Consider the following 66,209-nt stretch of genomic DNA (forward strand, 5'->3'; position numbering starts at 1 on the left):
AGAATGTTGTTAGTATAAGAGTGTATATAAACAATTTATATAAAAAGAATGCTTAGACTAACAATAAAACGTTTTTGTCTAATATTGCAAGAAAATATTAATCCCCGGCAACGGCACCAAAAACTTGATGAGAGAAGCGCGGAGAGCGACTAGACTAGAGCGGGATATGATATACGATTATAATCTTTCCACGGGCTCTCTAACTTAGGGGCAAGTGTACCCCGTCGTATCAAGTAATAAATATGGTTAAGTCTAGGTATCGAATCCACGAGATTTGTACTTACAAGTATTAAAATACTCGGTTCTATACGTTATCTAGGCGGTGAATACTTTAGCTTTAGGTTTGGTGACAATTACAACTACTCCTAAGCTATGGTGAAACAGACTTGTGTAGTTCAAACTCTAACGAAGTGATACGGGTAATGATAAGTTATAACACACGACAAATAATTCAGAATATACATGATTAATAATTTACTCTTGCAAAGATGACTATCTATAGACCGAACAACTCCGTGAGGTTCTTAGGTCATGATTCCCTCTTAAGTTGACTCTAATTCTTAGGATCAGAAACTAGGGCCTGTAAGTTCCGTGGCTCGTCAATTCCTACGGTTTCCGGATTGTCAACTCCGGTAAGGCAACACCTATGTGAATCCTAATAGATTTCGGAGCTCATAAGCGACCTACACAATAATCAATTATGAGTATCGAAGCAAGTAATAAACATCAATACGTATAGTGAAATTGAAATTGTAAATCATATATTATAAATGTGGAAAGAGTAAATACGGAATACAACCAAGCCTAGTACAAACTAATTAACAGGTAGAAAGGGAAGAAGAATCGACCCTTAGAACTAGCTAATCGGACTCAAAGCCGTCTTATAGGACTTGGAGGTGGAACTCTTGAGCTTGGGGAATGAGGATGGAACGGAACTTCGACGGAGTGACGGAATGAATACACAAGCTCCCAAGGTGATACAGTTTTTTACACAAAATCTAAATGCCGAAATGAGTGCCAAACACTCCTATTTATACACAAATGAAGCTTGGGGTAAAATCATAATTACAAGAGTCTCATATCTGTTCATATTCTGAAGTTGAATTTAGAGCTCCACGTCGTGCGACTCCTTTTTGCACTACAAAGTCAGCTTTTCACATTCTCAGATCACTCGTTGAGTTTGGATTTCCATGAGTCAACACGTCATGGATGATATGGAACATCGTGTGGGTGTACTTCTGACACTTGTGCCTGTATTTAGGATCTCGCGCAATGTTTTGATATCCTCGTGCCATCGCGTGGCACGTTGTGGAGAAGGCGGCACGTCGTGGAAGTGTGCTCCTAAACTTTTATGCTTTAAATTAGGACCCCGTGTGAAACGATCTCATGCCAAAGACCTCGTGCTAATATTACGTGGCACGTCGTGCAGGTCATGTGACACATCGTGCCACTACCATGTTGACTAGGTAATTGTTTCTGCCTATTCGTTGACTAACAATTTCGGTTGACTTTGTCTTCTTCAAAGTGACACGTCGACTCACATTACTTGCCACGTCGTGGGAAAGTTTTTTTTTATTCTTTTCACATGGCGTGTGTTTGTATCGTTTTGTCATCCCGGTGTGTCTCGTGTGCCTTCTTCTTTCTTGTAAAGTGAAATTACAAAACCCGGGATCATCTTGTTTTATGAATTTTGAAGTAGAAACGAGGGTTGGAACCTGGATTTTAAACAAAAGCATGTATTTTATTTTACCTCGTTGATTTATTGAATTTATAGTAAAATTAAACATAAAGCATTGTTATTGATCCCAAATGAACTGTATTCCTCCATAAAAGATAGGGATAAAACTTCCCTATCAATTATACATCTTATAAAGCATTGTATGGTAGGCTCATAGGTTTCATACTAATGTGTGCATAATAGTTGAGATAGTTTCTGGCATCTGCACTTCCAAATAGGTAAGTTAGTGCAGATGATCGAAGTTCTAATTATTGCTCTAGTAAAAAGGGTTTAGCTCTATTCAAAATCGTCTAGTTGCACAAAGTGAAACTATGTCTATGTTGTAAGAAACAAAACACACACCACAAATCATGCATAAATCATACATCCATCAATAGGAGGCACAAGTAGCTAGCTCCCGCATTTGCATCATACCCGCATCGCATCATCGAAATTCATAATTCCTAAAAAGTTTCACTCATACATCCTTTCCTTTTCCTTGTTAGAAATCCAAATCATGGCCCATTCCAACAATCCCAACCACGACATTGAGAGCTGGGTGCAAGGGGCCTTAGCCAAGTACATATTTTCCGATGATTTCAAGCGTGCTCTTAATGACACAAAGGCTTCTAAGAATGATAGGGTTGATGGCTCCCAAGCGACGACAAGAGATCTTGAGCTCCGAGAAGCAATCAAGCAAGTCCTTCCTGATATCTTTGCTTCTGCAGAATTCAAGATAGAGCTGAAAAGGTTGATCCGAGAGGTCCTGAATGAATCGCTGATTACCTAGGCTCCCAAATCTGCTATTGAGAAGCCTGTGTTCCAGTTCGTATCACAGTCTACCCCGCCAATGTCCATTCCACTAAGGACTGCCTCACACCATTCTCCATGAATACAACAAGTTCAGCACTATTGGGGACGTGAGATTACCAGGGTTGTTCACCCTCCATCACACGCTCAGCATGACAATGAGGAAAGGAAGTTCTCCACTTTCACTCAACCCTTATCTGAAGTGTTGGAGGGTTTACAAATGCATGACATACTCCATCCCCTGCCAGTCAACGATAAACCCACCTCTAAGCCATACGCAAGGGATATTGCCATTTCCACCGGACACATGGTCATGAGACAGACACTTGCATGAGGCTGAAGCATGAAATTCAAGATCTCATCGAATCTAGAAAGATAAGTGATCCAGATTCTTCTCCGCAGGTGAAGCCTTCAACAATGCCTTGAATGGTAAAATCTACAATGGTTCAGGATGAGTTAAAGAAGAAGTTCTCAAGATCGAGGACATTTATGAAGTAGAGGAACCTGAAGCTCCCTGAAGTAGCATGAGAGAGAGGATTGCACTTGTAGTCTTTATCTTTTATTCAACAAAATGTTATGAACTCCTCTTTTGAATTCAATGAAATTTTGTTTCCACAAGTCTTGTACATTCTTATCCCTAACACATATCTACATTTGACGTTCACTCAATTCAAACATTTTCATTCATATCACGGCACGGACATAAGTCCTAGAAATATACTTATTGCTCAGGAATTAACCACTGAAGAGAGAAAATTAAGAGAGTGAATAAATAAAATAAATCATAAGAAGTGGTTCCTTGGTCCTATGACGATAAATCGGGCATGGACCCATCGAACAAAGGATTCCCACTGGTTTGCGCCAAAAGGAAGACCGAGCGGCAATTGACAAAAGTTCAATAAAGAAGAAAAGAAGGATCAAACAACAAGCCCTAAAACCATGCTAGCTTCTAGCACTAGAAATCCAACGAAAAATTTCTCCACCAAAGGGAACAGAAGTACATGAGTGCACCATTCAGAACGAGACAGGGGCAACTAACCCATCAACGACGAATGACTCTATTCCATGATCAACAAAAGGGTTTAGATCTATGATGACCCGGAAATTGAAGAAGATGCTAGGAAGGTTCAGGGGCAAAGTCAAACCATCAAAAGTAAATATGAAACCATCCAAAGCCATCTTAAAAGAAAATTATTCAAATAAATCAAAAGCCGACACAATCAGCCAAGGGGCGTCAAGGTGAAAAGAGCAGTTAACAGTGCCTAACCAGCGACTAATCAAAGCTCTGAGAAATGCTCACGTTAACGAAGGAAGAAAACTAGGAGTTTATCAATCACACTCCGAGAAATTCATGCATGGAAGTTTCAAACCGAGATGAAAAGCATAATTGAATAAAGATAAGAACGACAACAAAGTCTAGAAAGGCGATCAATCTCGGAGAAACAGAGGAATCCTTATCATGAAAATTTAAAAAGAAAAAGAGGAAAGAAAATCCCGATAGGCTGAAAATCTGCAAAGGACGGCCTATGCAACAATAAGGGACACCCCAATAAGTGAAAACCCCACGGGGCGCTTATTTGAAAATTCTGGGGACAAAAGGAAAGAAACAAAATAACCGAAATGTGAAAACCCGAAAGGGCATGCTTTGGTAATAGTGGTTAATAAACTAAGCAGTAAATAATTTAATGTATATTTGCCAAGTGTTTTATTTGAGTTAGACGATTGTATATACGATGTAAACACCCAAATCAATAGATACCCCATCTCGAGCGAAATTGCTTGAACTCCCATAAACCAATTCAAAATCCAAAGAAGAAGACTATTCTTCCCTCTCATGCTCCCTGAAGTTTGGTTTCTCTGCTCCTCAGTTTTCCTCTCGAGAGTCAACTTCGACCGAAGCACCTCGGCTTCGAATCATCGAGAATGGTGAATTTCGGTCCAAATTGAAGAATCATTCTAAGCTCTTCGTTCCCCATCCGCACACACCAATCAAACAACCTAGTACATGATCGGAGTTCACTCCCAGCGGTAGTATCCCTTGTATGAATACACACAAAGCCTCGTCTCAAGTCTTCAGGAATGTTCATCCGCATCAACCTCCTGCCAACAACAAGGCGATAATTTCAATCAGGGGCACAACCACGCGATCAGACCACCCTATATCTCGCTCAAGAAGCTTCTCCACTAATGAAGGCGTTAGGCATGAATTCATCGTTGAATGCTCAGTATAGAAGTGTCCATAGGATATGTACCCCTTGTGATATCCGGTATCTTTTACAACCACAAATGAAAAACGAAATGAAAAATGTTGGATTGAAAACCTAAAAAGAGGCGATCTAAGAAAAATGAGAGATAGAGAAAAATCTGTGAGATGTTAAGTGATGAATTGAAAACCCCTAGGGGCAGTTCATGCAAAAGGAGAGATGGAGAATATCAGAGAGATCTCGTTAAGTTGAAAACCCGAAAAGGGCGACTCAAGCAAAAATTAGGGAAAAAGATGAATGCATCAACTCCTATTAAAAGCGAGAACACCTCAGTACGAGCTCATCAAAACCAAAACCCTTCCTTAGAACCTCTAGTTTCAACCATATCCTCACCCTCATCCTTTCAGTCTCTCTTAAACATCATTCCTTGATCCGAAAATACCAAAATCCCTCGAGCCTATAAAAGGGAATCCGTCCGATCATCTCACCCACACATGCGTAGTTTGCATACACACATGTCCATACATCCGCTCAAAGCAAAGCACATATGACACACTTACATACATTCGAACACGTCCACAGTCACGTACATACACACACATAGATGTTTACACGCATCCGTAGATTAGACTACATCCACTCGTCTATATGCATCACTACACCTCATCATTAAGTCTAACGGCTACCCTCACGAGGGGCATGGTTTGCTTGCTCTAAGCAGAAAATCCAGTCTACATAACCATGAACCTAAATCTACAGACGAAAGTTGTCAAAACAAAAATCCTAACTCCAATCTGCAGATAGGTAGGCTTTGATAGGCAAATCAAAATTCGATCTACGGGTACAGGCCCCACTATGGACTCTGGTCTACGGCACTATCAATGGGCACAGGTCCCGCTACGGACTCCGGTCTACGGCACTGTCAATGGGCACAAGCCATACTATGGACTCCGGTTTACGATGTTATCTACGGGCAGAGGCCCCGCTACAGATTTCGGTCTATAACACAATCGACTCCGATCAAACCCAGATGATCTGGGTAAAAAGAAGCGACTGCGGTCAAAATCTCTAGGACGAGGTCTCAAGTCTAAACTCTCGGACGAGTGATAAAGCTTAATTATCATTAACAAAAAGCCACTACGGTCAAAACCTCTAGGACGAGGTCTCAAGTCCAAACTCTCGGGCGAGTGATAAAGCCTAAATATCAAAACGACTGCGTTGAAAACCTCGAGGACGAGATCTGAAGTCCAAACTCTCGGGCGAGTGATAAAGCCCAAATATCATTCAAAGAAGCGACTGCGGTCAAAATCTCTAGGACGAGGTCTCAAGTCCAAGCTCTCGGATGAGTGTTAAAGTCCATCCACCCGTCAGTGGTTAGTGAATCTGGACCGCGAACTCGCGGTCTGGATTTGAAAGGTAAGATGCGACAATCCGAATCAAACGGTATATTCGGGTTGTCATCCTCCAACTCTTCTCGTGTCTTTTACTTTAACATATTTTATATCGTATGGGTTGCTCTCATGTAAACGGCTTTCAAAAACGCACACACATCACTGTCAAAATAGTAAAGTAGGGGCAACTATAGACACGGGGGTCGGAGGACCAATGAAAAAAGAAATTAAAAGGGATCCAAATAAGTCGAGATTGATAAACGATGAGTCAATAAAGTAATAAATAAAAATATTGTTCGAAGGAACCGTGGAGACCGGCTTAATTGAATTCGGAAATTAAATCGAGGCGACGGTCGAATCGATTCCGCGAATGAAATCTTAAACCCTCTCGCCAAGTTCGGGGTATTTCGTGCCATTTTCTTGTTAATTTTATTATTAATAAAATCTCGGGTCGATAGGGGTTTTGTTTTAGAATTCGAAAAATCCAACAAAATAGTTTTGTAAAAAAATGATTTTATAAAAGCTAATTTTATAAAATCGGTTTTGATAAAAATCATTTTTGATTTTGGTTAATTTTATGTGTATTTTATTTTATTTATTTTTATTATTTTTTATATATACAAACGCGGCACATCAGGGGCCGCTATTTTCATCACGGTCTGTTGGACGGCCCGTGACGAGGGCGGGGCTTGGGCTGGGCCGCCCAGCCCAAGCCCCATGGCACTTGGCTTCGGCCAAGTGACTAATATTTTTAAAAAAAAAAGAAAAGAAAAAAATTAATAGAAAATAAGAAATAATGCACTTAGCTGTGGCCAAGTGCAATTTCCTGCACTTGGCCGAAGCCAACTGCGGTGTATTTTTCTAAAATAAAAAATTAGTGTAATCCATCTTAGCTGAGGGTAACCATTTACCCTTGACTCCAAGCTAAGGGTAAACCAACCCCCTAGGGCTCCGTGCCTATAAATAGCACGAAGCCCAATGCACTTAGGGAGCCGATTGTTAGACGTCGAAAACTCTAAAAAAAATTAAAATTAATACCCGAACTTGGAACGTGGAAAAATGATTCAAAATACATAAAAAAACGACTCAATTTGGACTCCGTTACCGATTAAGAGGTAACAATCCGAGGAACTAGACCCGTTAATTTTTTTTATTTTAATTTGTTCTTATTAGTTGTAAATATTTATTTAATTTCAGTTTTGCATTTAATTTAATATTTGGTTTTTATTTCAACGTAAAAACTTCATTTTAACTCCTAATACGAACCGTGACCCGATTTAGGGGTAGTTCGGGAGTAAAATGTCGTAGATCCGTTATTTATAAATATTTTTAAACCATTACTTTCAATAAAATGTCGTTTTAGAATCCACCGTTACAAACTATGATCCGATTTGGGTAGTTTGGGGGTTAAAATGATAAAATAGAGTAGATCTAACCTTTGTCAGTAATTCTAGAATTTGGAGGGACTGTTTCTGATATTGGTCTGATTTTTATTAAAACAGGGACTGATTGATATCTTTTGCATTTTTCCGAACATGCGTTATGTTTTTTTAACATGAGTTATAAATTATATTATAGAACAAATGCAAAAATATCCAGATATCTACTGATTTTTTTAGAACATTATACTTAATTTTTGGAACACAAACTATAAACTTTAGAATATACGTTATATTTTTTAGAACATACGTTATGTTTTTTAATTGAAATGTTGCTTGAATTGAATTGAAATGTTTATATTGATCAAACTGAAAGACTAGAGCTAGAGCTTACAAGTTGAAAGTAAGATTCTAATGAACAAACTAAGACTGTAGAATAGTTAGAGTCCGTAATGTTTGATTTGATTTTATTTGATTTGATTGTTGTTGAATTGGTTTAAGTTGGATCCTTCTTCCTCCTTATTTTCTTCCTTAAATATTGTGGCTTCGTGGTGCTAATAACTGCTGCCCCCACATCCTCAATCCACTACCCGTTCTCGTAACTGGCTCTCTTTACGCAATGAACTCTTGTTACGTTGTGGATTCACACCACGTCCCTGAACCACCCATGTTCTTGTCCCACGTTCCCTTCTAACCTCAATTCATGGAGTAAGCTGTTGTCTCGAAAAAACAATGTTTCTCCCGTCGTTTTGACCAGCTTGCTCTATTTCTCACGGGAAATGCTAACTAAGAACTATTCTCTGGCTCTTTCTCTTTCTGGCGCTTTCTCTGTGCTGATCCCTCTCAATTAGTCTCAGCGTAATTGTAGGGGAAACATAAATGTATTAGCAACGCATGGCTCGGGCTTACAATAACAGAGTTAAGCACCAACCAGTTCCTTTAAAAGCTAGAGATCTCGTTTTAAAACAGTCAAAACAGACTCACTCACAGATGTTCACAGAAAATTCAAGCCAGGTTGGGAAGGACCATGCATTGTTAAATGATTTTTATCGAAAGGAGCTTTCAGAATCATGGATATGGATGGAAATGAGTTCATTGATCCGGTCAATCAAGATCATTTGAAGTATTACTACATTTGATACTTTCCAGCTGGAAGAGCTTCACAAAAAGGTCTAAAGAAAATAAATGGTCGTTTTAAAAAAAATTGAGTCACCTGGTAGTTTGTAAATCCAAAAAGGACAAGCTAAGCAACAGGAGGGGATCGAGTGAAAATTTTCAGTTTGAAAACCTGAAAAGGCTGGCTAATAACAAAGGTTTGTACATTTGATATATCAACAAACCTTTGTACCAAGATCATTTTCAATTGCATAAGAGTTATATTTGTTGAATGGATTTATTTAGGTAATTAATGCATCTGTCATACCCTATCGTATGATGTCGCGCATCTAAGACTATGTAATCTTAAAAAACATGCATATCAAGAAAATAGTTGTTTCTGTTTTCTTGCTAATATAAAACAGACCAAGTCAGAAACTCCTGGCTAATGAAGCAAATCTCGGGTCTTCTATCGACGAGTTTCAACATCAGCCTCACTCTTCAGCATCAGGATCCAGGTCTTGTATCTATCAGTCAGTGGAGCGCAGTAGATCTCTTCAGTTCTCACTGTCATAGGCTTTATGGCTTTCCACTTCACAGCCAGACGAGTTTCAGCATCAGCCTCACTCTTCAGCATCAGGATACAGGTCTTGTATCTATCAGTCACTGGAGCATAGTAGATCTCTTCAGTTCTCACTGTCATAGGCTTTATGACTTTCCACTTCACAGCCAGACGAGTAGTATATCGCTCAAGAATCTTCCCACAGCTGAATCCAGTAATGTATGGTGGGATATCTTGTGGTAAGCCAAACTATCAACATAGCCGAGTCGAAGAGTAGAAACATGTCTAGTCCATTCCACACAATTGAATACAATCAGCATGCATCTTCATCGCCAAATGAGTGATCTTTCACCAAGGACATGTCCAACGGATCTGTCCATCGGTAATAGCACTAAGCCAGTCATGGAGATCATCAAGGCTTAATTCAGCAAACGACTTCAAAGCCAAGCCTCGAGAAAAGAAGTTACGTGGGATGCATTTCTTCCAAGGAACTTATGGTGGATCAATAACACCTAGTTTCTCTTCAAGCCATGCCTACGAAAGAGACAAAAAGCTTGTTAAATTGAAAACCCGCAAAGGGCAGTTTAAGAAAAAGTCAAGCTAGCTCGCTAAATTGAAAACCCGCAAAGGGCGATTTAGGCAAAATGTAGAGCTTAAATGTAAGTAACTTATGAAGAGAAGTATAGGGCAGCCTGTCCAACAATTCTGGATCCCAACACATCGGTAATCCAAGCAGATCAAAGTCTCAGCTAATGTCAGTGCAATTGGGCAAGATCCTCCTAATATTTGGTCAGCAATGGACACCTGCTTGTAGTCACAGATCAAGTCTGAAGGTACATAGAAATACAACATCAGATAGCATAAGATCATTAGCATTGGCCAGGAGGCATATGTCTTCTTCACAGAAACACACAAATTGAGTATAATGCTCATCTTTAAGCCATGCGATGATCCTGATTCCTCAATCAGCCTGAGTACTCTTGTAGACGGGATATTCAGAAATAAAGCCAAGTTGTCATCATTTAAATAGTCGGGAGTCGGTAAAGCTAGAGGTTTAACCAATGTAGAAGGAATTCCCGGTATAACATAGAATTCTTCATAGGACGGACAGAGTTCTTGTGTGATGAATCTGGAAACATGGGCAATCTCATCCCAGTAGCTCACTGCAGCAGTCATGAAGTTCTCGTTCACCCTCAATGAGGTATAACGTTGGAGTTTCCACATACATAATAGGATATGCGTGTTGTACTTAGTCTTGGAAATAGTTCTTCCATACTCATAGAATTGCTTTTGAAGTCTCTACATGTCTGGATCAACAACAAGTTTGGTTTTAGTTCATATTATGGCAGAAATATTAAAGCATTCAACTGATATGGAAAACAAACAAACTAATGTATTTTATTTATCATAATAAAGTATAAAAGTTTATGTTTCTACTATCCTAAAAGAACTAGGCGACAACTATATCCTAGTCCTATCATCTAATCCTCCTTAGAGCCTCCGGACTCCTCAGCATCATATCTGCCATATCAATGTTGCATAGTATGAAGCTGTGATCGCACGCTTGCCAACTCAACCTGGCTATCTCTCAGGGCCTCCTCCCGCCTCAGCAAATCTCGCTCTCTCCTAGATAGTGCATCTTGCATTTTGCATAAATAAGAGTCATTAGATACATGCATTCATGCATACATCTGCTAACATATCAAACAGGCTTACTGAGAACAAGGCATTGTCCTTGAGAAGCTGATGCTCCATCCCCCAGATGAGATGAGTCATCCTAACACTAGTAGCTCGGGAGATCTATTTCACACATAATGTCACAAGATCAACATGTTGAACGATCCAAAGAATGATTGAAAGCCATATCATGAAGGAATTAAACTTACATAAGTGGTGGTCGATGGATCAAAGGACGACTGATATGATGGCTCTAGAGGATACACCACAGTGCTCCGAGTCCCTTCAAAACGTGACAGGAATAGGCCAGTATGGAAATTCTCAGTCAGCTCACCAATCACTATGTCTCTCATTGCAGCATGAGCACTAGAGCTGGACGCATGTCAAGCTACAGAAGGACCAAATGAGGACTGTCCTCCAACATTCTGGGCATACTACTCGACTCTGGTCCTACGTCGGGGCTGTAATACATAAAAAACGATACATTCAATCAAACAGGTGTAATGCAGTACAAATCATTCATACATATATGTGGAGGTACCTCAGCAACATAACCGTCACCTCTAGGACGAAATAGTGTCCATCGCAAGAATGTAGCAATGAAAGTGGGGTAATCACCCTCTACATGCTCGATCACCCGCTCTCCTCTAATCAGCCCTGTAAAAGCCAGATCCTCGGTGTAGCAGGCAATGTAAATCATCTCCACAGGTGGAGGCAAAGGAATAAAGCATCCAACGGGTCCCACTTGCCAATGACAGACCCCATCTTCCTGATAGTAGACCCAAGTCAGTGGGCACTCAGCTATAAACCTCCGGATACTCAGTCGGGAGGCCTTCCTCATATCGGCATTCCAACTAGCCTGATTCCCCCAAAGGGATGCATGCACGCACCTGTCATACACAAAAGAGGTAAGCATTCGAACTAGTTCATTTATTTTTAAGCTAACAAGATACTTTCTTTGCATACCTGATCCCAGGTCAGAGCGGCCAGATAGTTCCTAATACTAACTACCAAGAAGTCCACGATCCAAGTCCAGCCAGACCTAAGATATCCTTCCAAAACTAGAGGAGCAACAGCACATGCACTCAACATGGACGATGGTACCAACCAATGCTCATAAGCCCAAATGTACAAAAAAATGTGTCAACCCATATGCAAATAATAATCAAAATGAATCAGTCAAAGTCTCAAAATCTTACCTGAATAAGGACACCCATACCCTTGAGCTCCCTCAAGCCAACACGGATGCAGAGGCCAAGCCCGTGGATCAGATGGGCTAAAGCGGGTCTACCCTAGTCTAAAGATGCCATTGCATCCAAATCAACCAATGTAGGCAGAATAGACAGCACCAAACCTGAACTACCAGTACAAAAAAGGGTAGTAGACAGCAACGTCAGGACAAAGCACCTGGCGTACCGCTCAACATCCACAGAACTTAGAGGCCCCTCACACTTCTACCAAAAAGAAATGACAGCCTTCGCCTGGATGCGAACGCTCCTAGGATGATAGCCAATCAGGCTCTCAATCTCCACATCCCTAAGGTGGGATGAATTAGCATACAATCAAAGGCAACCCTCGTGCCTGAAAATGTCATCCTCGTGATGGAATAGAAATCCAACAGAGTGATAGTCATCTCACCAATAGGTAGATGGAAGGTGTGGGTAGAGTCCATCCACTTGTCGATAAGTAGTTAGGATCCTTGGTGAAGTATCAGTCTTGGAGTGATGGAACATCTCCAAGAACAGGATGAAACCAGTCGCCCTCACTCTCTCCTGGAGAACCGGAGGCATCAATCTCCACCAACTGATACACACAGTCATGTTGCTAGCGGACCTACAAGCTCGAAGCTGCAAAACAAAAACAGTAAACACATTAGCAATATGCTCTACATGTATATTCTAAACTAAACTCTGGTTTTACACTTTATGAACCTGGGTTTCCACATGGAATAACATTTTAAACTAAAATAGGATTCTGCCTAAAAATCAGTCCCCGATCGGACACTACATCCTCGATCGAAGACCGGTGACAAGTGATCGGCTACTGATCAAAATTGATTGGCAAAACCTCTCATTGATTCCTGCCTCTAGAGAAGGCGTCACTGATCGAACACTACCGTCTTTGATCAGAGACAGAATTAAAAAGTATGTTCCGGATCGGAGACTAACACACAAGGCCATAAACTTTATTTTAATCAATATCGTTTTCACATAAAACGGACTAGCCCCGAACATACAAAATGCATATTTCATAATATGATCGAGCATATGATATCTCAAACTTGGGTTCTAAACAAACTAACCTTTTTATGTCAAAAGTATAGCTTCAGGAAGAGTGCTTACCGAGAACTTGGAAGAATAAGTCTCTAAGATAGCACCACTCACACGGGTTCCTCCTTTGCTAGTATCTTCGCATATAATGAAGTCACTACAGCACTCTTGACATGCCTCCCAACATGCACAGAGACCAAATGAGCCAAAGATGGGACCAAGTTCGAATCACTGGGATGCTGCTCTAGCAACATAGGAACGGCACCCTCGTTCGAGCCATCGCTCGAACTACCAGAGGCACGCTGTCTTCTTTATCTATGTTCAGCCATTCGGAAAAATTCTGAAGGTAAGGAATGGAGAATGCCAAAAGTTGGTTATGATAGTGTAACCAACAATGATATCTCTATGTTATATTTATAGGTTATCAGCCCGCAAGGGTCCCCGATCGGAGACCCATACATTCGATCGGCGACCAAATCGCCGGTCAAAAATCATCTTTTCACATTCCGAAGGTGTAGTTTATGATATGTTACTCAAATACATTTAATCTAATTAAATGTATTAAAGGCAAATTAATAGGTTATGTTTTCAATGCGCTTTGTATTTATTCAAATGCATTAATTATAATTTATGTCACAAAATTAATTCATAATTAATTTCTTGACACTTAACCCCGAGAAACGGGAACTATCTGTGCTCTTAATGTAGGTAATATGGACGTTTTGCCCACGCATAGTTTATCCAAATCAAAGATGAACAATGATATGCCGTCAGACGGATTAAAAGAACCAATAATGATATGTCATCAGATGGATTAGAAAATCAGAATAACGTCAGACCGTCCGACACGGGTCGTTAAATCTACTCAAATACCTTTTAGACTAGGTCAAACAGGTCCTAATCATCTCAGAACCTCATGGACGAGGTATTATAAAGTCTGTCCAGATCTCAGAACCTCATGGACGAGGTATTATAAAGCCCACCCAGTTCTCAGAACCTCATGGACGAGGTATTATAAAGTCCAACTCTCCATTCCATCACGCGTCAAAGTCACCCATGTCCTCGCCAACAATGAGGATCATGTAGTAGGAGGCATATTTTCACTACCTCATCATTCTCAATCGGGAGGCAAAACATTTTGTTTGATAAAAAATTGATTGAGGTAAGATACGGGTCACGTGAAAATATACCGTGAAGAGACAAGTCGGCTATTCATGTATGATTTTCTTTTCCCTTTCACTGTGCTCTTTTCAATTAAGCAATTTTTCACCAAAGTCATAGTTGACGCCTTGGCTCTAAAATAGTGTTTAATTGGGAGGCAGCCTGTGAGTATGTTCTTTTTCCGGCCCTAGTGATAAGCATGTGTTACATTCTTGCTAACAGTTTTGTGTAGGTGGGCTTTTACGTCACGTTGTACGGGATATGAGCTAAGACCTGAACCCCATTTTCTGTATTCTTTAACTTATTTTATTTTATCAAAATCTATTTAGATTCTATCTTTTTGGATTTAAAAATTCCCGCTTGTCATGTTGGTCTTCGATTGGCTAGCAGGACCTCTATCGGGGATCATAGTCACCGATCGACGACCTTTGATGGTTTTTGGGCAGTTTTCAGTCAATTTTCCTAGCAGTTTTTGCCTCATTTCCACTACTTAAGTGGAAATTAACCGGCAAAGAAAAGGAAAGGCAGTTTTTGAGCAAAAACAAAAAGAAATAAAGTGAAAATGAAGAGAAAATGAGTGAAACTTAGTGAAAGTGCGTGAAAGAAAGGGTTTTTTTCCATAAATCTTACCCAATATAACCACATTTGAAGGTTCCAACACCCAAATCAAGTAATTTTATAGAGTTATATAGTCGAAAATCATGTTTATCACAACTGTTTTCTCTATATTTCAATTCTTAAGTCATTAAACTTACAAAATTAAGCTTTTTGGGTTCACAACCTCTCATTTCTTGGTGCATTTTGGTCCAAGTACGTGAAATTCAATTTTTTGATCTTGTCAAATCACTACTTGATCGAGTCTGGCATTGTAGTTAAATTCGAAAGACGGGTCCTTACATCCCGCAGCTAATGTTTATTATTTTTCACGTTTAATAGATTTATTTTTTAGACTAGAATTGATGTATTAGGGTTATTTGTTCCGGTTGTAATTTGTGATGTAATAATTTTATCTTTTCAGTATTTATTTATCGCTTTTGAACTCTAAACGATATTTAAATGAAATTGGATTAGAAATATAATGGTATTTTAATAAAGACAAGTCTACGCGTTTATTAATCAGACCCTTAAACAATTTAAGTCATGAACCTAACTCTGAAGATATGGCATGTTGTGAGTCCGTATGTCATCTAATCTTTTGACATGTTCCCGAACATTAAAACTCAGGTGGCGACTCTGAAATAATTAATCTAAACCCAAAACATGAGAAAAGGTTCGAGAAATAGTCAATTGAATGGATAGATCGGAAGGGACACGCTAAGTGTCGTTCTTAAAAATGATAAGTGACGGTGTTATGTAAAAACGGAACCCCATTTGCTGAAATCCTCCAAAGTAAGGTAATCGGGTTCCACGACCGCTCAGAGCAACGTCATGAGTTTAAAAGTACAATCGATCCAAATTAGCTACGTCGGTTTAAAATTACTATCTCAGTGATCGAAAATAATCCAATAAGAATATTTTGATTATTTTAAATTCTATCAATAAAATATTTTAATTAACTTTAATTGTTAAAGTTAAATAAGTTATAAATTAGAAAGAATAATCTGATATTTGCCAATTAGAGTCGGTATAAAGTAGAATATAAAATTAGTACAAGTAGACTTATGACAATGTAATGAGTGTAACGGTATATTCGATCTAAAATAACTATACTAATTTAGTGTTACACGTAACTATTTTGATGACAGATAAAAATAAGTCTCATAAAAGTATTTGGTTTAAAATTTAGTTTTAAATTATTGATATAATATTTAAGTGACTTTGAATACTTTTGATTAAATTGTTTAAAATATTTGTATACTTTTGATTTTGATTGTAAAATAATTATTTGAAGATTAATTATTTATGATTGTGACACTTTGAAAATTGGGTCCGAAAAAATGAATTTGAGAATATTATGTGATTTATTTTTTGATCGAGGAAACTGATGTAGTTGTTGTTGTTATTTTTATGGGATTTGGATTGAAGTCCAGAACTGATTTTTATGAGTTTTGATATTTTGAGAGTCAAATAAAATTGTTTTGCCCATCTAGGATTGCCTAAGTAGTGGTTAAAAGACCATACATAAGGGCGGTATGGACAGAGTGCACGGTTGGTAGTCTTAACATTAGGCAAGAAATGAGATATGAATGAGATATCTCGATTATTGATATTGTTGATGTTACGATAAACTATACGGGTGGAATTCGAGCATGTACACGAGTTTTGTATTACGTTTTGGCAATGCTTGATAATTTGAAATATAATATTACATATCAAGCTTATAATATTTTTGTTAAAGATTTTGATAAAACGTTTATTTGATTTGATTCGTTTTGATAGAATTATTTATATAAATAAATTTATTCAGTAAAATATTCGTATATAAAATATATCTTAAGTAGATTATTAAATAAATTCGGGATACTAAATATTGGTTTTTGGTTAGAGAACAGTATTATGAATGGTTGTAGTAATAAAGTGAAATATACAATTAAATCATCAACGTGTCAATCAGAGTGTCGATAGGTTAAAGAGAAATTTAGATATATTAACGTAGGTAGAACTACGTGGGTTTGATTCTTGATTTAAAGATTAAAAGATGATTCAAGATACGTGGGAAGCTTGATAGAATTATGGAGTCCAAACTAAATAAATAAATAAATTTTAGACAGTCCGAATAAGCGTTTCTTATGGTCTAAGTGGGTTGATTCACATATAATAGATTCGTCTTTTAGACATGCGAGCGTTCGTTATCTTATCTTCCCCATTATACCTGATGTCATTTAGGGTCGAGTTTGACAGTATCGGTGTATCTAATACATACCCAACCATTTCGAATCTTAAAAAAAAATTGTCGGTTGCAAAACTAGTCGATGAAATCTGAACTATTCAATTTCTTATCGGTTAAAATATTACGTAGATCCATTTTAAATATGATGATTTAGAGTATTTACTTTAACTTGAGAATGAGATAGAGTGACAGATGTTATTCATTTGTTTGAAGTATACAATTTAAACATAGAACTTTTATTTTACCAAATTAATAACCCTCTATACTAACTCGAAGAATTTCACGAACTCTTTAATGGGTTAGGATCCTATCTAGTGAAGTTTCACCTTGAGTGACTCAACAAGCTAGCTTCATTCAATAGGTAGATTCATATAATCAATCATGTAATTGTCTTATCAACAATGTGATTCCTAGGTTGTTGGATTACTAACCACATTAGTAAATAATACGTTTTAATATTAATCACATCCATCTTGCCTACCAGTTTCGAATAATATGACTCATCTGATTATTCTAGACTAGTTTAAGTCATTGACCTTATATTCGTGAAAACATTTTTCAATAATTCGGGTGTTATCCATTGAACCTTGAGCTTAAGTGACTCAACAACCCAAGATCCCCAGATAATCTGTGCTAATTTATAATATTAGGGAGGCAACCGAGTTCTAACTTATTTATTGACTTAACCTTTGTTTAGTGAGGGATTTATTTTAAAGTCTCATAATCTAATCTAGTCTTGATTTGCTTTAGCATACATTTGACACAAACAATCAACATTGACGGTTATGAACATATTATCTAAATTTATTTCATTGAGCCAGAAACGGAATAAAAGGTCAAGCCTAGGGAAAATACTAACTATTACATATTTATCCTCTAGGTCCTCCGTTTTTTCCTTGGCGCCTTGAAATTACAACAATATTAATTTCTATACTACTTAGAATAACTTCAACTAATTTGAAGGGATTTAGGTGAGAAGAGAAATACAATTATAGAGTAGATAAGGAAGAACACGGAGACCCTATTTTTTAAAAATACCAAAAGACAAAATAACAAGTATATAGAGATCTTACAATGTTCATAACGCCAACTATACTAAGACTCATTTAAATAAATTTAATTGGTTGATTACATAAAACTATTTTATGCAATATTAAGATAATCCAAATTCACCGTTTAATTAACTTAATATCAATTTAGTCCTTTAGTTAACTTTGTAGGAAAATAGACAAGCCTAGGTATATCGGAATAATAAAATTTTATATATTTTTATCTATTTCCCTTTTCCAAGATCTGTTAATTGTTATTTCATATAAAGAGGGATAGAAAGTAATACCTTTATTGAAGAACTATCTACCGTTGCAAACGAAGTGCCCACAACTTGTTATTATCAACTCGCGAACCACGAACGTTTGATTCAACATAAAGCAAAAACTAATCAGTGATCAACCTTTAATAAATAGCAATCGCAATGATTGCCTCTAACAGAAATCGATATGAGATCAAAGAGGGAGTAAGAAATAAAGTAAATTAGCTGAGACGAAAGATGAAACGGTTCCTTTTCTCCTTCCTGTGTGTATTGGTCGAAATTCATATGTTAGGGAGTCTATTTATAGACTTCTCTAAACCCTAATCCCAGTTGTGTTAGGTAATTAAATAATTGGAATCTTATTCAGAATAGGATTCCTAATTAGATAATTAAATAAACACTTTACTATTATCTAAATAATAACTAATTATATCTAGATAATTATTATTAATCAAATTAATAATTAATTAATGTTAGGGATAATTAATTAGAGTTTCAATCACATAAAAACTTCTAATTAATATTATCAGATAATCCTTTAATTTAATTTATAACCATAATCTAATTATAATTATTAAATCAAATTAATATCTCTATTTAATTATATAAATTTCGGCTCATGCACTATGTCTCACTAATTTACATTTTCATCATCCGATTCCAAGTCCCATATGCGACCCATTAGGTTCTTTATTGCCACTAGCCGTATATATTCTTTGAAATTATTCATCACGATTAATTCCAACATATATATAACGGAATACCGTCGCGAGCTATTACTAGCAGAACCTATGATATTCCCCCAGAGCAATTAAGAAGTCAGGTTGATAACTGACGTTAACCTTTCTATATTAGGTACAGTATAATACGATCCTTCATCAACTATATCATGTCGGTCAATTCCTTATAACTATGGAATGTGTCAAGGTTACATATAACGAAGAGTCTGGTTTTACTTGTACAGGTTGAATTCACTCTGAAAAGAGAAGTTAAGTGAAATGTTCATTTCTACTCTTAACTGTATCACCTTGCAAGGATTTCGGTCAATTCACCACAAGCGGCCATTTGGATATATCTCCCACTTATCGGGAGTGACGAATGCTCAATCTGACATTAACTATTCTGCAATTACTTTGTGTGATACTCAACCCTGCTCTCACACACCCTAGGCTCTCACCTATTAGATCGTGCTCGCACAGAATCAAAGTATCAGACTCCATAATCCAGAATCACTAATTAACGAATGTTTGAGTCTGAGGATTAGTTATACCTACTAATACCAATGAGATGAACAGTTGACACATTAGATAAATCAATCCATTCTGTTATCTCAGGTCGGGTCCCAATCCTAATGAACTCCTTCACCGGATCCATGTAACTGTCTAGATATATGAATATCTAAAGCTTGTGAGATCAGCTTTCTGTCTCGACAGAAAACACTGTTACATGCAAGTCTCAACAGTAATATGCCAACCCTTATAACATATTACTTGACTTGGGTTTACTTTAAGTCTATTGGTTCTATTATAAAGTACAGTCTCACTTCATGCTTGTAGAACACTTTATAACTACTTAAATAAACTTAGGGTTACTTTCTTTAAGAAAGATTTGTGCCTTTATATATAGTTACATTTTAATGCTATATATCTGATTAAACAAATGATCAAATAAACAATTTATTCATTAATGTTGATATCCTAAAACAATTGTCTTTAGGACACTAAACTCCAACATTCTCCCATTTGGACTAAAGGCAATTGTTCCTGAAACTAATACCAGAAGAACTAAGATGTCTATCGTGAGCTCTTTGTGGTAATGGCTTGGTCAACGGATCTGCAACGTTGTCCTCAGTGGGCACCTTTTCTATTCTCATATCTCCCCTGGCTATGATCTCCCTAATGAGATGATATCGCTTGAGATAATGTTTGGATGCATTATGAGACCGTGGTTCCTTTGCTTGTGCAATGGCTCCATTGTTATCACAGTACATAGTAATGGGATTCACAATGTCAGGTACCACTCCTAGTACTGTTATGAACTTCCTAATCCAAACAGCCTCCTTTGCCGCTTCTGCAGCTGCGATGTACTCTGATTCAGTTGACGAGAAAGAAACACTTCCGTGCTTGGAACACTTCCAACTAACTGAACCTCCATTCCAGATAAACTGGTATCCCGATTGGGATCTATAATCTTTTTCATCAGTCCGATGACTAGCATCTGAATATCCTTCAATTTTCAATTCTCCTTGTCCATATACGAGGAACATGTCTTTAGTTCTTCTAAGATACTTAAGAATGTTCTTGACAGCAATCCAGTGATCAAATCCCGGATTCCCTTGATATCGACTCGTCATACTCAATACGAACGCCACATCAGGTTTAGTGCAAAGCATAGCATACATGATCGAACCAACCGCGTTGGAGTAAGGAATTACAGCCATGCGATTCTTGTCACTGTCCGTTTTAGGACATTGACCATTTGATAACTTGACACCATGGACCATTGGTAAGCTACCTCTTTTCGATTCTTGCATGTCAAAACGCTTTAGGACTTTGTCAATATATGTAGACTGGGATAGTCCGAGCAGTCTCTTTGATCTATCCCGATAGATCTTAATCCCTAAGATGTAGGCTGCTTCTCCCAAGTCTTTCATAGAGAAATTACTCGATAACCAAACTTTTACTGTTTGCAACATTGCAACATCGTTTCCCATAAGTAGTATATCATCAACATATAGTACTAAGAAAATGACTGAGCTCCCACTTGTCTTCTTCTAAACACAAGCCTCTTTTGAGTTTTGTTCGAAACCAAATTGTTTTATGGTTTCATCAAAACGTTTGTTCCAGCTTCTAGATGCTTGCTTGAGTCCATAAATGGACCTTTGAAGTTTGCAAACCTTGGTTGCATTCTTCGATGTGAAACCTTTAGGTTGCATCATGTATACATCCTCAAGTAGGTTTCCATTTAGGAAAGCTGTTTTCACATCCATTTGCCAAATCTCATAATCAAAATGAGCGGCAATTGCAAGCAATATTCTGATGGATTTGAACATGGCTACTGGAGAGAAAGTCTCGTCATAGTCAACACCTTGCCTTTGACGATATCCTTTCGCTACTAACCTAGCTTTGTAGGTACTAACCTTTCCATCCATGTCTGTCTTCTTCTTGAAGATCCACCTGCACCCAATGGGTTTTATCCCTTCGGGTGGATCAACCAAAGTCCACACTTGGTTAGTATACATGGAGTCCATTTCAGAATTCATGGCTTCAAGCCATGCTTTAGATTCTGGACTAGTAAGAGCTTCTTCGTAGGTTTCGAGTTCATCGTCTAACACGGGAACCAGTTCGTCATCTCCCTCTAACTGGGAGTTCACGAATTCTTTAAGACCTACGAGTGGGATATGACACTTGTGTTTCATCTAGTGAAACGGGTTCGGGTTCAACTTCTTCCGCGTTTTCAACATGCGATTCCTCTTGAACTTCCTCAAGTTCAATCACGCTTCCATTCTGTGTTTCTTCTAGAAACTCTTTCTCTAGAAACACCGCGTGTTTGGATACTATTACCTTTTGGTCATCTGGATGATAAAAGTAATATCCCATAGTTTCCTTTAGGTATCCAATAAAGAAACACTTATCAGATTTGGGATCTAATTTATCTAACACAATACGCTTGACATATGCTGAACATCCCCATATTCTCATGAAGGAGAAGATGGGTTTCCTACCAACGAACAGTTCGAATGGTGTGGAACTGGCGGATTTGGTTGGAACTCGATTTAAGGTAAATAGGGCAGTTTCTAAGGTATAGCCCCAGAATGATTTTGGAAGAGAAGTGGTGCTTATCATGGATCGTACCATATCTAGTAAGGTGCGATTTCTCCTTTCTGATACACCATTTTGTTGTGGTGTATAAGGAGGTGTCCATTGTGAGCATATTCCACATTCATTTAGATAACTCATAAATTCTTTAGAAAGATATTCTCCACCTCGATCAGATCGAAGTATCTTGATAGTCTTTCCTGTTTGATTCTCAACTTCATTCTTAAAGCATTTGAATTTCTCAAAAGCTTCTGACTCGTGCTTCATCAAATAGATATAACCATATCTGGTATGATCATCTATGAAGCTAATGAAGTATCTGAATCCTCCTCTTGCTTGGACTGACATAGGACCACATACATCTGAATGTATATCCTAGAGTGTCTGATACACGCTGACCTTTATTGCTAAAGGGTGTCTTTGTTATTTTTCCTTTTAAACATGACTCACACGTTCCCATTGATTCAAAATCAATTGAGTCTATAAGCCCATCTTGATGTAGCTTAAGCATGCGTCTCTGGTTTATATGGCCTAAACGACAATGCCACAAGTAAGTTGAATTATCTAATCTAAGTCTTTTGGTATCAATTGTGAAAGCAGAAACTTTATCATTCAAAATATAAATCCCATTTAATGATATTCCTGAAAAATAGAAAATGTTAATTCTATAAAATTCACAACTATTGTTCTTAATTGAAACATGAAAGCCATCATCAACTAGACAGCTAATAGAAATAATGTTACGAGACATCTCTGGAACATATAAACAGTTCCTTAATTCTATTACAAGCCCAGAGGGCAAACTCAAAACATAATCTCCAATTGCGAGGGCGGCAACTCTTGCTCCATTTCCTACTCGCAAGTTTATGTCTCCTTTCTTTAATTCCCTAGTCTGCTTTAGTTCCTGAATATTCATACAAATATGAGATCCACACCCGGTATCTAATACCCAAGATTCAGACTGCGAAATTGAGTTAATTTCAATATAGAACATACCAGAAGTTGTACCGTCCTTTCCCTTCTTGAGAGAAGCTAGGTACTCCTTGCAATTTCTCCTCCAATGCCCATCTTTACCACAGAAGTGGCATTCCCCTTTGGGCTTCTTGACTTGCTTTCCTTTGGCCTGGGCTGGCTTTCCTCCCTTGTTCTTCTTGGGATATCTCGGATTGGGAAAATTCCCCTTCCTCTTCTTTGATCCCTCAATCACAAGAGCAGGTACCACCTTATCTTTCTTTAGGTTGGGCTCAACAGTCTTGAGCATATTGGCTAGCTCTTCAAGAGAGGTATGTAAGTCATTCATTTGGTAGTTCATGGTGAACTGTGAATAATTTTCTGGGAGGGATGTAAGAAGTAAGTCGACACTTAGTTCATGATCCATCGCGAAGCCAATACTAGAAAGTTTGGTGATATAGCCAATCATCTTGACACAATGTGTCATAACAGAAGTGCCCTCTTGCATCCTGTAGCGAAACAACAGTTTTGATATCTCAAAACGTTCACAACGAGTCTATTTCCCGAACAGCTCTTTCAAGTGCATGACAATAGAATAGGCATCCATCTCCTCATGTTGCCTTTGCAGATCTGGTGTCATCGATGCAAGTATGATGCACCCAGCGTGTTCATCATCGGATTTATGCTTCTGATAGGCATCAATCTCTTCAATGGGTGCATCATCGGCTGGAAGAACGGGTATCGATGTATCCAGTACATACCCTATCTTTTCGAACTTCAAAATAATTTTGAGGTTACGAAACCAGTCGGCGAAGTTTGAACCATTCAACTTGTTATTGGTAAGGATATTTCTTAGATCGGTTTTCGACATGATTGTTTTTAGAGTACGATTTGATAAAATTAACCTGAGAGTGAGAAAAGTGACGGATGTTATTCATTTGTTTAATTCACTTACAATTTAAATACGTTGGACTTTTATGTTTAAATTGCTCCCACTATTTTACCAAATTAATAACCCTCTATATTAATTCGAAGGATATTCACAATTCCTTTAGTGAGCTAGAATCCTAACTCCTGAAATTTCACCTTGAGTTTACTCAACAAGCTAGTTTCATTCATTAGGTAGATTCATGTAATCAATCACATCAAAACATGTGATTTCTAGGTTGTTGGGTTACTAACCACATTAGTAACTGATATGTGTCGTCTATCAATCCCAACCATATTGCACATTAGGTTAGAACAACATGAGTTTACTCATCCAATTATTCTATCCTAATTTAAGCATTACCCTATATTCGTGAAAAACAATTTTTCGATAATTCAGGTGTTACCATAAGACCCCGAGCTTGAGTTTACTCAACAACCCAAAGGCCCCCAGTACTACCGGCTGAATTATAATATTAGGGAGGGGCAACCAATTTTAATAACTTGCTTATTTACTTAACTTTTGATTAGTGAGGGATTTTATTTAAGTCTCATAATCTAACCTAGTCTTGATTTGCTTTAGCACATATCAAACATTCAAACATTCAACATTGACAATTATGGACATATCTCTAAGTTTATTCCGTTGAGCCAGAAACGGAATAAAGGGTCACCCTAGGGAAATACTAACTATTACATATTTCTCTTTGGGTCCTCCGTCTTCTCCTTGGCGCCTTGAATTACAACAATATTCAATTTCTAAGAAACTTCAATTTTCTTGAAGGGATTTGGATGAGAAGAGAAATACAATAGAGAGTAAGAGAAGGCAGGACACGCAGGTCCTATTTAAAATACCAAAAGACTAAATAACGATTATAGAGGGTCTAATATGTCCATAACGCCAAACATGCATAGACTCAATTAAACTAAATTTAATTGGTTGATTACATAAACTATTTATGTATATTTGAGTTAATCAAATTAACAACTTAAATTAATTCACATCCAATTTTAATTATGCATACCCTAATTAATTCATACAATTCATTTAATGATTTGAATTATTTATATCAAATATTTATGTAAAACAAACTTTTAAATAAATTGCTTTTGATAATCAAAACAAACTATTATATTCTGAAACACACACACACATATATATATATATATATATATATATATATAATGGGTCTGTTTTAAAACTCTTTCAAAATGGTACCACCAACCGGGTCGGGCCGATTGAATCGGCCCGACCCTAAACGTAACAGCTGCTGCCGTAGGACAACAGCATGCGCGCGGCGCTGCTGCCTCAGCGGCAGCAGCATCACGCTGCAGCTGGTTGCTGCCGCATGGCAGCAACCAGACGCAGCGGCGCGGGGTGGCTGCCTCGCGGTAGCGACCCCGAAAACGCTGCTGAGTTAATTTTTTTAAAAAATTATATATATATATATATATATATATATATACATATAATTGTTTCAAAACAATTTTCAGAATATCAGTTTTTATCTTTGAGATTTAATAAAACAAAACGTTTTAATTATCCAACCATAAAACCTTTAATGTTTTGTTTAAACGATTATCAACCGAAATAATCAGGAACTTTGCATAATCAATTTTAATTAACAAGTAATCAAAACTTATTTATCGTTAGATTAATTGAACTAACCGATTAATTAATTTGTCCTAACAATAAATCTATTCAATCTGATTGAATAACTCTTTTATTTACATATATGAAATAACAGATTAACATAGGCTCTGATACCACTGTGGGAAAATAGACAAGCCTAGGCATAGCGGAATAATAAAATTTTATCTATTTTATCTATTTCCCTTTTCCAAGATCTGTTAATTGTTATTTCATATAAAGAGGGATAGAAAGTAATACCTTTATTGAAGAACTATCTACCGTTGCAAACGAAGTGTCCACAACTTGTTATTATCAACTCGTGAACCATGAACGTTTGATTCAATACAAAACAAAAACTAATCAGTGATCAACCTTTAATAAATAGCAATGACAATGATTGCCTCTAACAGAAATCGATACGAGATCAAAGAGGGAGTAAGAAATAAAGTAAATTAGCCGAGACGAAAGACGGAACGGTTCCTCTTCTCCTACCTGTGTGTATTGGAATCTTATTCGGAATAGGATTCCTAATTAGATAATTAAATAAACACTTTACTATTATCTAAATAATAACTAATTATATCTAGATAATTATTATTAATCAAATTAATAATTAATTAATGTTAGGGATAATTAATTAGAGTTTCCAATCACATAAAAACTTCTAATTAATATTATCAGATAATCCTTTAATTTAATTTATAACCACAATCTAATTATAATTATTAAATCAAATTAATATCCCTATTTAATTATATAAATTTCGGCCCATGCACTATGTCTCACTAATTTACATTTTTGTCCTCCGATTCCAAGTCCCATATGCGACCCATTAGGTTCTTTATTGCCACTAGCCGTATATATCCTTTGAAATTATTCATCACGATTAATTCCAACATATATATAACGGAATACCGTCGCGAGCTGCTACTAGCAGAACCTATGATATTCCCCCAGAGCAATTAAGAAGTCAGGTTGATAACTGACGTTAACCTTTCTGTATTAGGTACAGTATAATACGATCCTTCATCAACTATATCATGTCGGTCAATTCCTTATAACCATGGAATGTGTCAAGGTTACATATAACGAAGAGTCTGGTTTTACTTGTACAGGTTGAATTCACTCTAAAAATATAAGTTAAGTGAAATGTTCATTTCTACTCTTAACTGTATCACCTTGCAAGGATTTCAGTCAATTCACCACAAGCGGCCATTTGGATATATCTCCCACTTATCGGGAGTGACGAATGCTCAATCTGACATTAACTATTCTGCAATTACTTTGTCTGATACCCAACCCTGCTCTCACACACCCTAGGCTCTCACCTATTGGATCGTGCTCGCACAGAATCAAAGTATCAAACTCCATAATCCAGAATCACTAATTAACGAATGTTTGAGTCTGAAGATTAGTTATACCTACTAATACCAATGAGATGAACAGTTGACACATTAGATAAATCAATCCATTCTGTTATCTCAGGTCGGGTCCCAATCCTAATGAACTCCTTCACCGGATCCATGTAACTGTCTAGATATATGAATATCTAAAGCTTGTGAGATCAGCTTTCTGTCTCGACAGAAAACACTGTTACATGCAAGTCTCAACAGTAATATGCCAACCCTTATAACATATTACTTGACTTGGGTTTACTTTAAGTCTATTGGTTCTATTATAAAGTACAGTCTCACTTCATGCTTGTAGAACACTTTATAACTACTTAAATAAACTTAGGGTTACTTTCTTTATGAAAGATTTGTGCCTTTATATATAGTTACATTTTAATGCTATATATCTGATTAAACAAATTATCAAATAAACAATTTATTCATTAATGTTAATATCCTAAAACAATTGTCTTTAGGACACTAAACTCCAACAAACTTTAGTATCAAATTAAAACTTTAATTAATTTTGTAACCTTTATATTTTATTCTAATTAAAATATATCAAATATATGTTTCAAAAAACATATATCAAATATAAACTTAATTAGAAACTGTTGTTCGTTTTTCTTTTCCTTTTCTACCAAAAAAAAACTTAATTAGAAACTCAAAATATAACTATACAAAAATATTAATTATTTGTGTTCAATTATTTTACCAAACTTATTTAACGTGTTTAATTCAACCGTATCACATACAATTAACTAAACATCAAATAACATTGCAAAATCTATTCCAAAACACAAAACTTTTAAGGCGAGAAATTATGAATTATTATGTTTAATTATTTTACCAAAACTGTTTAACGTGTTTAACTAGTAAATCGAATATATTTATTAAGCACAAAAATAGTTCGCAAAATCAAATTAAAACACACATAACCATATCCTTTTATTAATTATAGGGTAAATAATTTATTAGTCCCCTACTTTTTACCTAACATATTGTTTAGTCCTCATATTTTGAAAAACATATTATAAGGTCCCTATCCTTTGTCACTGTTAACCCTTTGGTACTTTTGTCTATTTTTTTAAGACTTTTAACCGTTATATTTGGCATAAACAGATATGTAGAAAATAACAGAGTAACATGGTCATTTTGTATTATACTATAGCTCTCTTGAAAGCTAAGATAAGTTCGGTAAAAAATATAAAAAAAAATAGACAAAAAGATCAAAGGGTTAATATTGACAAAAGTTAGAGACCTTATAATGTGTTTTTCAAAATAGGGGGACTAAACAGTATATTACGTAAAAAGTTGAGGACTAATAAATTATTTACCCTTAATTATAACAATTATATTTTTAAAACTAATATGTGCTGATTCGTTATTTCAAAATTTTAATTTTGTATCAATGAAATATTTCGCTTAATTAACTATATCAAATATCCTTAATTAGACAACTTAATTCAATCTATACAATTTAATTAAGGAATGAACTATAGTGAACCGGGCAGCTTCTCAGATCCTCGTGGCCTTCGGATATCGTCCCTGCACGGGGAGTGGTCCATGTGGACACTCCGACGATCAAGAAAGTTAGACGTTCGATATGGTTACTAAAGGAAATAATCGAAGAGCTTAGAGGGTACCCGATCGAGTAGTGAGAAAATGAGTATGTCTTTACCTTCCCTATGTTGGGGATATTTATAGTGAGTTGTGGTGGTCTGATGGGCCTCTCAAGGCACTGCTTCTATTAGGCCCGGGCCTAATGGGCCTTGTGATGATATCCCGAATCAAGTAGTCCCCCCCCCTCCCGTGATGAAGTAAGAACGAGTATTCCATGCGAGGTGGTGGCAATTTTGGGTGCCGCTATTGGCGAACAGAAAAAGCATAAGCATCGGCTGTCCGATTTTGGAAAAAAACCCTATGGCTCCCACGCATGCGTTTCTCTATCGTTGTAGCATTAAATGTTGGCCATCAATGCCTCCCTGCACGAACCGCCATATCCCTGGGTGGAAAAAGAAAAGAAAGTGGCGCTGCAGCTGAAGTTAGCTGGTGATGCCGAGGAGCTTCATTGTCGCAGAGTGCTATTGAAGGCGATAATGCTTTGGGTTCGTCAGGTGAAGGAGACTTTGTTTGAGAAGAAACAGCAGCGTTCTTCGTTGGGCAAGGAGAAGACAAATTTGCAGGTAGAGAATGAGAAACTCCAGTGGGCGCTCGAAGTAGCTCGCAAAGAAGCTGCCGATCTCCGTGCTTTCGCGGGGCAACGCGAAGAGAAGCTTGTCAAGATGGACCGCATGATGGTTATCGCTGCTGCTCATGCTGCTGGATATGCGGTTCCCTTGGAGGTCGTGTTTTCTCCGGAGATCTACGACAAACAGGCGCAGGCGAAGGCAGTGGAGTTCTGTGGTCGTTTTAAGAAGAAGACTGTAGGCTAGATAGGCTATTCTTTTCTTGTGCCGAAAATGTAATCATATTTTCGTACTTTTGGATCTATTTTGTGAGCTTATGGATGGTTTGCCTCTGTTTTATAATTATAATATGCTTTTGATGTGATTGTTACTTTTTGTGAGGCGTCTTTCATGTCACATCATTTTGAACTATAAATAGGAGTCGTTTTGCTCAAATTTGGATTGTGCCGTGTTGTGATTTGTTCTATCTTCCCTTTTTATTCTGATTGTGATGTCTCTTCGAGATGTTGTCGATTCCGCCAAAGTGCTCGAAGTGCAGAAGGCCATTTCGGCAATGCTTCACCCTTACGTGTATCATCCGCCGAAAGTAGATCATGTCGGAGATAGGAAAGCTCGATATGCTTCACCCGTGTGGATGAATCGAGGTGTATCTTCCAAAAACCGAAATGTGGAGAGTGAGAACTCTGCGCCTTATACCGGATCGGCGACCGATTCTTGTGATGTAGTTGTTAGTGCATTGTCCACTACTGAGAAAAAGGTATGGTCGTAGGAGGGGATCGGTTTTCTTAATCCGGATGAGACGGTCGCACCTGTTTTGAACCCGCACCCTTCATGGCTTAGGAGGCTGCTCGCCAATGAGCTGGATCGACTCATGAACCTGCCTGCTGAGGCTGAGTACCGGTGTGTGGGCCGCTATGCATCACTGATGCGTCCTTACGGGCCAATGTTTGTTGACCCGCCCGTTGAAACCTCGTAGCGTGGTTTTCCTTGAATTTTCTAGCCAGGGCTACCTGGGACCTATCCCGGAAAATCTGAATCATAGGGTGACTCACGTGGGTAAAGCTTGTTTGTACCATAGGCAAAACGGGCATAATACTGATGAGTGCTCCGACTGGCGAACAGTGCATCAAGCTCTAATGGATGATGAAGTCATCCCTAATCCTGATCGTGCCATTGTTTGGCATGAGTAGATGTTTGTTATTGTCTGTTTGAGTTAGCTTGCTTTGTTTGCAATCAGCTCCTTTTATGTTTGAAATTCTGTTCGGTTGGATTGCTGCTTTGTTTGTACTGCCTTAGTGTAATCTGTTGTTTGCTTTTAAATTTCAATTTTAGTCTTGAATGCCACTATGTTGCTTGTGTTCCCCTGAGGGTTTTTATACTCCAACTAGTATATTAGTTTGATCATGCGAATATCTCATCGGGTAACTCGTATTATGGCGATCGAGCTTACGATTACTGGGCGTTCTCGAGATGCTCGAGGAGCCCTTTGAGTTGAAGTGGTGATGACATGGGATCACTGACTCTATTTGTTAGTCAATCTTAAGCGAGTATCTCAGTGTGTACCTCATATTACGACAATTGGTTATAACGTGAGGTTGTTAGTTTGTTATTTGTCGGAGGCGTTCGAGATGCTCGAGAGGCCGTTGAATAAAAATAACATGGAGTTTATTTCGGATCAGGTGAGGACCTCATTGGGTACCTCGCAATGTGACAACCGGTAACAACATGGGGTTGTTAGTTTACGATTGTTAGAGGCGTTCGAGATGCTCGATGGGCTTTTGGAATAAAAAATAAATAACATGGTGTTATTCTAAAACAGGCGAGGACCTCACCGGGTAGCTCGCAATGTGACAACCGGTAACAACATGGGGTTGTTTAGTTTATGATTGTTAGAGGCGTTCGAGATGCTCGAGGGGCCTTTGGAATGAAAATCGATAACATGATGTTATTTATTTCGTGCGAGCGTCTTAGCGGGTAGCTCGTGATGTGACAATCGATAACAACATAGGGTTGTTAGCTTTCGGTTGTCAGAGGCGTTCGAGATGCTCGAGGGGCCTTTGGAATAAAAAAATAAATGACATGGTGTTATTCTAAAATAGGCGAGGACCTCATCGGGTAGCTCGCAATGTGACAACCGGTAACAACATGGGGTTGTTAGTGTACGATTGTTGAAGGCGTTCGAGATGCTCGATGGGCCTTTGGAATGAAAATAGATAATATGATGTTATTTATTTCGTACGAGCATCTTAGCGGGTAGCTCGTGATGTGACAATCGATAACAACATGGGGTTGTTAGCTTTCGGTTGTCAGAGGCGCCCGAGATGCTCGAGGGGCCCTTGGAATGAAAATCACAAAAACATGATGTTATTGAATTTATTTTTCTCTGATTAACTGCGGGTAGGTTACACGAGTTACTGGTAATATTTCCTCAATGTTTGAATATTCCAGCTATTATCGAACACAAGGCCTTCTAAGGAGACGATTTTGTAAGCCCCGTTATGTAGGATCGTGTGAACTCTGTAAGGTCCTTCCCATGACTGCCCCAGCTTTCCTTTGGCGAGTGGGGATTGTGCGGCGGCATCTCGAAGTACTAGGTCTCCGAGATGGAAAGTGCGGGGTCGCACCCGCCTATTGTGATACCGCACCCAAATTCTGTTTATGAGCTGTGATGTGAAGCAAAGCATTGAGGCGTTCTTCCTCTAGCCTCTCGCCGGCCTCAATGAGTTCCTCGCTATTGCTCGCTTCCTCGAAATTGATGTGATGAGGTGAGCAGAGCGTTACCTCGGAGGGTGCCATAGCTTCTGCCCCATAGGTTAGGAAAAAAGGAGTTCGTCCCGTTCCGGAATGCGGGGTAGCTCGGTATGACCATAACACAGACGGGATATGGTCTGGACAAGACTGTCATTTGTCAAATAGGCGGGCTTTGATCCCTCGCAGGATTGTCTGGTTACTGACTTCGGTCAAACCGTTGCTTTGAGGGTGAGCGACTGACGTATAGCGCCCTTTAATGCCCCAGCCGGAGCAGAAATCGCGGAACTGAGCACAATCAAACTGTCGCCCGTTATCCGTAATAAAAGAATGAGGGACTCCAAAACGGTGTATTATTGTCCGCTTTGGGCTCTATCCACTTCGTGAAGTGATTGACCGCGACCACTATGAAACGTTTCTGCGCCATTCCTATCGGAAAAGGGCCAAGTAGATCGATTCCCCACACGGCGAAAGGCCATGGTGTGATGATGCCTTTGAAGGGTGCCACTAGGGTATGATAGGTGTTCGCATGTACCTGGCAGGCCTGGCAGTTGTGCACTATTCGAACCGCGTTAAAGTCCATAGTCTGCCAGTAGAGTCCTTGCGGGCCTTTTTAGCGATGGACCGAGCTCCCTGGTGCGAACTGCAAACCCCTTGATGTATCTCCTTCAGACAGTGATCGCCTTCTTCCTTCGATATGCATCGTAACCACGGCTGGCTGGACGCTTTTCGATACAAGATGTCGCCATGTATTGCGTACCGCCAGGATCGTCGTACCACAAGGGACGCTCGAGTCTTATCCTCCGGGAGGGCTCCATCCTGTAAGAAGTTGATTATGTCACTTCGCCAACTTACCGCTGTTGCATCGGCCAGGTCAATCTGTAGGGAGCTGTTCGTGTTAATTATCGGGGAGGCGGATACTTCTATGAGGGTATTGAGGTCGATGGATTGCTCTCCTGCGGCCAGGGCGGCGATTCCATCTGCCTCCTCGTTTTCTTCTCGTGGGATCAGGATCAGAGCGAACGTAACCCCTTTGCTCGTGAGGTCTCGGAGGAGGGTCTTTGCCAGCTCTAGGTACAAGCACATAGCTGGATCCTTGGCCTTGTAGGGGCCATTGACATGGCACAGACTAGCTTGGAGTCCGAGTAAACCGTCAAGTGTCCTGTTACTAAGGTTTTGGCCAATCGAAGAGCCGCGATCAATGCTTCGTACTGTGCCTGATTGTTCATTGTCGGGAAGTCGAGGCGGATGGCGTATCGCATGTGGAGGTTATGGGGTCCTCGGATTGCTACGCCGGCTCCTGCCCATCCCGGCTCACACGAACCGTCCACACTCATGGACCACTGGTCAACGGCATCGCCCTTGTCGCTCGCAGGGGGTGGTAGTCGTTGTTCCCGTAAATTCGACGAGGAAATCTGAGAGTGCTTATGCCTTGATCACAGTGCGAGCCTCAAAGCGTATGTCGAATTGGGAGAGACGGATGGACCAATTAGTTATACGTCCGGAAACTTCAAGCTTTTCGACTGCCTTCTTTAGCAGGTAATTTGTCTTAACGATCACCGTGTGAGCTTGGAAGTATGGTCGCAGGCGCTCTGATGCCAGGGTGATTGCGAACAAAGCTTTTTCGATCTCCGAATACCGGATTTCTGCTCCCTTGAGTACCCGGCTTAGAAAATAGATGGGGTAAATCTCGCTACCTTCCATCTGAGTGAGAGCCATCGCCACTGCCTCCTTGGCGATGGTGAAGTAGAGGTGAATGTCCCTGCCCGCTCTTGGAGGTGATAACAAGGGCGGGATGACAAGGAAGGTTTTTATTGCGTCAAAAGCCGCCTAGCAATTCATCGACCATTTGAAGGGGTGTTCCTTCTTGATTTCTTTGTAGAAAGGGAGGCAACGCTGCGCCGAGCAGGAGATGAAGCGCCCTAGGGCGATGATTCGTCCGTTGAGCTTCTGCACGCCCCGGAGGTTACGAGGTGCCTCCATCGCCAAAATTGCCTCAATCTTTGCTGGATTGGGCTCAATGCCTTTTTCTGAGATGACACAACCGAGGAATTTGCCCGATCGGATGCCGAAGAAGCACTTTTCAGGGTTGAGCTTGAGGTTGTAATTGTGAAAGATCCCAAACACCTCTGTCAGGTCGCGCGGGTGATCACGCTCTTCGACGCTAAGGACGACCATGTCGTCGATGTAGACCTGTACCGTCTTGCCAATAAGGTGGGAGAACATTTTTTCGACCAGTCGTTGGTAGGTCGCGCCTGCGTTCTTTAGGCCGAAAGGGCATTACATTGTAGCAATATGTGCCCTCGTGGGTGATAAAAGATGTTTTCTCCGCATCCGCAAGGTCCAGTGGTATCTGCTGAAAGTCTGCGATGGCATCGAACTGGGACAGGATCTTGCGACCTGCCGTCTGATCGATGAGCTGATCTATATTAGGCAGCGGATAACAATCTTTCGAGCATGCTTTATTGACATCGATAAAGTCTACACACATGCGATACTTCCCACTGGATTTCTTTACAATTACAACATTAGAAAGCCAGTCCGGGTAGTGAACCTCGCGAATGAACTTTACAGCTAAAAGTTTTTGAATTTCGGCCTTTACGGCGACCTACTTGTCCTGCGCCTGAACGCGCTTCCTTTGCTTTACGGGTTCGATTGTGGGGTCAAGATCCAGCTTGTGAGTTGCCTGCTCGGGCGACACTCCCGTAATATCGACCGTGCTCCATACGAATACGTCTGCATGGAGAGTGAGGATGGCCTTAATTTTTGCGGCAAGATCAAGCGACATTTTGGTTCCGACGTTCATCGCTTTGCCCTCTCCGACTAAGCAATCCGCGACTAGCTCGATGGGAGCAGGGTTATAGCCCCTCATGTCCATCAGGTCGTCCTCCAAGTACAATATCGTCCGTGGTTGAGTCGCCTGCCACTGCAATCTCTTGGCCAGCATCTGGTCTCCAAAAATTGTAATCTCCCCGTCCTGGTGGGGCAGGGTGAGGTAGAGTTCGGAAACGTTGATCGTAGCCTTCAGGGCTGTTAGCAAAGGCCTCCCAACGATCGTATTGTAAGCGAGCGGGATGTCCACCACTACCCATTCGGCCAGGCATTTTGCCTCTCTACCACCGGATGCCAACACTGTTGGAAGAGTAATGACCCCTTTGATGGGGACTTCAATTTCGGATAGCCCTACCAGATGGAAAGTCCCTACACGGAGTGAGGTGCTGACATTCTTCATTGCTCGCAGCGCCGTCCAGGTGATGAGGTTCACTGAGCTCCCTGTGTTGACCAGCACTCGGTGCACGTTGAAGCTGGCGATGCTTATGGTGATGACGAGAGCCTCGGAATGACTGGTCCGGAGCGGGGGTTGTAGCATCAAAATCTGATCTGATGCTTTCCTCTTGCGGGAAGCCTCCGGGGGATTGTAGTGCACAGGTGCCCCTTCCCGGATGACGTGGATCTCCCCCTGAAACCTTGTCCTCCTGGGGTCCTCTGCTCGTCCGGCATCTCGCTGCTTCGGGCTTTACTCTCTCTGCCTGGGGAGCCTTGGTGGTGCGCCCTGCTCGGTGATCCTGTCAATCTCTTTCTGCAGCTGATGGCAGTTCTCCATCGAGTAACCCGAGGACTTGTGATACTTGCAGTATTCCTTCTCTGCTCGGGTCTTGCCTTTCTCGGCTGACGATGTCTGATGTGTGTACTTCCTTATTGTATGCTGCGAGGCATAATGAACCTCCTTTCCTCGGGACCGGTCGCCTCGCCTCTCCGGGTTGGCCGCTTCAACCCTCGGGGAGAAAGGGAAAGGTGCCTCCTCCTCGCGGCTCCGACCCACCTCACGAGCATCTTCTGGTACCTTGCACTTGTCCTCCTTCCGAGAGTCTCCTCTAGCCTTATCCTTCTCCGACTCCTCATAACCGGCCGAGCGATCGCAGTCGTCGTAACGGACGAAAGTCTACGCCATAGTCATCAGCTCCTCGAACGACCGTGGGATTTTCCTGAAACATTTCTGTTTAAGGGGCTCGCAAGAGGTGCCCTTCGCGAGGGCGTCATGAGCCACCTCTAGGTTTAGCCCTTTGACCTGAGAGGCCATGTGGTGGAACCTGGAGAGGAAATTTCGTAACGGCTCAGTGGTTCGCTGCTTGAGGCCGTTGAGGTCCGAACTGATTTTTCTCACCTTTGCGGCTGCGGCGAACCTTGAGAGAAAGAGATCCTTTAGCAAGTCGAAGGAGTCGATAGATTCGGGGGCCAGCCCCCGATACCACTCTTGCGCGCTTGCCGACAGTGTGGTGGGAAAGAGTTTGCACATGATATCTTCATCTTTGGAATAAAGGTTGATGGTGCTCATGAAATAGGCTACGTGGTAGTTGGGGTCTTCGGTCCCCAAGTATTGCGACAGGCGAGGAGCCTTCCAGTCTCATGGGAACCTTGTTTCGATGATTCGCTGCACCAACGGAGTCTTGCTAGACGTGATGCTTCCCCCATTACTCATCCGAGCGCCCTTTTGTCCAGAAAACGCTGGATCTTCAGCTCTAGTAGGTCCTCGCTGCTCACGACTGGCTGAATCTCGGACACCGCGGCCCTCCCCGCTGGTGTCGCATTCGTGTCTTCGGGTCGTCTCCCGACGGATGCTCCGGGGACCGCGGATCTCCTTGCGGTCATGTCTTCCCATCACGGCTCTACGGCCTCCTTAAGGTATTGTCAGATTTTGGTGTTCTCCTCCTGCAAGCTTCTCTGTTGCTCCATGATTTCTACTTGAGCCGTCGTGTGAACGACCTGAGTGGTCTGGAAGCCACGTATCGCGCTGAGGAGCTGTGAGGTATTGTAAGCCTCCTCATCCTCTAGATCCACCTCCTCCATCAACGGGGCCAGGTTCCTTGGGGAGATCGAGACGACCGGCACAGAACGCACTTCATTAGTTATGGAGCTAGTTGTTCTAGCGTCCGGTATTCCGGCCGGGGTGGATTCAGTTGGTGTTTTCATCCTACCGAAATGTTAAGGTCACTCGTAGTCCACGCTCACCGCACCAAATAATTAGGGAATGAACTATAGTGAACCGGGCAGCTTCTCAGATCCTCGTGGCCTTCGGATATCGTCCCTACGCGGGGAGTGGTCCATGTGGACACTCCGACGATCAAGAAAGTTAGACGTTCGATATGGTTACTAAAGGAAATAATCGAAGAGCTTAGAGGGTACCCGATCGAGTAGTGAGAAAATGAGTCTGTCTTTACCTTCCCTATGTTGGGGATATTTATAGTGAGTTGTGGTGGTCTTATGGGCCTCTCAAGCCCTGCTTCTATTGGGCCCGGGCCTAATGGGATTTGGGATCACAATTTAAAATAAACAACAATCAAAATTATGCGGATCAATTATATATATATATATATATATATATTAGTTTTCTGAAAATCAAAATATTTTGGAAAAATTCAAAATCGAAATTAAACGTAACGGGGACGAAAATCGGGTTCATCCCCGTCGCGAATGCGATCTGTGACGTTGGGTAGCGTCGCTGCCAAAGGGACAGCAACGCCACCCAAACCAAAATTAAGTTGCCGTGAAATTTTAATTTTGGGAGGGGTTGGAACTGTACAAATAAACTTTTTTATTATTATTTAATAAATTAAAATTTAATTTTAATTTATATATATATATTTATAAACTAATTTATATATATATATATAACTATTTTCAAATATATATTCCTAATTAATTGATTTTAAACGTTTTGATCAAAATCAAATTTTTAAAATTAATCTAATTAACTCTTTTAATGATTCAAATAGTTAACCATTAATCCACGAATATGTATATCACATATATAAAAATTTATTTTAATCAACCGTTTAATCTCTACAAATCTCATTTATTAATTAACTGAATCATAAAACATATTAATCTCGTCTTAACAGTTAATATTTTCATATATGAAATAACGGATTTAACGCTCGTTCTGATACCACTGAAAGAAAATAGACAAGCATAGACGCAACGAAAATATAAAATTTTATCTATTTTATGTATTTCCCTTTTTCCAAGATTTGTTAACCGTTATTTCATACAAAGGGGGATTAAACAAGTGTACCTTTTCTGACGATCTATCTATCGTTACAAACAAAGTGCCCACTAACTTCTCAACCGTGTTTCACGAAGAATGAAAACAATAAAAAAGAAAATGGTTAGTAATCAACCAATGAATAGCAATCTAAATTGATTTCCTCTAAAGGAATCGACACGAGATCAAAGAGATAGTAAATGAAATGAGTAATTAGACGAGTAGAGGTCGGAAGAATTTTCTTCCCTTTCTTTTTGCTTGACCGAATATCATAACCCATGGGGTGTATTTCACATTAGGTTATAACTCTTAATTAGAATCCTATTCCAAATAGGTTTACTAATTGGATAAATAAATATAATTATTATCTTTATCTATATCTCATATAAATAAATAATAATCCTAATCCTAATTAGATATTGATTTATATTAGGGAATTAATTTAATTAGAGATATAATTAAACCTCCTAATTAATATTATCACATAATAAGTTAATTTAACTATAACTATAATCTGATTATAATTATCAATTAAATCAATTAATAGACACAACGAAAATATAAAATTTTATCTATTTTATCTATTTCCCTTTTTCCAAGATCCGTTAATCGTTATTTCATATAAAGAGGGGTTAAACAAGTATACCTTTTTCTGATGATCTATCTACCGTTGCAAACAAAGTGCCCACAAACTTCTTAACCGTGTTTCACAAACAATGAAAACAATAGAAAAGAAAACGGCTAGTAATCAACCAATGAATGACAATCTAAATTGACTGCCTCTAAAGGAATCGACACGAGATCAAAGAGAGAGTAAACGAAAGAGTTTTTAGACGAGTGGAGTTCGGAAGAATTTCTTCCCTTTGACTAATGCTTGGATGAATTTCATATGCCAAATGGGGTCTATTTATAGTCTCTAAAAGTAACCCTAATAGCATTAGGTTAAAAATCTTAATTACAATCCTATTTCGAAGAGGTTTACTAATAGATAAATAAATACAATTATTATCTTTATCTATATCTTAATATAAATAAATAATAATACTAATCCTAATTAGATATTTATTTATGTTAAGGATTTAATTAATTAGAGATATAATTAAATTAAATCTTCTAATTAATATTATCACATAATTAGATAATCTAATTATAACTATAACCTAATTATAATTATCAATTAAATTATCTTTATCCCTAATACATATATTCCGGCCCCCTATATCTCCACCCTCCCAATTACTATTTCGTCCTCTAATTCCAAGTCCCATGTGTGACCCAATAGGTTCTTACTGCTGCTAGCCATATATATTTATTGGAATTAATTCAACCTGAGTAATTTCAACTAAATATAAAACAAAATGAATTCGAAGACTGTTACTAGGAGAACCGTAGACATTCTCCCAGAGCAATAAGAAGCCAGGTTGATACTTACATTTACCTTTCCGTATTAGGTCCAATATTATTCGATCTTTCGTCAGCTATATCCTTAGACGGATCTATAACTATGGAATATCTCAAGTTACATATAATGAGACGTTTGTTTTACTTGTCTATGTAGAATTAACTCTGAATAGACAAGTTAAGTGAAATCTCCATTTCTACTCTTAACCCTATCACCTTGTAAGGATTTCCAATTAATTCTCCATAAGAGGTCATGGATATATCTCCTATCTATCATGAGTGACAAATGCCCAATCTAACATTAACTACCTTATAATTACTTTATGTGATACCCAACACCTACCTCACACACCCCATAGTCCCCTCTGTAGTGGATCGTGTTTGAACAGAGTCAAAGCACCACACTCCATAATCCAGAATCACTAATTAATGTTTATTTGAGTATGAGGATTACTTATACCTACTAATACCATTTGAGATGAAACATGTGACATTCAGATAAATTCATCTATCCTGTTATCTCAAGTCGGGTCCCCAATCCTAATGAACTCCTTCACCAGATCCATGTAACTGTCTAGATATCTCTAAATCTAAAGCTTGTGAGATTAGCTCTCTATTCACAACAGAAGACATTATTACGTGCAAGTCTCAACAACACTATGTTAATCCCATAAACATATTACTTGACTTGAGGTTGTTTTAAGTTTATTGGTTTATTATAAAGTTTAGTCTCACTTCATGCTTGTATGAACACTTTACAATCACTTAAATAAACTTGGGATTTCTTTTATTTAGCTTAATTAGTTCTGATAAAAGATTAATGCCTCTATATAGTTAAACTTACTATATCTTATAAAATAAACGATATTGAATAATTCATTTACAAATAGTTTATATCCTATAACAATTGTCTATAGGACACCAAACCCCAACAGTAAAACGATCTCACAATACTTGAGGAATCCTGCCTTTGAATTAACCTTTAACCGAAATTGGGGATTTAGCTATGAATAACCATGGAGAACAATAGTTTTCTATTGTAAAAAGAGAACAAAATAAGAACTAAAATGGAAACTCTAAAATAAAACCTATGAAGTGCACCACAGAAACGTAAAGTTTGTGTCTTTTTAGTAACAAAAATCCCTCCAAAAAGATAGCTAAAAGAAACAGAAAATAATAGAATCTTAATCACAACGGGGATCCTTCCTAATCTGCCATGTCTCCTAATTTCGTGCATGCTTAGTCATCTCTAACTATCTAGGCTCCTTCTTGATAGAATAAGAGAAGAGTCCTTGTTACTTCCGAAATCTATAGTCTCGGGCAAAACTAACTCTGATTCAGCCCAAATCCATCAGCTCAACTCCCAAATAATGACCCAACTCCAATTTGTCCAACCCAAATTAGCTCCTTTTAATCACCAAGGCCTTTTAAAGGTGAAAATACCAAAACAAGCAATAAAACTCATGATAACAATTAAGCCAATTATCAAACAAGCACAAAAGGCGAGTATTTTATCGCTAAAATAGACACTTATCAGCAGATTAGTGGGAAGTTTAGAAATCCACAAGGAATCATCATTTAACCTTCGACTCGGACTCCATATATGACAAAGTAAAGGGCCCGTCAACACATACTCCAAGTCCTCACAAACCTTGGACAAACTTAGAAGATCCAGCCAGCCATTAGGAGATAGTTGCACCGAACATATGTTAAGCTCATGCAATACATTCAAAATATTATCTGAAAAGAAGAGACGAACCCCGTTCTCAAGAAAAATCTCTTCAAAACCTAGATGACCTTCAGGCGCCTCAGTTATCACCTGCCCAAGAGAAAGAACCCTAACCTCAAGGTGAGCAAATTCTGGGAAAGTGGAAAATAATATAGCCAAGGAAAATTTATCGAAAGTAGAGAGTTGTTCGAAGTTTTTTAAATAAGGAGGCTTGGGTTATTTGGGCTCTTCGGGTTCTACAGCCCTACCACTTTGAGGCTTACTTTTCTTACTAGAGCCCATACCCTTACCACGAGAAAGCCCCGCTCTAGCCATTGTTAAAGAGGAAAGATAGAAAATGAAATATCAAAGGAAAAGGGAACTTACTTAAAGAAGAGCAGCAATGTCGAAAGTTCAAAAACGAAAGTAAGAAGTCAAAAGCTCGGGAGAGAGAAAATATGCAGAGAAAAGGGAATATGGAAAAAATTGAAATCAAAGGAGAAGAAGATAAATGGGAAGAAAAGAAACTGAAAAGACTTCAAGGCAAGTGAAAGGTCTCCAACATCGAAACATACGTTCTCATTAAGGAGCCGCAAACATGGGATTCTAGATCCATCCCCAGGAAGACACATCAGTAAAGCAAAAAGACTACATCATGATGATTTTGATAGGTGATAGTTTAAAAAGATGAAATTAAAAAATGGTCCTCTTACACATGGAATTTATACAAATAGAATCCTGAAAGAATGTCTTAAAACTAAGGGGTGGGTGACATCTGATATCATGAGAAACGATGTCACATGCATGACATCAGTGTCATCCTCTTTAAAACCCAATATACTAATGTTATCAGAACCGAACCGGACATCAAACCAGATTTATAATTAGATCACGGGTCACTTGGTCGGAACGGATGGATCAGATTGGTCGGACTGGATGAAGTCATAAATAAATAATATTTATATATATTAAATATTTAATTATTTTTAATTTATTTTTTTATAAATTATACATATCCAAAATAAATTATAAACAACTTTTGGTTTGTTATTTTTTGTCAACTTGAGGCTTAAATGTATAATAGATAAATATAGTTTAGAATAACTTGAAGATCTTTTTGACGGTATATTATAAACTCAAAACAGACAAGTGATGAATGAGAAATTGATGCTCAAAGTGAACCACTTGAAATGGTTTGGAAGAAGATAAAAGAAAATTAAGCATTCTCATCTCACATAGGAAAGAAATGAGAATCTTAACTAGTTTACAACCAAATGGCATTTACAAGCTTTTAACCAATTACTTGGGAAAAGGCTCTCTCATGCGTAGGAGGGTGTAGTCGAATCACTATCGAGTTAGGGGCGCACCCGCACGACGTGGGCGACGTGAATGCCGCATCGAAATGAGGCCCCTTGGACCTGCCAACTTTTGCTAAAATTGTATTTAATTAGAAAAAAATCATTTAAAATGGATTTATTTTAATTTTGTAAAGAATTCTTTTAAAAAATAAACTAGCAGCGGACCGGGGTTGCACCGGTTCCCGGTTCGACTATCGGGCACCGGTCCAACCCCGGTTCATGCTGGTTTGTTGAGCATTCAACAAACCAACACATCTCGGACCGAACTCCTCGCTGGTTCCCGATCGGACTGGTCCGTCCGGTCTGAGCCTGATAACATTGCAATATATGTGTGGAGTTAGCAGCCCAAGTCCAAAGAATAAAGACCCAAGCGCTTTTACGACGGTCCAAACCCAATAGCAAAAGGCTTAGCCGCATCCAATCCGAGGTCGTAGCCAATACGCATGGCTTTAGGCCCAAACATAAGGAGAATCTTTTGGTATCCTATGAGACAAAGGATTCCTCCTAGGATTCGGATTCCTTAAGAGAATAAGAATCCTAAACTCACTAGGATTTCTAATAAGATGACAACCTTAACCTAATCGAGCACTATAAATAGACATGTATGAGCACAAGGATTGGTACGTTAACCATCATCTCAAAACCTATTCTCACCCTCTTATTCGGTTCTAAATCACAATTTGACTTATGCATCGGAGCGGGTTCGCCGGACTCCAGCCCCGTCTGACCTACTTATTGTTTTGTAGGGCCATCACGACGCCAGATCATAGTTACGGCCTTGACATGTTAGGTAACAATATATCATTGGATAATCACAATTACTATATATATATATATATATATATATATATATATATATAATATTTATTTTAATTGTACATTTATATATAGTATCTTCGACCACATCAACCAAGATCTATTTGAATCTCGACATTCCTGAGATCCAAGAAATTTTAAACAAGTAAAAATTTATGTACAAAAATTTCATCGTCCCACGCAACGTGCGAGCACAGTACTAGTTTATTTATTTATGAAACCATATAAAAAAAATTATTTTGTTAATACAAAAAGTGTTAAATGAACAAAAAAATAAAAATAGAAAGTTGATTGACGCATGAGACTCATCCAAAGTAGATTGTCCGTGGCTCAACATTCAGAGAGCTTATAGTTGGGATCTAGCAAACCAAACTATAAGAACTCTTATGGTTGATTAGAGTTGGGGTTTCTTATTATAATCATAACTAGCTCTACCAGTTAAGAAAATAACATCCAAGTTTAAATAGATCTCACACACCATATATCATTTTATATTATTATTTTTATAAATTATTTTTTTTATTTTAACAAATGCGGAAATAATATTTATATAATTAAATTTAGAAAAATTTAAAGTATAAAAGTTTAAAGTACAAAATTTTAAAGTATTTTTACAATATTTTTATACAACTTTTATGTATTCTTATAAATATTATACTATTCGTATAAATATTACAAATTTTTTATACAAATTTTATGAAATATAAAAGATTATAATATTTTTAGGTTATTCTTATCGATTATAAAATATAATTTTATAGTGTTAATAGATTGTGAATGATTAAATAAATTTGATTATTAATCATTAGGTTTACACTTATTCAATCTAAGAGATTGTTTGTTTCGCATTTTTTTAATCTCATGTTTGCTGTTTTGGTTCCAAAAATAAAAGATATAAACTGTTTGGTTAAATATTAAAAAGAGATGCTCATAAATCAATTATTTTTTGAATCGGCATCAAAATCCTACTTTTCTACTATGACTATGCGGTTCACTTATTTTTCTTCTTTTTTTTCCCTTAAACACCCTTTCCAAATCAAGGTAAACATCCTCAATCCATCATTAGCATTTTCAATCCATGAATTACTGAACATAATTTACTCTGCAAAATTCCAATTCTCCTTAATGAATAACGTCTAACAAGTTTAACTTAAAATCTGATCTGATAAAATATCAAACAAGCAACAAGTCTTATTTTATTGAAGTCTTCAACTTACATCCATAACAACAGAGAAGAAGAAACTTCTCTACCTTTGCCATGGCAACTTAAGTTTTTCTTTCTCCATCTCTTTCAATTGTGTCAATTTCTTATCTTATTTAGAACATTATGTTTGTTGCTTTTTTAAACTCCTAAAAAATTACTTATTTGATGATGCTTTAATTATTTCTTTATTGTGTTGGATTTGAGTTTTTTCATTTTTGGGGTATATATTTTATATTTCTGCTGCAAGTATTATTCAACCAACGGGTGAACTTTTCCTTCTTTTTCTGGTAAGTGTTAATTTTGCTTTGTTTAATTTAGGGAATTGCTATTCACCGTCCCCTTTTTACTTATACCGTCTGATGCGCGTTTTTTACATATACAAGCATGTGAAGGCAAGTGTATCTTAATCGCGTATCAAGTAATAAAGTGAAAGTAGAGTATCATTCCCACGAGGATGGTGATTATAAGTACTAATCTCTTTGCTTACTATCTATTATTTAAACAATCAAAAGGTAGAGTTTGTTGGACAACCAAGTTAAGACTTAAGCAAGAAATGAAATGAAAATTATACAAATTAGGTGAGAGATTATTTATATTGAAAGAAACTAAGGCTTCTAGCTTCACTTAACCTCTTTCCTTGGTAATAACACTTAACCCTTTTTAAGTTGTTTTATCCTTTCTAAGATGACGATTTTTCTTATTAACTAATAGATTCTTGAAATTGGCTCTAAACTCTCAATTAATTACTTTACCTTGGTCCGGCTAAAGTAATTAATCTAGAGAAGCATTAAGTTTTATTAATCTAAACCTTTTTAACCTACTTTACCTTGGTCCGGCTAAAGTGATTACTTAAGATTCAAGAAAAACCGCTCGAGTAATTAGTTCTAAACTTTCGATTAATTACTTTACCTTGGTCCGGCTAAAGTAATTAATCCAAAGAAGCATTAAGTTTTCTTAGTTCCAAACCTTCGATTTATTACTTCACTTTGGTCCGGCTCAAGTAATAAATCTAAGATTTGTAATAAGATTCATGAAAAACCTTGGAAAACCAATAAGCCACACTAAATGGTCATTAGGTCCAACTTATGAGTTTCGATTAATCAATTTAATTATATTCAAATAGGGATTTGGTTCATCTCCTACAAGCATTAAGAATCATAAGTTAGTTCTCAAAAAGGATAAACATAGCTTAAATAGGTTAAACGTAATTACCACATAATTAAGGTTAAGATCTGCTTTTAACCTTAGTTAAGGGGGTTTTAGCCTATGATTAGATTAAAACACACCTTAGAAAGATAGATAATGGAGCTCATAGTAATAAAAGAGATCAAAGTTTAGAAGAAACCGTAATAACGATTGACGAACAGACTTTCTCGGTGACTTGAAACTTACTTTTATTGGATGAGCTTTTGCACAAACAACAACTTGAGCACAATAACAACAATCACAATAACAAATACAACTGATTCTTGAAGAGAAGAATCAGCAAAATAACATTATAGAGGGAGGAATTAAGCCTAAGCTTGATGTGTCTTCAAATGGCTCCCAATGTCTCCTTTTATAGTAAAATGGTACATATGCTTCCAAAGACCAAGTCTCCTTATGGCCTCCAACTCTCTAATCTTCTGAATTCAGCTTTTAAAGAGGGTGGTGGAAGACTTTGACAATTTAGAAGTTGAAATGTATAAAGGTGGGAAAGGAATCCTAGGCCTCAACATGTTCATCAACTTAGGATAATTTTTTTAAGCATGTTACACTTCGAATTTGGAGATTATTATTATGATTAGTCATTTGTACATCTTTCTTTTAACTTTTCAACGCATTTTGAATCGCCTCAATCCGAGTTCGTATGAGGGAGATACGATAAAAATACAAAAATGTGTCAAATCTTCCCTCAATGTGAACAAAGAGACTTTATAACTCACAGCTCCATCTCGACAGGTTGCATGCGGAAAATCACTAAAAACTCATTTTTTTACTCCATTTTACTCCTGAGTTCCCGACTTTGGTTATTTGTGCCGAAAACCTTGCGAAAGTGCCTGAAAAACATACAAAATGACTTGGATACATACAACAACAACAACAACAAAGCCTTAGTCCCGAAATGATTCGGGGTTGGCTAACATGAACCATCATATAAAACCGTGAAATCAAGTCGGATCAGCGATACAAATTCTCCCCCTCCACTCTGTCCTATCCACTACCATATTTTCCTCAATCCCCAATAAACTCATATCACTCTCGATCACCCTCCTCCAAGTTTGCTTAGGTCTTCCCCTACCCCTCACCACTACATCCCTTTGCCACTTTTCAGTCCTCCTAACCGGCGCATCAAGCGCTCTTCGTTTTACATGGCCAAACCACCTTAGTCGGTTTTCCCTCATTTTATTCTCAATAGATATAACCCCTACTTTTGTCCTAATTATTTCATTACTCACCCAATCCTTTCTCGTATGACCACACATCCATCTCAACATACGCATCTCCGCCACCGACATCTTATGGATGTGACAGTTTCACTGCCCAACACTCCGTACCATATAACAGTGTGGGTCTGATTGCCGTGCGGTAGAATTTTTCCTTCAATCTATTAGGCATGTCGGGGTCACAAAGGAAACCCGTAGCACTCTTCCACTTCGCCCAACCAGATTTAATCCTATGAGCAACATCTCCATCTACTTCTCCATCTGTTTGGATAATAGATCCTAAATACCGAAAGCAATCCGATGCCTGAACAATTCTCTCATCTAGGGTGATTGTCTCTGCCTCCCTACTCCTATCGCCGCTAAACTTACACTCCAAATATTTTGTCTTACTTCGGCTCAACTTAAAGCCTCTAGATTTTAAAGTTTGTCTCCATAGTTCCAACTTCCTCTCCACGCCTTCTTTCGTCTCATCAACCAACACAATATCATCTGCAAACAACATGCACCATGGTATACCATCTTGAAGTGAACTCGTTAGTTCATCCATAACGATGGCAAAAAGAAATGGGCTTAGTGCAGAACCTTGATGCACTCCAATCGTAATAGGGAACTCTTTACTCTTCCCAACACTAGTGCGTACACTCGTGCATGCTCCCTCATACATGTCCTTTATGATGTCAATATATTTCCACAAAATGTCTTTCCTTATTAAGGCCCACCACAGTACTTCCATTGGATACATAAAATAAAGAAAATCTACAAAAACCATTATTAAAACTTATCAAAATATCACTGAAAATGTATTAATTAAGTACGGAAAATGCTATAAATCACGACAATAACACCGCCCCCTACATACCATTTTTGCCCTTCACACTTTTTTTTCCAACAAACTTGAAATCTTCTCTCTCCTGAGCAAATCAGAAATTTGAAGGAAAATGGATCCGAGAATTCTGGAAAGCGACGATTTGGAGGATGAGGTAACAAATCTATCCGTAAACTACTGAAATTTTTTTAAAAAAATTAATTTTTTTTATTTGGATATGCCTAGGCGGGTCACGGACCCATCTGCCTATTAGGGAGGGTGGGTCACGAACCCGCTTAGTAGGTGGGTCCGTGATCCGCCCTCCCCAGTGGCCAGACAGGTTCTGGACTCGTCTGCCTATTGGGGAGGGCGGGTCCTGGACCCACCTGCCCATTGGACAGGTGGTTTCAGACCAATTTAACTTAAATTTGCCTATTGGGCAGGTGGTTCAGCCATTTAACATACAATTGCTACAATTTTCATGAATTTCATTTATTTTCAGGTATCAGTTGGAGTTTGGATTGGTGACAGGGTTGATTATAGTACATGTTTCATGACGAGCACACATTTTCAAACAAGTATGGAAGCAATTGAGTGTGCTAAAAACATCCCAATTAAAAATTGCTTCGAGATTGTTATTTCTTCGAACAAAAACGAAGGAAAACAGAAGCTTTTGAGATGTTCACGTGGCGAACTATACAGAGGAATTACGAATCCTTTTGAAGGGGCTTTAAGTGGGAAAACTAAAACTAAATCGTGCGACTGTAAATTCAAGCTTAAAGTCATACAATTACGAGACTTTTTCGATTGGGGGATCATGGTTTATTTTGGGGAAAAGGATATGCATAACCATGCATTGAGTGTTCATCCAGAGAGACACCGAAAGATAAGCGGACTCAGTCCCGCATCGAAAAAAATTGTGCATGACATGAATTCAGCTCAAGCAAAGCCGTGTGCTATTATGACGTCTTGCCGTCGAGAACAATTATGTTCATTCTACACTTGCTGATCCGAAAATCGTTGTGTTGACGAATGTATTTATGGCACATCCAGCTTCTGTGAAATCATTGCGGACATACTACTCGTATATTGGTATGGATTCAACCTACAAAACTAACAAGTACAGAATACCAGTTTTTGAAATTGTTGGGAGGACTCCATGTAACAACTTCAAAAAGGAAATAGCAAACATTGGTCCTTTTCAAGGACAATTGCTCCTCTGCTAGGCTTTCCTTCTATATCACCAATACCATTCCCCAAGGAAATATGGAATCGCATAAAGAACTTCGAACCAATAGTGCAATACCAATAGGTTACTGATCTGATATTAAAAATTCAGATGAAGTGTAGTTCATTCATGAAAATTCAACAAAGTGTTTTAACATTGAACAATGCTTTCGTCAAATAAGCAATTACTTCTCAATTGTGCGCGCCTCCATTAAAACAATGCTTTCGTCAAATAAGCAATTACTTCTCAATTGTGCGCGCCTCCATAGTAATATACAGTTGGCAGGGAAGAAAATACTTAAAAAGGCCAAAGTTTACTTATCCGGCACTATAACTATACCTTCTAAAACCCCCGCTGCTTGACATGCATGCATTAGGAGACAAACCACCTGAATAAAGAATTTATTATCACCAATAACGACAAACTTCCACAGATTGGACAATTGCTTACAAGTAATACCTAATCCAACTTCCAAACCCATATACGACGCATCCTTATCAAGGCAACGCAATGAAAATTGAAAACCAGATTTCAACAACATATCAGCTAACCAGGTGGAAGATGAAATCACTGAACCTTCCAAGAAGATTTACTAGTGATTATTGAATTTGAATTGCACTCAGAAGAAGATGACATATTTACAAGATTAATTTCAATTGATCAATTCATAGCTTGAAACACCCAGCACACACTCACAACTACGATGGTGAATCTCAATACAACAACTAAGTTATCAGAGAAGCTTTGATAAAACATGACAAGAAGTCCAGAACGCTTTAGAAGCAACCCTAAGTAGTACTGGGTTTTGGTAAATCCTGCAAGGTAAAATCAAATAGTGGTCAGTGCAATTTCACATGACATTAACAATACAAATCCTAACTAAATGCTACCGAGAATTTCAACAAGGTACCACACAATGTGGCAGCCATGAAACTGGAGTTGTAGTAAATCATACAGCTATTATAGGGAAGAAAGAGCATTATAGGGATGCAACTAAAATAACTTACCCAATGGCAGTTGCACCCCATGATGCTACATTATAAATGACTTTGCTTCCATCCCATGCCTTTCGAAGCTTCCCTTTCTTCTTTTTTACTGAGAATGTCTTGGCAAGGGCTAAAAGAAAATTTTAACACAACATCAGAAAAACTTTTGACCAGATATCAAATAACTGAACTTGCTTCAACTGAAAAGCTTACCATCCTGAAGTTGATTAGGGGTTAAGTCCTGCCAAAAGGGAAAAAAAGAGTCAGGTAACTGTTTAAACACTAAAAAATGTAAGAATCAAGTTTCATTTTGCAGCACAAGCATACAAAAATGCAGAATTCTATATCAGCAGCGTCCAAATGCTTCACATAATTCACAATTGTCATTAAAAAAAAAAAAAAAAAAAATTAGAGTTTGTTCCTGATCCTTAATAGATTATCCAACGTGAAGTCCTCAATGAAACCAAACATCTAGAGGAACCAAGATTGGAGATTCATAATGTTTCTGCACCTTTAAAGGTTTATATTTACAAGTTGAAAGTGAAGGGCAGTAGTTTGCCTTCATTTTGATACAGGCAATTTCATGAAGAACATAAAAGTCGGTTTCTCCAATCAAAAAACAGAATTTTAGTAAAACCTGGCTTGCTGTATTACAATTAGAAAAACACGCAATCTTAACTACAAACTAAGGTTTCATTTCTCTCCATAAGTGGATGAATGATTTCAAAGATTTCCCAGAATTTCATTGATAGGATTAAACTGCAATGTCCATGTGTTCATGACTCGTGCAAGTTAAGAGTGTTTGTGAAGTTAGCATGAGTACATGGATGTCTCTTCAAATGTACTTACTCAAGGAAGTATATCTCAGACCATAGCACACTAAATATGTACGAATATATGACTACTTGGAAGAAATCATGTTTGTCGTTGTGTTGGGATTATGAGGTACAAAAAGCCAAAGCATATAGTAATTCATTAAGAAAGACAAACAACTTTTTGCACCTTGGTCTGTTTAAGGGACAGCAAATAGGCAGCCATGTAGCACGCAATGCCATCTACAATGTCTTCTTGCCGAACAAGAACATAATCTTCCTGATCAGAATCACCTTCACCTTCCCAAAGATCATTATCATTAACCATATCCCAGGAACTTCCTTCTTCTGTAACATAGAAGAACTGTGAGCAACCAGGCCATTCTGTTTCCAACTATCAACCCTTTACAAATACACTCGAGCAATATATTACAATCCAAAAGGACCTTAACATCAGAATGCAATGAATATCATCATTTGACATTGATGCATACCAGCAATACTCTGTGGAAGAGAAACTTGAGCACACTCTAGCTTTTCAAGGAAGTCAGGGCATTCAACTCTCGATTTGAGAAGGTTGCACAACTGCATCAACGAAAGGACATGCAAAACATCTAAATTATCGATGTGAAAGCTTTGAAGAGTAATTGCATCACATCAAGCCATGATATCGGGTACAAGATACTCAAGCTTGCTAAATAGCAATAACGTTGTCCACTAATTTCACAAGGAAAAGATAGAAAACAAATTGTGAGTTTCCTACAATAATACAGGTTGTCCATATATTATCATACAATTTCATTGCAAGCCCTAACATGTGAAACATCTAGAGTCCAAAAGTTGAAAGCATAGTTATTAAAGGCGCAAGGCGCACTAAGGCGCAAGGGGGGTCCTGGAGCCTTGGCGCAAGGGGGGTCTCTTGGAGCCTTGGCGCAAGGCGCAACTTAAGGCGCACGCCCGAGCGACTCGAGGCGCACAAAAAAAAAAAATTATAAATTCATAATACTAGTCACAAATAATCACAAATAGTCAAATACCAACAATAAAACCATAAAATGCATGAGTTAAGTTCTAGTTAACTACTAAGGCATAATCATAAACTCATAATTCCGACTTAAAAGTTAAAGAAAACACTAATAGTTTGACTCTAGAAAACAACTAATTTTTAACTTCCTAGTCTTCCTTCCTAATCTTCATCGGAATCATAATCATTAGCAACCCTGCTAGATGGAAGCACCGTTGATGGAGGGAGGAGAGCAAAATGTCTGTTGCGATATGTGGAGTAAAAACTGTCGATCTTTGTCTATCTCTGCTTTTCTTTTCTTTTCTGAATTTAAAAACCCCTAAAATACCCTCAAAACCCTAAAACCCTCAACCCTAAAAATACCCTAAATTACCCTAAGGTAGCCAAGGCGCGCGCCTAGTGCCTGGCTTAAGGCGCACCAAGGCTCACTAAGGCGCGCGCCTGACTGACCGCGCCCACCTTCGGGCTCCAGAGGCGCTAAGGCTGGAGCCTTAGCCGAGGCGCGCCTTTAATAACTATGGTTGAAAGGCATATGATATGGATAAACATAGTTATTAATGGCACATGGCGCACTTAGGCGCTAGGGGTCCTGGAGCCTTGGGCATGGCACATGGCGATGGTGCCCGCCAAAGCGAGACAAGGCCCAGTTACAAAAATAAAAATTATAAAACTATAAAACTAACATAAAAATGCAATGAATACTAAACCATGACAATATTTTTAATTATACATAAATTTTTGGCTGCTTGTGTTTTTGTTTGAATTCGACTTCTGTGTTTCTGTTGTACTATGCTTCTTTCTCATTTAACCAGACTCCGTCTCTTCCCCTTCTAACTGTCTCTTCCTCTTCTAATTAATTCAAACGTGTATAATCTCTGCCTCTTTTAATATTTGTTTTTTCTTGCTTATTTGGGACCCTCAGATCAGATCACAATTAATTCAAAACGTGTAAAACATATTCCAACTTTAAACAACACTAAAAATTGCACCTATGTCACCAAGGCACGCCACGCCTTTGGCAACTGCACGTTGGCGCACAATGGTGCCCCTGGCACACGCCACGGAGACTGCGCCCACCATTGTGGATGTCAAGGCGCTAAGGCCGGTGCCTGGTGCGTGTGCGCCTTAGGCATGCCTTTAATAACTATGTGGATAAATAATGGTACAATGTGTTACTAAGGGGAAACCTCAACTAAAACTTGGTCCAGTCAAAGTGAGGATAATCACATCTCATGCATTCCATAAACTAGGCTTTCCAACTAGGTAAAAAATTCAATGCTTCTCCTGAACTAATATATATATATATATATATATATATATATATAAAGTAACTTTGATCAACATAAGTGAATTAAATTAAATCATGTTATAAGAACTTCAATAGAAATTGCTCAAAAAATACCACCTTGACCTATTGTCATTCCATAGCAGTATAAACTATTACTTTATCTGTCTTATCAGCTATCATTTTAGTCATTGCTGATTCTTTGAAAATGCACGACCTAGCAACAGTATTAAACAAAAGGGAAGGAACTTCTTCATCTTATAATGAATCATGATATTCTTCAATAAACTTAACCACAGTCATCACTGAGCATATCCATGGTACAAAAACAATATAATCATTAATTACTTCATATTCCATAAGGTACCTTGAACTTTAAGTACTTCCTTTTCTTTAATTTGACAAGATGAAACATATGTCAACTTAATGTTAGCTTCTATCCGAACAAAACCAGAGAAGTTCAAGAAATCACAGCTTCAACATAATTAACCAGCTAATCAAGAAAAAAAGCCTACAGACAAAGATGGACATAGATCATCATCACATACATAGGTAAGGATTTAACATCAGGAGTTGGAATATATAATATGAGTCGAAAAATTGGCTAGATTCAATATACAGAACGAGCTGGCAACAGCATATTTTGAACTTATTAGATATTTAGTGATCCACGGTAAACAGAAATATAATAGAGCAAAAGGAGACATTAATTTATAACAAAACTGCCCCTATAATTACCTAGTGATCCATTACGAAAATCTGAGCAATCCTAGATCCGCACTCAGATCAAGTTTTACACTAACTAAACAAAACACAACTGCGCACTAAAACCACTATCTGATAAAAATGGAAAAAGAAAAAAAATCTTCGCATTCAAAAAGATTGAACTATAACCGATCTTTATTAAGATTAATTTTCTCGCAAAGATTTCAGCCTGTAATTTTCCTTACCTAAGCTTCAGCTAAACATATCCACGACCTAGAAACAGTCAAACCGTACCTCATCTGCTTCTCGGTCGGCAGGCAGCTCCAATGAACTCTCTCGGCTGGGTTCCCCACAATTCTCCTCCATAGTAGGGTTTCGGCCAGCTTTATCGTGGTCATCGTCCACATCCTCATCGATAACACCATCAGAGACACTAAGCGATTCAAGAGCTCTCTGGCACTGCTCAAGCAGCACCTTCAAGGTTTTCTTCTTAACACGAATCCGATCCTTGTCTTCTTTCCTATCATCCAAATCCACGGAGGACGAGTTCAGTACCAGATTCGAAGAGCTTGATACCGCAATTTCCATAAGCTGGAATTGAGAATGAGCTAGAGATAGATAAGCTTGAGTTTTTTTCTTTGTTGTTTTTTAGCTAAAAACCTAAAATTTTGAATTCTCAATTTTGTAGCTTTTAATTTTTGTGGATCCTAGGAAATTTCCGTAGCACACGAAGAATTATTGGGATCCGTCATTAAGAAAAATAAATATATTTTTTAAAACAAGCAGTGTTCCTTTTGGTATATCTGTTGTCTGCAACGGAGAGCGACTCTTTTTCTTTTTTCTTTCCTTTTTTTCTTCTTTTCTCCGTAGTTTTGGCAGCCAAACAAATAAGGTTTGCTTAATGTTTTCTTGAATGAGCGTTTGCAATTAGTTGCACGGAAATAGATTTCTTTTCCATCTATTTCCCTCAAATTTTTAAGTGGATTGGTAAAAACCGTTACCAAATTACTTATCACCGCTTCATCTTAGACGTTTTTCTTATTGTCATATTTTGATTCAAAAACTGAAACTCTCTCTAATCCCTTCTAAAATCACAAACCCAAACATCATTCATGGCTGGCTAACACGGCAAAGGAAAAGGACTACTGATCTCTCAGGTAAGTTTTTTTTACGAAAATTGAATCGAAAACATGAGTTCCGTCTCCAGATTCAAAGATGGAACCCGTCGGTTTTGCATGTGCGGGTGAAACACACCGCCTGCCCTAAGGGCGGGCGGATGAACTACCCGCATGCCCTTGAGACGGGCGGGTGAAGCGGGTGTTTCACCCACCCCCTTTAGGGGGGCCAAATTAATATTTTTTTTTAAAAAAAAATTATAGGTCGGGGGCCCGAAATTGAAAAAACCTATACCGAGTTACCGAAACATCCGATTATTTTTTTGACGTTAAATTTGTATTTATCTATCAATGTAAGTTTTGAAATATAGTCAAGTAAATAAGAACGTAACTCAATTAGACAAACTACTAATCTGGATGGAGTAGATAATAACAGAAATGCTTATGGTTTAGGGACGAATTTCAATTAATGTGAATAAGAACTGACGTTATTCAATTTGTTTACTATTTTTCAAAGTTCTGAGATTGAAGGTAGTTCCGGACAACGGCATACTACCAGTCGTGTTGTCACTGCCTCTGCTCGGAGGAACCGGGATCAGTAGACGCTGATGGCGGACGCCCAGAGGGCGCACATGGCACATGATCAGCACGTTAGAGCTGATGAGCAAGATGATGTTGATATGGAAGTGGATGGCTCAGATTATCCTACAGACGAGAGGATCCCGCCTCCTCATGTGAGAGGGGTAGAGGCGGCCGATTTGTTTCTGCTGAGTCGTCATTCGGTAAATAATTTACATTCTTGTTTTATTTTGTTATTAGTTTTCTTTAATTATTATTATAAGATTTCAATCGTTTAAATGTTACATGTAATATAATTTCAGGGAGCAGCAAACGCTCTAGGGATGCTGCAGCTGATGGCTGGGTAGTGACGGAGCAGATCCCCGACGGTCCTGTTGATGGTTCAGTGATTCCTAGTTTCTTGGGACATATTGCAACTGGGATTTGGAGAGGGCATCAAAGGGGCGTCCTCAGGTGCCATACTAGCTTGGGGTTTTGCAGGAAGCTGCTCACATGGTACAAGAGTTCGATTGAGGAGGTAAATACGCTTATACAGGCATCTCGGTTGGCACACCTTCCACAGATCATGTACACACACATTGATGCACCTCTAATAGCTGCTTTTGTGGAGCGTTGGCAGTCGGACACGTCATCATTTCACCTGCCTTTCGATGACATGACCATTTTGTTATATAACGTGTGGCAGATTATGTGTATCCTAGTAGAGGAGAATACGGTGACTGCTGACCAGGGGTCGTTTGAGCTTCAAACCTCAGTCATGGATCTGTTTGGGATCACCAGAGATGAGATGGTGACTAGCCACTACAAGAGTGGTGGAGTTGTGGCCAGTTCCGTCGTCTATATATGTTTTGTAGGGCGAATTGTCGATATTGAGTCGATCGGGGTGGATGTGGTTGATGTTCGGTTCCATCTTGTGTTGTAGACAAGAATGGCGATCGGATCCGATCCGCTTGCTTGTTGGAGATGCAGGACAGGTAGATGGCGTGGCAGGATACTCCTAGGGCTCAGTTGCACTAGCATACCTAACGACCGGATCTGATCCACCTGCTTGTTGGAGGTGCATGACAGGGTAGATGGCGTGGCTGGATACTCATAGGGCTCAGCTGCACTAGCATACCTATAACGTCACTTAGGTATTGCTAGTAGAGGAGATTATGGGCAGATCACGGGTTGTCTGACTCTTCTTTAGGCATGGATATGTGAGTACTTCCTGTGCTTCAGACCTCAGCGGGAGGGAGTGCTAGTGGGGCCAGACGTACCTAGGGCTTGCATGTGGCCATCGATCTCGATGGAGAAGTCAGAGGATGGGCTAAGAGCATTTCGATTCCGGATTGATGGTGGGAAAGGTACAATTTCCACTTCAAATTCTGGTGGTGATATTCATGAATCAGCTATCCCTAGAATTTCGGGTCCCAAATCCAAAGGGAAGAATTCCTCTAAGCTTGATGAAAACGGAAATGAGGATCGAAATTTTAACCAGCAGATGGCTGAGATGCAGAAAATCCAACGCTGATTCGAAGAAAAAGAGAAAAGCCTGGTCAAAGAGGTTTGTATTGATGTAGACGCCCACTATGCCAAAGGGGTCGATACATTCCTTGTGGGTTTCCAAATGCCAAAACTGCCAACTTATTATGGGAAGGGAGCATGTTATTCCCAGTTATGATGGGGTCAGACGTTGCTAAGAATCAGTTAGTCAATCTGTTCTCCACGATGTTAGCGGATGGAGCCTTACTTTGGTACAATAATCTTTCAGAGGAGATTCAGAATGACTGGAAATTGCTTTCTGAGGCCTTTTTGGATCACTATGGGTATTGGGCCCAGATGAAAGTCAAGGTGAGTGACCTAGACTTGATTAAGCAAAAACATAATGAGCCTTTTGAGGATTATTTCAATTGATGGATGGACAAAGAGCTCCTAGTTAAAACAAGCCGGATAAGGAATACATGTTTTACAAGTTGATTGAAGGTGTTTTACCTCCTTATCGCGAAGCGATGCGTTGCCGGGATTTTGAATCTTATGATGAAGTTTACCGTATGGCTCTTCGAGTAGAAAAGTATAAAGCATCTCACACCACGAGATCATGAGGGTACCGAGGAATATATGATATTTTAATAAAGACAAGTCTACACGTTTATTAATCAGACTCTTATAAAAGTTTAAGTCCCGAACCCAACTCTAAAGAGGTAGCATATTGTGAGCCTGTGTGAATTTTTAATATGTTCCCGAGCATCCAATTCGGGTGGCGACTCTGATATAAATGCCTTATACCAAAAACATGATAAAAAAGGGGGAAAGGTATAAAACATAAAGAATGCATACACTGGAACGGATACGCTAAGCGTCGTCCTTAAAAACGGTAAGTGACGGTGTTATTGTGCTAGATACGCTAAGCGTTGTCCAGATATTCAATTTCATGTATGCTATTGTGCTAGATATCAAGCTAACCCTAAGGAATCCCATTACATAGCTGTAAAAAGAATTCGTAGGTATTTGCAAGGCTCTGTGAATGCAAGTCTATGGTATCCCAATACCTCTGAATTCACTCTTTTGGGATATACAGATGCTGATTATGGAGGAGACAAACTTGAACGATGAAGCACTTTCGGAGGATGTCATTTTCTTAGAAGCAGTTTAGTGTCTTGGTTCAGCAAGAAGTAGTCCTCTATAGCCCTGTCAACCACAGAAGCTGAGTATATTGCTGCTGGAAGCTGCGTTGCCTAATAGCTCCCTATTTTATAGTGTTTTTAGGATTGTTTTAGATTGTTTCCGCTTTGCTTTCATTCGATTCCGCTATCGTTTTGTGGTTTTTAGTTAAATTCAGCATTTTCTATTATTTATGGCATTTTCAATATTTTCAGGGATTTTCAGGACTATTTGAGCATTCCCGAGCCAGACTCAAGCCAATTGGAGCACTTTTAGACTATAAAGGACCTTCGGAGCACTTTTAGGATTCGTCGGGGACCATTAGAGCGTATTCCGGAAGCCCAAGGACCTAAACAGACAAAAGCCGGAGAAAGCTGCCCCATTTGGGACTTGTCTCGTCGAGACAGGCCCTCGTCTCGTCGAGACACAGCATGTCTCGACGAGACGGTGTCGATGGTTCCTAAAGGGAACCATCGCGTGGTGTCTCGACGAGACGCCAACTGTCTCGTCGAGACACCCTGCCGTCTCGTCAAGACACTTCTTGTCTCGATGAGACGAGACGCTAGGAAGCAATTTCCCAACGTCTCCTTACCTCTAGGACGCGAATTTTGTCCTGAAAAATGCCCAAAATAACCCTAATATTGCTAGCACTATAAATAGAAGCTTACATCTTCTTTGTTAGGGTTCCTCCTTCCTTTTTCCTTGTCCTCTTCCCTCTTTCTTTTTCCCTGTATAAGTTTTTCTTATTTTATTTCTTCCATTGTAATTTGTTTAGCTTTTTGAAGATCGATGGAGGGGAGTTCTCTACCTTTTTGTAATCAGAATCAGACAAAACCGGGTTTTAGACTTTTAATTCCTTATTCTGTCTCTTACTTTTACTATTTCAAATTAATGATGATTCAAGTTAGGAACCATCGACACCGCCTCGTCTCGTCGAGACATGCTTTAATTATATGGTTGGTCTATTTATGAACTAATCCCCATCCAATCTGGGATGGGATGAGATTGATTGCGTAACTATGTATGATTAGGGGTTTAGGTTTATGGAATTGTTTCCAATTGATTAGACTATGCATGCTTAATGTCCTAGATTTATCAGGAATAGGATTATTGCTAGAATGAGATTCGATGATGATCAACTAGCCTGACATTCATTATGTGGAACCTAATGCCTTGAACTTGACAAATATAGGATTATAGATAGATAGTCACCTGACCAAGGAACTATCTAATCCGAACTAGTATAGTCTGACCTCGCTAGAGACCACTAGGAGTGCGGTCTAGTGGCTGGGCTACGGCTTTAGCCTTAATTGTTGGGGTTTAGTGTCCTATAGACAATTGTTCTAGGATACAAACTTAATGTAAATGAATTGTTCTTTATATCATTTGTTTAATGAGATATATGTTTTATAACTATATAAAGGCAATCCCTTTTAAGCACTAAATAAAGTCTAATAAAAGGAAATCCGAAGTTTATTTAAAGTGATTATAAAGTGTTCATACAAGCATGAAGTGAGACAAAACTTTATAATAAACTAATAAACTTAAAACCACCCCAAGTCAAGTGATATGTTTAGGATTGATATATCACTGTTGAGACTTGTATGTAACAATGTCTTCTGTCCGACAGAAAGCTGATCTCACAAGCTTCATATATACAGATATCTGGACAGTTGCATAGATCCGATGAAAAGTTGTTCATTAGGATTGGGGATCCGATTTGAGATAACAGGATGGGTAGATTCGTCCTTATCACCTGTTCATCTCATTGGTATTAATAGGTATAACTAATCATCAGACTCAAAGGAATATTAATTGGTATTCTGGATTACGGAATGTGATGTTTTGACTCTGGTGTAACACGATCCTTAACAGAGATGACTCTGGGGTGTGAACAGTAGACGTTGGGTATCACAGGAAGTAATTGCGGAGTCGTTATATATTGGATTGAGCATTTATCACTCCCAATAAATGGGAGATACATCCATGGATCGCTTGTGGAAGACTCGACTCTAAATCCTTACAAGGTGATAGCTTAAGAGTAAGAAATACAGATTTCACTTAACCTATCTTTTTGAGTTGACTCGGCCTGTACAAGTAAAACGAACGTCTCGCTATATGTGACTTGACATCACCCATAGTCATAAGATTCAGTTTAAGGATGTAGTTGATAAAGGATCGAATTATACTGTAACTAATACGGAAAGGTTAACGACAGAATCAACCTGTCTTCTTATAGCTCTAGGGGAATGATTACGGACTTGCTAATCACATACTCTGTACATCATTCCGTTATGCAAAGATTAAATATAATTCTTTGAAAATTAATTTAATAACGTTGCATACGGCTAGAAGCAATAAGAACCTAATGGATCACACATAAGACTTGGAACCTAAAAGAGAGATAGATGTTAATTAATTGATAGAAGCCCAATTGAGCCCAATAAGGCCCATGGACATAAGGGGGTCGAAATTCATGTAGTGATATACATGAATAATTAATTTGATTTTGTTAATCCTAATTAGATTAGGAATATGAATTAAATTAACTAAGAGATAATTAAGTTAGGAGTTTTAATTAGATTAATATACTCCTATTATTATCCAATAAGGTTATTATTATTATCCTTAATATATTAGATATATAGTGAGATAATAATTAGGAATTCTATTCCGAATGGAATTCCTATTCAGTAACCTAATTCTATCTAACTAGAGATTAGATACAAGAGATTATAAATACCCCTTCCCTTGAGATTTTCGAAATCCAAGCAAGCCATACCCTACTTGTGATTTTCGAAATTCACCTAGTCCAAGAGAGAGAAAATTCGACACCCCTAGTTCGGGGACGAGATTTCTCTACGGCTTCGTTTGATCAATTGATTTTCATCTATTTCTTTTATCCTTGATCTTGTGTTGATTAGTTAGAGGCAATCTACTTTGGTTGCTATTCAACGGTTGATACTAAATTAATCTTTCCGTTTTTTATTTCGTGTTTGGGAACTCGAAGAAGAAAAACAAACAAAAGGGAGAAATTCGTTTTACTACTCCTACATCAGGTCAGTTCACGATTTCGCGGATTCTCGGAGATTGAACCGTCGGATCGTCGCGATTTTTGGACAAGAGCTTCTAGACATATTCTTCCACGTTTCCACCGAAGGGATTGTCGTTCGGAGGTCTGGAAGGTCTATTTCAGATAGGGGCAGATTGGTAGACAGTTTCTATCTCTTTTGAAGTTGTGGGCACTTCGTTTGCAACGGTAGATAGAACTTCTAAAAGGTATTTCTTCTTATCCTTCTTTATATGAAATAACGGTTAAAGGATCTTGTGGTTAAATGGAAATAGGTTAAAATTTTTATATTTCCGCTGCTATACCTTAGCCTAATTTCCAACAGTGGTATCAGAGCCATCGTTAAATCCGTTATTTCATATATGAAAATTTAGAAGTTTTCAATAGGATTGAATAAATATTTATAGTTAGGATTAATTAACAAATTGTTTTGATTAATTAATTCTAAAGATAAATAAGTTTTAATTAATTGTTAATTAAAATAGATTATACGTATGTTCCTAATTATTTTGGTTGATAATCATTATAACAAAATCTATTAGTTTTATAGTTAGATTGATAAAAATCAGTCTTATTAATTCTAAAGATAAAACGGAAATCTATAGTAGTTTTTTCTATTTTCTGAAAATCGTTTTAAAACCGTTTTAGAACTGATATATATATATATATTTAAAATCGTTTTTATATTTAAATATATATGTTTCAGAAATTGATAGTTTTCTGTTTTGATTATCGAATGAAAAATTCGTTTAAAAGTTTGTTTTACCAATTTGTAAATTAAAATGTTAAATGAATTAAAATCAAAATTATTGGGACGTGCATAATTAAAGTTTTGTATAGTTGTATTAATCTAAAAATTAATATAAAAGATACGAAACTATTAGAAGTAAAATTGGATGAAAGTTAATTTGATATGTTAATGTGATTAACATAAATATTACATAAGATAGTTATGTAATCAACCAATTAAATTTATTTAATTGAGTCTATGCATGTTTGGAGTTATGGACATATTTGGACCCTCTTTAGTCTTTTGGTATTTTTGAAATAGGGCCTGCGAGTCCTGCCTTTCTACTATCTATTGTAATTTCTCCTTTCATCTGATTCCCTTCAATTCAATTGAAGTTTTCTTTAGTAGTATAGAAATTAATATGTAATTTCAAGGCGCTATGGAGAAGACGGAGGACCTAAAGAGAAATATGTAATAGTTAGTATTTCCTTAGGTTTGCCCTTTTATTCCGTCTCTGGCTCGACGGAATAATTTAGATGATATGTCCATAACGCCAATGTATGTGTCTGATGTATGCTAAAGCAAATCAAGACTAAGTTAGATTATGAGACCTAAAATAAAATCCCTCATTAAAAAGTTAAGTAAATAAACAAGTTATTAAAATCGGTTGCCCCTCCCTAATATTATAATTCAGCCGGCAGTGCTGAGGGCCTTTGGGTTGTTGAGTAAACTCAAGCTCGGGGTCCTTTCGGTAACACCTGAATTATCGAAAATCATTTTTCATGAATATGGGGTAATACTTAAATTAGATTATGATAATTGGATGAGTAAACTCATGTTGTCATAAACTAATGGGCAAGACGGTTGGGATTAATATGAATAGCATATTAGTTACTAATGTGGTTAGTAACCCAATAACCTAGGAATCACATTAAAGATGTGATTGATTACATGAATCTACCTAATGAATGAGACTAGCTTGTTGAGTAAACTCAAGGCGAAATCTCAGGAGTTAGGATCCTAGCTCACTAAAGGATTTGTGAAATTCTTCGAATTCATATGGAGGGCTATTAATTTGGCAAAATAGTGGGAGCAATCTAAAATAAACTAAAAGGCCTATAATTTTAGATTGATATACTTTAAGCAAATGAATGACATACGTTTACTCTTTCTCACTCTCAGGTTTAATTAAACCCACTCTTATAATCATGACTAAAACCAATCTGCAAAACATTCTTACCGATAACAAATTGAATGGTTCAAACTTCACCGACTGGTTTCGTAACCTCAAAATTGTTTTGAAGTTCGATAAAATAGGGTATGTACTTGATACATCGATACCCCCTCTCCCTGCTGATGATGCTCCCATTGAGGGAATTGATGCTTACCAGAAGCATAAGGCTGATGATGATCATGTCGGATGCATCATACTTGCATCGATGACACTGGAATTACAAAGGCAACATGAGGAAATGGATGCATATTCCATCATCATGCACCTAAAGGAATTGTTTGGGAAACAAACCAGGTGCGAACGCTACGAGATATCCAAGTTGCTATATCGTAGTAGGATGCAAGAGGGCACATCTGTCATGACACATTGTGTCAAGATTATTGGCTACATTACCAAACTTTCTAGTATTGGATTTGCGATGGATAACGAATTAAGTATAGACATAATTCTTCAATCCCTTCCAGAAAGTTATTCACAGTTCATTATGAACTATCAAATGAATGACTTACAAACCTCTCTTGAAGAGCTTGCAAATATGCTCAAGTCAGTTGAGCCCAATATGAAGAAAGACAAAGCCATACCGGCTCTTGTCATTGAGGGATCAAAGAAAAGGAAATGGAGCTATCCCAATCCTAATTATCCCAAGAAAGGTAAGAAAGTCGTGCCCTACAAAGCTAAGGGAAAGGAAGTGAAGAAGCCCAAAGGAGAGTGCCACTTCTGTGGTAAAGACGGGCATTGGAAGAGGAACTGCAAGGAGTACCTAGCCTCCCTCAAGAAGGGAAATGGCGGTGCTTCAACATCTGGTATGTTTTATATTGAAATAAATACAGTTTCACTGTCTGAATCTTGGGTATTAGATACCGGATGTGGATCTCATATTTGTACAAATATGCAGGAGCTAAATCAGACTAGGGAACTAAAGAAAGAAAGCATAAGCTTGCGAGTAGGAAATGGAGCAAGAGTTGCCGCCCTCGCAATTGGAGATTATGTTTTAAATTTGCCCTCTGGGCTTGTAATAGAATTAAGGAATTGTTTATATGTTCCTCAAATGTCTCGCAACATTATTTCTATTAGCCGTCTTGTTGACGATGGTTTTCATATTTCAATAAAAGACAAGAGTTGCAATTTTTATAAAGATTCGATCTTTTATTTTTCAGGAGTTTCACAAAATGGGATTTATGTGTTAGATAACAAAATTCCTGCTTTTGCAATTGATACCAAAAGACATAAGCTAGATAATTCAACTTACTTGTGGCATTGTCGTTTAGGCCACATAAACAAGAGACGCATGCTAAAGCTACATTCAGATGGGCTTATAGATCCAATCGATCCCGAATCATTGGAAACATGCGAATCATGTTTAAAAGGTAAAATGACAAAGACACCCTTTAGCAATAAAGGTGAGTATGTATCAGACACTCTAGGACTCATTCATTCAGATGTATGTGGTCCTGTGTCAGTCCAAGCAAGAGGAGGATTCAGATTCTTCATAAGCTTCATAGATGACCATACCCGATATGGTTACATCTACTTGATGAAGCACAAGTCAGAAGCTTTTGATAAATTCAAATGCTTCAAGAATGAAGTAGAAAATCAATTAGGAAAGAAAATAAAGACGCTTCGATCTGATCGAGGTGGCGAATATCTTTCAGATGATTTTCTGAATTATCTAACTGAATGTGGGATATGCTCACAATGGACACCTCCCTATACACCACAACACAATGGTGTGTCTGAGAGGAGAAACCGTACCCTATTAGATATGGTACGATCCATGATGAGCATGGCCTTACTTCCAAAGACGTTCTGGGGCTATGCCTTAGAAACTGCCCTCTTCACCCTAAATCGAGTACCAACTAAATCCGCTAGTTCCACACCATATGAATTGTTCGTTGGTAGGAAACCCGTGTTTTCATTTATGAGAGTATGGGGTTGTTCAGCCTTTGTCAAACGCATTGCGTCCGACAAACTAGATTCGAAATCTGATAAATGTTTCTTCATTGGATACCCTAAGGAAACTATGGGATATTACTTCTATCATCCATATGATCAGAAAGTAATCGTATCCAAGCATGCAACCTTCTTAGAGAAAGAGTTTCTCGAAGAAACACAAAAGGGAAGCATGATTGAACTTGACGAAGTTCAAGAAGAAGAAACACCGACTGAAACAACAGAGACGGTTGAGCTACCCGAAGGAGTCCCATTAGATGAGACTCCAGTGCCACCTATTCGTAGATCACAAAGCTTTCGTGAACTCCCAGTTAGATATGGTTTTCTAGTGGGAGATGATAATGAGGTTCCCGTGTTAGACGACGAACCCGAAAACTACGAAAAGGCTCTTACTAGTCTAGATTCTAAAGCATGGCTTGAGGCCATGGATTCTGAAATGGATTCCATGTATACTAACCAAGTGTGGACTTTGGTTGATCCACCCGAAGGGATAATACCCATTGGGTGCAGGTGGATCTTCAAAAAGAAGACAGACATGGATGGAAAGGTTAGCACCTACAAAGCTAGGTTAGTAGCGAAAGGATATCGTCAGAAGCAAGGAATTGATTATGACGAAACTTTCTCTCTTGTGGCTATGTCCAAATCAATCAGAATCATGCTTGCAATTGCCGCTCACTACGATTATGAGATTTGGCAAATGGATGTGAAAACAGCTTTCCTAAACGGAAACCTACTTGAGGATGTATATATGATGCAGCCTGAAGGTTTCATATCGAAGGATGCAAATAAAGTTTGCAAACTTCAGAGATCCATTTATGGACTCAAGCAAGCATCTAGAAGCTGGAATAAGCGTTTTGACAAAACCATAAAACAATTTGGTTTTGAACAAAATTGCGAAGAAGCTTGCATTTACAAGAAAGCAAGTGGGAGCTCTATAGCATTTCTCATACTATATGTGGACGATATATTATTAATGGGAAATGACGTTGCTCTCTTACAGTCAGTGAAAGTATGGTTATCTGGTA

General features: G+C 38.3%; 1 protein-coding gene and 1 pseudogene across 1 annotated transcript; both read right to left on the reverse strand.

Annotated features, from left to right (window-relative positions):
• Nucleotides 1–46,742: 46,742 nt before the first annotated feature.
• LOC136235507 (uncharacterized) lies at nucleotides 46,743–47,217 on the reverse strand (annotated as a pseudogene).
• A 2,381-nt stretch (nucleotides 47,218–49,598) lies between these two features.
• On the reverse strand, nucleotides 49,599–54,706 carry LOC136235563 (uncharacterized). Its single transcript, XM_066025303.1, has 6 exons — nucleotides 54,158–54,706; nucleotides 51,344–51,434; nucleotides 51,040–51,197; nucleotides 50,251–50,278; nucleotides 50,059–50,167; nucleotides 49,599–49,866 (listed from the first exon to the last, which is right to left on the reverse strand). Exons 1-6 carry the CDS (start codon nucleotides 54,449–54,451, stop codon nucleotides 49,785–49,787), a joined length of 762 nt encoding a protein of 253 aa, XP_065881375.1. The 5' UTR covers nucleotides 54,452–54,706; the 3' UTR covers nucleotides 49,599–49,784.
• Between the last annotated feature and the right edge of the window lie 11,503 nt (nucleotides 54,707–66,209).

The sequence above is a fragment of the Euphorbia lathyris genome, chromosome 7, assembly GCF_963576675.1.
Source record: "Euphorbia lathyris chromosome 7, ddEupLath1.1, whole genome shotgun sequence".
Classification (NCBI taxonomy): domain Eukaryota; kingdom Viridiplantae; phylum Streptophyta; class Magnoliopsida; order Malpighiales; family Euphorbiaceae; genus Euphorbia; species Euphorbia lathyris.

Bases quoted from the DNA above. Each gene is read 5' to 3' on its own strand.
- LOC136235563 (XM_066025303.1), bottom strand. From the start codon at position 54,451: ATGGAAATTGCGGTATCAAGCTCTTCGAATCTGGTACTGAACTCGTCC. The intron at 51,198-51,343 runs GTATGCATCAAT...TCTATGTTACAG, and splicing joins TCTTCCACAGAGTATTGCTG to AAGAAGGAAGTTCCTGGGAT. The intron at 49,867-50,058 runs GTAAGTTATTTT...TTTACCTTGCAG, and splicing joins TGGGGTGCAACTGCCATTGG to GATTTACCAAAACCCAGTAC.